Source organism: Siphateles boraxobius, unplaced genomic scaffold, assembly GCF_051911475.1.
Source record: "Siphateles boraxobius isolate OS27281-9 unplaced genomic scaffold, OSU_SipBor_1 118, whole genome shotgun sequence".
Taxonomy (NCBI): Eukaryota; Metazoa; Chordata; class Actinopteri; order Cypriniformes; family Leuciscidae; genus Siphateles; species Siphateles boraxobius.
In genome coordinates this window covers 2,117,501-2,170,243 of record NW_027508720.1, presented here as the reverse complement: position 1 = coordinate 2,170,243, position 52,743 = coordinate 2,117,501, and the positions used below count along the sequence as shown (strand labels likewise).

The window sequence follows — 52,743 nt, the reverse complement described above, 5'->3', positions numbered from 1 at the left end:
TCGGCCGAATTTGTCTGCTAGATTTATTTTGGATGTTTATTTAGATTTTTTTTTAAACCACATCGATTTTTTCATATTCTGAAAAAACTACAAATACGATGTTGTGGGTGGTTGCGAGAGTTGCGTTTTCCTGCAAATGTGGTCTTTAGCATGTTGCTTTGCATTTGAAAATGTGTAGATGAAAATTATAGTTTTATGCTGCGTCCTCGCCATGTCGTATTTACAGTAAATACTAGATAACAACTCCTGACGTTCTACACTGTTAGACATTTCAAGGAGTTTTTACGGTAACTTACTGGCAACACTGTTAATGTAAACAGTAATTAAGATTTACAGTACTATAACCGTATTTCAGATTTACAGTAACTACATGGTACTGTAATTACACAATACAGTGTAATTACTGTAAAAAAAACCTCAGGTAATCAGTACACTACTGTAATTATTTTATTTGTAAAATATAATTTTTCATAAAGAATTAAAACATTGCACATATAACTCAAAATAAACAGTCTGCTAATGCTAGGACAGTGCATCTTCACCATTTCTCCTCTCTTACAACTTTTTGTTGTGCATTATGTTGTATTCTCTGAAAACTTTAGGGAACATACGTGTAATGGGAAAAATATGAGCGGCCACCCCTGTGCTGCTCTAAAATGTATGCCAACTTTGCTCACCATACACTGTTACAGAGAGAAATGTGTTCCCTGAAAAAGAAGTAGAAATTTCACACTTTTAACTGTACAAATTACAGAAATGTCTAACAATGTACTGAGCCGTTCAATCCTCGGACTCGGACTCATGCGTTCCCCTTGTGAAAAAGGATTACTGTGTAAATCAAATCTTACAAAAAAATACTTATAATAGTATTACAAAAGAATATTAATAGATACTATTAGTGAAACAGCCGACTTAAGAACAGTGTTGGGGAAGGTTACTTTTTAAAAGTTACAATTTTACATTAACATTACAATATTGTATTAGTGAATAATAGGATGCAGGAGAAGAAAGTTCAAAAATAACTTTAGCAATAAAAAAAACACTAATGTGGTTTATCTAAAGTCATTATTCATACGGTGTAATCAAATAATCAATGGTTTGCAGCAAAGACATTGGTTAATAAAGTGAGATTAAGTACAAAAAGTATATTTGTGTCATTTAACATATTTAATTATTGCAGTTTTGCGTAATATTCTGAGTTTGCATTTCACGGTTTTTATTAATTGTAAGTAATACTGAATCTGTTTGATGTGAGATGAATAAATACATTATCACATTTAGTCTAGAACTACAATAACCATCGTGTTCACACACAAAATCTGCTCCTCACTCACGATTTCAGCCAAGAAAATTGTGATTTCTAATTGGTACCTGCTATGTTGAGAAACAGTTTTAGCCATTTAGGCTAACACCATCATTCTTAGCTGCAGGAAATGCACTTCTGCAAGAGTTTATGCTGCAAATGTTTGCCATTTTCAGAATTATCTGACCAGAGGCATTGCTATGTGGGTGCTGAGTAAACTTACTAGCCTTAAAGGGACAACATATCATCCTTAAGATGATCATTAGCATTCGACTAGATTAGCATGCTAAATGCTAGATCCTAAAACTCTTTGCACATACCGTACATTTATGATGATTGTAAAGCAAGTTTGTTTGCAAATAATTGAAACACTTGCAAGCAGGCACTAATGTAAAGGCACCTCGGCTCTGAGAAGGTGGTAGTCATAGAAACGACAAGAAAAGAAGAGAGAAGGTAGGTAGACACTGAACAACGGTGACAGGTCATTTCTTTGCAGGTCTGACCCTTAGTAAACGACAGCTCCATTCTGTTGAGTAAAGACATTGTTCATGTGGAGAGAGGGAACATTTCAGGAGCTAACTCTCCTAATGTGCAACATCCTAAGAAGCTGTATTTGCTAAATTTGCTTGTAGCACATCTCTCTTGTTTTCTTTTTTGTCCATATATGGAACTGTGTAGCGAGTTAAACGTGGTTTAAATCCAAAGGATTTCGAAGTAGAACAACTGAAATAGTAGTTTATTGAGAAACATACTCAAATCATCTTTATTTATTACCTAAAAAATAAAAAATAAAATAAAAAAAACAATGTTTACTGTGCACCGCAGCTAAATATTGTTACATTAATGAAAAATGTAGTTAAGTTAGAATATTAATTAATTATTGGATAAAAAAAAAAATATATATATGTTCTTGTTTTCCAGTACAAATATCTAAACATTTCTAAATCAAGGACATTTACTTGAGAAGCCAAACAACTAAAGATAGTTTTGCCTAAAAATAATTTTAAAAAATCTGCCAATGGGGTCAGAAAAAATAATGTTGTTTCTAACCTCATATTTTTTCTTCTTCTTGTTTTAAGCTTAAACTTATTTAATTTAGATAGTTTTAGATTTAAGTCTTTTGGATCTCAAGTAAACGTATGATTTTACCCATGTTGCTGTTTTATGTTTGTTTGTTTGATTGAGATTTTTTATGTCATCGCAATGGTATGAAAGTTGGCAATGGTTTTGGCATTTGCAGTGTGAACACAGAAAACAAATTATTGACATGATTCGAAAAAGTTAAATGGTCCTGAAAAAAATTGTCCCACTTGTATTGTTTGCGTAAAAAAAATATTGCATTGGAAATAAAAAGGAAACGTCTCGGTTACGTATGTAACCCTAGTTCCCTGATAGGGAACGAGACGCTGCGTCAAACGCTGCGGGAACGCCCCTGCGTTGTGCGTCATGAAGCACGTATGGAATCAGCCCAATGGAGAGATGAAACGTCATAGGCGGGTGACGTCATCGACCAGGAAACTATAAAGCACCCCAAAAACACAAGCGCATTAGCTTCTGATAGGCTTGAAGGAAGCGCTAACGGGAGTGCCGGGAGTATGGCGGAGCGACGCAGCGTCTCGTTCCCTATCAGGGAACTAGGGTTACATACGTAACCGAGACGTTCCCTTTCAAGGGAACTTCGAGCTGCGTCAAACGCTGCGGGAACGCGAATACCCACGTCGCCATAGGACCAAATGACCGTCATGTGAGACTAGCGCACAGAGGACGAGAGCACCTGTGCCCCAGGGGTAGAGCTTAAGTCTAGGTCATAGAACTTAATAAAAGTATGCGGTGAAGACCATCCAGCCGCATCACAAACATCACTCAGGGAAACCCCCGACAAAAGAGCTTTAGAAGCAGCCATACTCCTGGTAGAGTGAGCTCGGACAACCAAAGGTGAAGGCTGGCCAGCCGACTCATAAGCAAGTGAGATAGCCTCAACCACCCACTTGCTCATTCTCTGTTTAGACGCCGGACACCCTTTCCTGGGTGGCCCGAAACATACAAAAAGTTGTTCTGATTTCCTCCACAGGGCAGCTCTGTGGACATAAGCGTCTAATGCCCTAACAGGGCAGAGTGAATTAAGTTTCTCCTGGTCCGATGACATAAATGGAGGAGGACAGAAAGCCTGCAGAACCGTAGGTCTAACAATATTAGTAGGAACCTTAGGAACGTAACCTGGTCTAGGATGCAGAAAAGCTTTAACCATGCCAGGTGCAAATTCCAGGCACGAGGGTGAAACCGACAGAGCCTGCAAATCTCCGATTCTTTTTAGTGAAGAGATAGCAAGCAAAAAGATAGTCTTAAAAGTGAGAAACTTCTCGGGAACTTCTTCGATAGGTTCAAAAGGAGCTAGGGAAAGACCTTCTAATACAATGGCCAGATCCCAAGTCGGCACCCTCGTACGAACTGCTGGCCTCAGCCTCAAAGTGCCACGGAGGAAACGAGTTATAAGCGGGTGTCTCCCAAGAGAAACTCCACTGAAAGGGACGTGGTAAGCAGCTAGTGCCGCCACATACACCTTTAGTGTGGAGGGGGATAACCCTGTGGAGAAGCGCTCCTGCAGGAATTCCAGCACTGCACCCACTGGGCAGTTAACTGGGTCCTGCAGGTGTTCTCCACACCAAGAAGTGAAAAGTTTCCACTTCAAGGCATAAAGCTTCCTCGTGGATGGAGCTCTGGAGTTAAGAATGGTCTCAACAACCTCGGTTGAGAGACCGGAGTCTATGAGCTGGGCCCCCTCAGAGGCCAAGCCCACAGTTTCCACAATTCTGGGCGGGGGTGAAGTATCGTGCCCCCCGCCTGGGAGAGTAGATCCCTCCTGACCGGGAGCTCCAAAGGAGAACCGTCCAGGAGAGAAATCAGGTCCGCAAACCATACTCGGGCCGGCCAGAACGGGGCTACTAGTAGTAGACTGACCCCGTCCCGGCGGACCCTCTCCAGAACTCCTGGTAACAGAGCAATCGGGGGAAAGGCGTACAGACGTGACCTCGGCCACGGCTGCACCATAGCATCCAACCCCAGGGGGGCTGGAAGAGTGATGGAGAACCACCGATGACAATGAGTGGTCTCCTTGGAAGCGAATAGGTCCACCTCGGCGCGACCGAAACTCAACCAAAGGAGCTCCACCACCTCGGGGTGGAGTCTCCATTCCCCTGGCCTCGGCCCCTGCCTCGACAGGGAGTCTGCTACCACATTCAAATACCCAGGGAGATACATTGCTCTCAGAGATAGTAGCTTCCCTTGGGACCACAGGAGGATCTGACGGGCCAACTTGTAAAGCCGGCGAGACCGCAGGCCCCCCTGATGATTTATATAAGAGACCACCGACGTGTTGTCTGATTGAACTAACACATGATGGCCTCTCAGGTCTGTTAGGAAGTGTTTCAGAGCCTGAAACACAGCCAACATCTCTAGACAATTTATGTGCCACGAAAGATGATGATCCTGCCACAGACCTTGGGCTGGGCGACCACTCATGACCGCCCCCCACCCTGTGAGGGAAGCATCCGTCGTTAGCGTTATGCGACGACAAAGAGCCCCCAGCACAGGACCTTTGGATAGGAACCAAGTTTCTCTCCACATGACCAGAGCACGAAGGCAGCGCCGCGTGACTTTGAACGTGCGGAGCGGATTTCCCCTCGGGGAGAATCCCTTGGTCCTGAGCCACCACTGTAGCGGTCTCATGTACAACAGGCCGCAAGGTATAACGTTGGACGCTGCTGCCATCAGACCCAACAGTCTCTGAAACTGCTTGACAGTGAGTAGCTGGCCTAGCTTCACTTGTTTCACAGCTGAGAGAATCGAAGCGATGCGGGTCGGAGAGAGTCGCGCCCGCATCGATACCGAATCCCAAACGACACCCAGAAAAGTGGTCTTCTGGGAAGGAGATAATACACTTTTCTTTGCGTTCAGCCTCAACCCCAACTTTCTGATATGAGCGAGGACGACATCTCGATGCCGAACCGCCATCTGCTCGGTCTGAGCTAAAATCAACCAATCGTCGATGTAATTGAGAATACGAATGCCCTGAAGCCTCAGAGGCACTAGTGCTGCATCCATGCATTTCGTGAAAGTGCGGGGAGATAAAGCTAGGCCAAACGGAAGAACCCTGTACTGGTACGCCTCGCCCCCGAAGGCGAACCTCAGGAACTTCCTGTGTTGTGGAAGGATGGACACATGGAAGTATGCGTCCTTCAGATCTATCGTGACAAACCAGTCCTCGGACCTGATTTGAGACACGATCTGCTTGATAGTGAGCATCTTGAATTTTAGCTTCCCTACCGAGCGATTCAATATGCGCAGGTCTAAAATTGGACGCAACCCCCCATCCTTCTTTGGAACGATGAAATATCGGCTGTAATAACCTGACTCCAAACTGGGAGGAGGAACCCGTTCTATAGCCTCTTTTTGAAGGAGCGTTTTCACCTCTTGTTCCAATACCAGAGCCTGCTCGGGGCCCACCACTGTGTGCAGAACCCCTCTGAATTTTGGTGGACGACACCTGAACTGGATAGCATAACCCTTTTCTACTGTCTGCAGGACCCAATGAGATATTTTTGGAAGGCTTTTCCACTCTGCCAGAAATTCTACTAAGGGTACCAGCCTCTCGAGACTGGCCTCTGGTGTAACTTGAGCAGCAGACGCAGCGCCCTGTAACGGCGCACCGGCAGGGAACAACTGGTCTGACCGCTCTGAGACCCTCCTCAGAGGGAGCGAGCGTCCCTCGGGAAAGCGCTCGCTGGGATCGTCTGTGCCCCGGCATAAAGGCGGGGTTGGCAGAACGAGCCCCTGAGGGCACCGAGGAGGAATGGGCACCGTAAAAAGAGGTGAACACCTTTCCGCCTCGGTGGGGACCACCCTCAGCATCCTGAACGGCTTGGCGTCAGGACTTCTTCTTAGCCGAAGCCTTCTTAGCCAATATAACTGTCCTCAGATCAGTTCTACTGGGAGAAGGCTTCGGCTGAGAGTGTCGCGGCTGAGCCCACTGTCCAGCAGGGGGAGCACGAGACGCGACACTCTGCCTCTGCTGCGCTCTATGTGATGAGCTCGAAGACGGCCGGGGCTGCTCCCGCCCAGCAGCCCCAGGGACATGAACTTTAAGGGGAAGAAACTTTTTAAAAGCTGCAGTTTGTTTCTTTTCTTCTTGGAATTTATCGATAACTGAATTCACAGCATCACCAAACAACCCCATGGGAGAAAGAGGAGCATCTAAAAGAAAAGCTTTTTCTCTCTCTTTAATATTAGTCTGATTTAACCACAAATGTCTTTCTGCGGCCACCAGAGCTGCCATAGAACGACCCATTAATTTGGCCGATTCTCTGGTGGCACGCAGGGATAAATCAGCAGCCTGACGCAGTTCGCGAACTACGTCAGTACTGACCTCCTCACTCTCACTCATGTCCCTTAGCAGATCAGCCTGGTATGCCTGCAAGATTGACATAGTATGCAGACATGACGCAGCCTGACCTGCTGCCGAATATGCTTTACCCACCAAAGCCGAAGTGTTTCTTAAAGGCTTGGTGGGTAATGCCGGTGCCTTAAAAGATGATGCTGCTTCGGGGGAGAGATGGCTCGCAAGCGTCTCTTCCACACGAGGCAACGCACCATAACCATGAGCCTTGGCTCCCATAATATTAGCGTATGTTGAAGTCTGGGGACTAAACACTCTATATGACACCGGTTTTCTCCATGATTTCGACACCTCGGTGTGGAGATCATGGAAAAACGGCAGGCACCGGCGTGGAGGCTGCACACGTGACGGCAAAAATCTCTCATCCAACTTTGATTTAGAAACAGACTCCTGTCTAGTCACTGGCCATTCAATATTAAGTTTTTCAACAGCTCTTGTTAACACCTCCATAAGCTCATCACTCTTAGGAGTGTGGGGTGGCGAATCCTCCACATCTCCCTCAACACTAACAACATCAAGTTCCTCAGAACTGGATAGCTGCAGCATTGGTGCCTCAGCCCGAGCGGAAGAAACCGCAGCGCGTGCTTCCGAACCCGGGACTGAGGCACTGGATCTCACAGGTGAAGGGAGAGATAAGGCAGAGCCCGTCTCAAACCCCGCTGTGAGATCCATCTGCGATCCCCACGATAAGCGCCGCCGCTCTGCCTCGGCAGAAGCGGGACCCGAACCGCGGGGAGCGCGCACCGAACCGCTCTCCTCAAAGAGCGACCGGCGGGAGCGGAGCGTCCTTAACGGCAAACGCTCGCAATGCTCACAGTCTGCTCCCTCGAGAGCAAACTGGGCATGCTGAACTCCCAAACAAACAACACAAAGATCATGTGTATCCCCGCTCGTTAAATAACGCGAGCAGGGAGGAACACACTTTCTAAACTGCTGTTCGTCCGCCATAATCTCTCAATATATATATATATAGGGATAAATTGTTTGTGTGGTGCAGGGTATGTAAGACAGACAATATCACACAGGGACAGATTCACATGTAGCGCGACTGAAAGCACAGAAGCTAATGCGCTTGTGTTTTTGGGGTGCTTTATAGTTTCCTGGTCGATGACGTCACCCGCCTATGACGTTTCATCTCTCCATTGGGCTGATTCCATACGTGCTTCATGACGCACAACGCAGGGGCGTTCCCGCAGCGTTTGACGCAGCTCGAAGTTCCCTTGAAAGGGAACTAATTTTATCTAGTTAGAAGTGTTTGGTATATTCCATAAAAAAAAAAATTAATATATATATATATATATATATTTTTTTTTTGTGTGTGTGTGTGTGTATGTGTGTGCATTTTTCATAACCATAAATGTAAAAAAAAAAAAAGTAAGTTATTTTTTTTCACCTGAGACCAAACTGAAGTCATGTGCTCTAAAGCATTCAAGTTGGAAATTTTATTTCCGGGTCTATGCTCAAGTGAAAAAATGGATTATAAGTACTGCATACATATAATTTAGTACCATACAATATCTGTACTGGAAAACAAGACAAAAATACTGAGGAAGAACTGCTTTCTAAGGAAACATTTAATTCTGACTTATTTTCCTCTGGTAAAATAAAAATCAGAGTTCACTCCTTGCCTTCCTAAATGCCCTCAGACATAATTATTATAGTAGTTGTTATACTGTAAGTAATATTTAAAAATAATTATTTTGTAATATCTCTCAAATTATAATAATTTGTATGCTGTAACGTGGATTGTTAAGACAAATGAATAGAAAGGACATCAAACATCTAAATACGACTGAGAAAATCTGCCCACTAAACCAGTTCTCAGATCTTTTACTAATTACTAATTATCTCCTCTGCTTTTAACAACTTGTAATTAGCTGTGGAAGACGTAATTAAGAGTTTAACTACATGAGGCATCTCTGTGGAAAGATCTGAAGAGAAAAAGGATTACATTCTAATCTCCGCAGAATTCTAAAACTTGAACTCTAAATTGTATGGCGAATTCTAAAACTTCAAAGTTCAACTGAACTTAAAATGCATACAGCAGCATGTGACAAAAAGTTTAAAGTTTTCCTCTTTACTTTAATTTGAAAGGTGCAAACTGTAATTCAAATGAAAAAGAAAAGAAAAGTTATAGTTTACGGGAGAGAAAACTTACAAAACACAGTAAGCCATAAATGAGCTCTGAGTGTTGCAGGGCAGCTAACTAGCTGTCAGCTGAGAGGTGCTTTGTGGTTTGCTGTCCAAATCCAGACAGAAGTTGGAGAGAATAGAAAAGCTTAGCGAGTAGCCTTCATTATTTTCGGTTTACCTGAGCACCAGGGATTTAAAAGTAAACAGTGGAATACTTTGTTGACACCAATTAGTCGTAAAGCTTTCAAATGCCTGAAGTAAAAAAATGTTCAGTAAACAATGATCATTAGCACACCTGAATTCACATTTCAGGGTAATTGTAATCTTATAGAGTAAATATTCACTATTGTATTCATTCTCACATCTCTCTCTCTCTCTCTCTCTCTCTCTCTCTCTCTCTCTCTCTCTCTCTCTCTCTCTCTCTCTCTCGCTCTCTCTCTCTCTCATAAATAAATGAACAACTATCAAGACATACCTAAATGTAAAGAACAGAAAGTCCACTGAGGAAAATTATATATTTGTCTTTGTCATTTAAACAGTTAAGGGAATTCCCCATGACGGTGCAACGCATTTTTAAGTTGCTTCTTATTGTTTATAACCTTGTTTCAGTCCCTTTCAATATAAAACGTCTTTACTCAGTCATAAAGACAGTCTTTGTTGCTATCTAATGGTGTAATAATGTAGCTAACTTTTAACTGAAGTCAAAATTACAATCAGTAACGGATCTAAAAACGGCATGTTATATATATATAAAGTTTGTACTAAAGAAGTGCTAGTTATGTCAGTTAAAAACGAATACTCTAATGAGAGTTAGTCGAATGTAGGTGCAACGTTACTTATAGTCAACAGAATGTGTTAAAGTGAAAGCAAATATAAAATTATGAAACCTAACTTTGCCCTTACCCAAATAGATTTGCTCTGGAACAAGTAATAGATTAATAAGACAAAGATTGGCAGTTTGATATACCCAAAATGAATTATACATCATGTTTAAACACTATCTACATAAGAGCCAGCGGCAAATTCCCGAGGGACTCTCCGAGATGAAGCTGTTCTCTGCGGGTACATGAGCGGCTGCTGACGGCAGAATGTCTAAACAAATGGTCAAATAGGCGCTATGTTTATAAATAAGTTGCATATTTGGGGTCCAAATAACTATATTCTCGACTAAAAAAAATCTGAAAACTACACAACAACAGTAGTATTTGTAAAATGATGGTGAGTTTGCTCGTCCGCCATTACACTCGCTGTGACGCGGAGTGATACAAACGGTGAAACGGTTTGAGTGCTGATACTGGGGGAATATCACATGGCTGAAAAAGGCCAATCAGAATCAAGATCTAGAACGAACTGTTGTATATATGTACACACAGTAGTCAACAAAGTGGATCCACAACCTTTTATCAAAGTTATACATGAGTTTTGAATAATACCTGTTCTTGTCTTAGGACAACTTTGATGAACTTTTTTGATCCACTTCAAATGTTGAATACTGTATATAATACATATAGGAAAGGCGACAGCCTGCATATGAACCTGTAGTTTCACATGGACCTCTATTCTTCCAGACTCTTGTTGTGTGATAAGTCTGAGAATGATGGCTCTTGACAGATTGCATCAATGTGTTTGCGTGCCATACCTGATTGCTTTGGCTTGAGTCTCAGTGGCTACGCCTTCCTGAAGCTGTCAGTTGAGCTTGATCTGTCAAGAGCGCTATCATAAACTGCAATTATTCACTCATCTGGCTCAGGTTATGACAGTGTATGGCTAATCACCAGACACACTCAAATAACGACATTAAACATCAAGTGAGTTTCGGGTCTGTTAATACAAGACTATGACTGGTTGTGAACCGTCAGCCATAACAGGAAATGAACTCTCAAAAGCTGAGGTCATTGGCTCTGTTGGCATTCTCATGAGATATGATCATAAGTGATTACCAGATTACCTTACCTATTTCAAGAAGCATTCTCATTAGCTGAGGTATGTTTCCATCCAAAGTTGGAATATCACATAAAACATGTGCGAATAAACCACCGTTTCTATCCCATGTCTTCAGGAGAACAAAGTCAATGCAATCGGGGAAGCCACTGTGACTGTTTTTCATACATCATAATTAATTTATTAATTTATCTTAAATACATTTATTAATAAATTTATAATTAATTTATCTACTATGCAATATAAACTATAATATATACTATACTAGTTGTTAAAACAACTTCTAGTGAAAATGTTCTAATCAAACACAACGTCTCAAAAGCCAGTGGTTTTGTTCAGGATAATTTACATCAAATATCTTGATGTGCAATTCTTGAATAGTTGAATCAATTTCAGTCTGCTTCAGAACACTTGGAATGCTGCGCAAGAACATTTTTGGTATATTTAAGAGCTCGACTGCGTTCGTCTCTATTCACTTCACTTTTGGAAAGAACAGCGTGAACAATCTGTGAAACTACTCCTTTTGTCTTCCACATAAGAAAGAAAGTCCAACAGTTTTGGAACTACTTGAGGGTGAGTAAAAGATGAAAGAGCTTTCATTTCTATTCCTTTTCAGTTCATTAGCGTGCTAATTTGACGTCTACAGGCTGTTTTCAGCGTGACTATCATTCACCATCACCTCACATCCTCAAAGGTCTTCACTGTGGTTCCATGAAATAAAATTACACACTTACTGTGTGATCGGATTTAGTCACAAGCATCCAGGTGTAGTTTATCGGTTAAGAGGTTTCAGTTAATGAAGTCACTCAGCTAAGAGGTGAATCACCACAGAGCTGTACTTCTGAAGACCAAACAAAGGAGTGAATCAATGATTCATCCTACAATGGTCATTTGTATTCCTGTTACAATACAAATAACTTTCTGGACGAGCCGGCATTTCAAAGAACTGACAATTTTTAAATGAAACCGGATACACCAAATCCATGATTCACCCATAAATCTTTCAATAAGTAACAATACAGTACATGCCACATTTCTTGTTTTGCTCGGAAGTCTAGACCTTTCCGGTATGTGATTACTTTTGAACTTCTCCCAACCACATTTTTCCTCGTCTTTGCTGTTGTCAGTCTAGCAGGAGAGACGGGTCTCGAGGGAGATGTATTGCTTTAGGCTGTACAAAAGCAAATTTACTCATTCTTCTCTTCTCTCTCTCTCTCTCTCTCTCTCTCTCTCTCTCTCTCTCTCTCTCTCTCTCTCTCTCTCTCTTCTCTCTCTGGCCATTCCTGTCTTTCTTTAACAGTTCCTTTCATCTCGTCACCTGTCTGTTTGACTGACATGCTTTCAAGTTTATTTCTGGTCTGGAGTGCGCAGTCACGCACATAAAATCCCAGAGTTAATATTTGATCAGTTCGCTCACCTAACATGCCTGTAATTCTTCACTTATTACCTTGTCTCAATTATTATGCAAGCAGCCTTTGTCATCATAACAGCAATTGTTTGAGTTTGGCGGCAATGACAGTAACATATTTAGCAAAGACATTAACATCCTAAAAATAGAATTGGGTTATATCTGTTTGAGGACTATTCCGTAAATATTATGAGATTAAAGCTTCACTAGACAACCGGATGAAACTGCCACATTATTGCATTCTTAAAGGTGAAGTATGTAGTTTCTGTTACACTATGCCAGCGGAACTACAAACATAGTGCATATTTTGCAAACGTCCCTTTTTAACAGAAATATCACAAACATCTCTTACAGGAGCTTGTGAAGGCATGTCTCAACAAGTAAAACTAGGCTATTTTCAAGAAAGAGTCAAACATATTAGGAATACTTTTAGCTGTGTTGCTATGTTTCATGATGAGTAAGCAATTGAGTAGACTAACATCCTGTCTAGATAATGTATATCTGCACCAGAGGCATTTTTGACATGACTCAGACCACTTCAAGAGGTAGTTGGAAACACATTAGACTGGATTGGTTACATAGTGTAAACACTCATGTGTTCGAATATGTTCAAAACAGCCACTAAAGATCATCTACTCTCCGTCTACTGATCAAATTTTTCATCAGTATTTAAATCAGGATTTAAACTTTGTCGGCTGGAGACCCAAGTTTGGTTTGAAGTTTGCTTATTTTGTCAGTTAGATCAAAAGATCTGAAAAACCCATATATTTACCTGCCCATAGACCCTCCGCTCAAATAAATCAGGATAGAAGTGGTTGAAAGTGTACTAAATAGATGGATTAAAACACCAGGTGTAAAAGGGAATGTGTCTCCCTCGTCTACTTGTGATCCGATCGACCAAAATGCATCTTAATATAATACCAAGTGTAAACAGGTCCAAAGAGACATAGTGTAGATGAGCAAACACTCTAGAAAAATACATCTTGCAGATGTAAATGCAAACATCAAATAGATGTGTCCGTGATGTACGTGTGCCACCATGGGACGTGGCACAACTGTTTGAGGCTGTTACACTGGACACATCAAAGTAAACAATATAAACTTAAATATTTTTTTCTTTCTGAACAGGTGTATTTTCCCATGTAACATGTCTGCCGTGGTCTCACACCCTCTAAACACCCTCTGGCTCCGCCTGCTACAGTAGTCACACCCCCAGACTCTCGCTATTGGTTGAGCTGGAAAGAGATTGACAGATCTGAGAGGACCACTCTCACTGTTTAGCTGGTGCCTGTAGGGCTCCAATTTTACAGTTTTGGGGGAACCCATAAACCCACGTTTGTCAAACTAATAGTATTGAATGATAAACTAGGTAAAGAGAATGCATATTGACAAAACAACAACAACATAGAAGTGTTTCAGAAGGATTCAGAAACCTAAGGATGACTCCCGTCAAAATCAGTCAACCACATCCAGAGTTATACACATTTGAAAATTCTGTTTTCCCAAGCGCTACTTAAAATTTCTTTGTGCGTTTATCAAACACGGTTTGACAAATCAACTTGAATTCCATAACTTTTTGTCTGCACTGCCTGAAGATGATCTGGTAATATTTTCTTGCAAATTGGACAAACCGTCTAGGACGAGTTCGCAAAAGTAGGATTGTTGGACAATTCAAAATGGTCGACTTATTTTTATGACGGAAAATTAGGTCATAGTGTCACAGTCCTCGTCTGCACCAGCCTGTCTTTGTCTTCACTACACTTCCCAGCATCCTTCTTGTCTCCACACCTGAACTCACTCCCTCATTATCCACCTGTCCCTCGTCATCATCATCTGTGTCACCTGTCTTCACCTCCTTAGTGCTCATTTGTACTTGTATTTAGTTCCTTCCTGTTCAGTCTGTCCTGGTCGATTGTTAGTCTTGTATAGTCATACATGGATGTGTTAGTGTGTGTGCCTGCCCGTCTTCCAGCCTGCCTGTCTGTACCTTTATGTTATATATTGGAGTAAACTCTTTCAAGTGGAGCTTTTGCCTGTGAGTCTTCTTCAACCACACCAGACCCTGACAGAACAATCGACCGCCCCAAGATGGACGATGGGGTCACAATTATCGCCCTGGCTGAGAGATGCCCCCACTTCCTCTCGTTCGTCGAGGGTTTCATCCGGATTGCCCTCCACAGCACCCTCGACGACGAGAGGTTGTGTACCCTGTTCCAGATCGGGGCCACATTTCACCACCGGATCGACCGCTGCTCGTCCTGCTCCGCCCTGGTCGCCTGCACGTCCTGCTCCGCCCTGGCAGTCTGCATGTCCTGCTCCGCCCTGGCCGCCTGCACGTCCTGCTCCGCCCTGGCAGTCTACATGTCCTGCTCCGCCCTGGCCGCCTGCACGTCCTGCTCCGCCCTGGCCGCCTGCACGTCCTGCGGCACCCCTGACCAGTCTGCTCCACCATGGCCGCCTGGACCATCCTGGAGTCCGTCCTGCTGCATCCGGTCCTCCTTCCTGTCCTGGTCGATTGTTAGTCTTGTATAGTCATACGTGGATGTGTTAGTGTGTGTGCCTGCCCGTCTTCCAGCCTGCCTGTCTGTACCTGTATGTTATATATTGGAGAAAACTGTTTCAAGTAGAGCTTTTGCCTGTGAGTCTTCTTCAACCACACCAGACCCTGACACATTGGGTGCAATCGAATCGTCATGAGCTCAGGAATCAGAGGAAAAAAGTGCTGCGGTGCTTGGCCCCTATAAAAGGGAAATATGTCCACAGGATTATACATTTCAAGCATTTCACAGGGGCTATATTGAAACATGGAAATCAGACATCTTGCCTGCATATCTTATCATGAGAAAACATCACACTGTACATTTAGTGTCATACATTTACTGTCCATACAGAAAGAAAAAAAAACAGAGAAATGTGTTGGCTGATATTAATCTGAAACAGAGATAATGCAGTAATGCAGGTATATGTTTCATATCACCTTGAATCATTTAAACAAGTCTGAGTTCTGGAGAAGACATTCTGATTAAAGGAACTACGGGTGGCGGTTCACCATCCTAGAACAGGCAGTTCACCTCCATAATCTACAGACATTCATATCAAATGAAAACATCTCACTGCTGGACAACACCATACTCATCTACAACTATCTCACATAGCTTCCGCCTCTTTGATGTTCTGTACTGATTGTATTATTATTATTTAGATAAAGTCTGAGTTGAGATACAACTTCTATATCGCTATAATAAAATACAGAGATGCAGTACTATATCTGGACTCTATCAAAACAGGTTTCAAAATACATTCACCAAGCAGAGACAATATCAATACTTAAAACGGTGCTGTTTTTTTTTTTTTGCCATTGAAAGCCAATGGTCTTCAGAACAGTAAAATGCCAAGGACCCTAAATTATGTTGATCCATGATTTCTCAATGTGTACTTCAATGTACACTATATGAGAAAATATTTAACAATCATAAGGAACTGGTTATTTCCAAAAATATGTATTTTCTCCCCTATTCATACATTGCACGTGACGTCACAAGTACTGGCTGGCGGGCAAGAACGTCGTTCTCTAGCAACGAAACCCAGTAATCTAGTCAAGGATCTTGCCAGGACATCGCCAGTTTTAATATACAAAAGTTGGTGTTTTGAGGTGTAAACGGCATGCCAGATAGTTGTTGAGACGACGATGGATATAACGGTATAGCGACTATCTTAATATTTCTCTTGTGGGCCTACATTAATGACAGTAAAAAAATAGAAGAATTTTTCTTTTTAAACACGTTTTTGAAGCTGCTTTTGATTTTCACAGAATGGCAGAGTTGTGCTGTTCGTGAACTAAAGACTGTTTTTAGGCCTATATCATTTTAGTGATATTATTAATGTTTAGTAATTGTATTGTTTTTAGTGTTATTAGTGTCATTAAATGTTTTGTTAATGTGCTATGGAAACAAAATAGCCTCACTATACTGGCTGGCCGCTGTTAGTCGTCATTTTGTCAGCGTTTGTTGCCCGCCAGGTATCCATGGTAGTCACGTGACTGCAAAGTATGAATTGTCACGTATATCCGAGTGAGACGGCGTCTGGAACAAGAACAAATGTAGGACGGTTCTAGATTGGATGGTTGTGGTTTGCTATTGGTGGATATCATGTGAGCGACAGGTCGTCCCGCCCTCACGCCAGTAAACACGTCATCAGAGAAGAGAAGACGCTGTTTTCGTTCAAAACAAGAGGTTCACTCAACTATGCCAAGTTCTGCTTCTGAGAACCAAGGAAATGTGAGAAGTATACAATATAAACTTAGTGCTTTCTCAGTAACAAATTAACTTGTGCGCAAAACTGGAATATCACATAAAACCTTTGCGAATAAAGCAGGACTTCCATCCCATGTGTCCAAGACAACAAAATATCTGTAATAGAAATGTGCGTTGCTGCTATGAGCGAAGCCACTGTGGCTCTTTTTACTTCTTGGAGGGAATTAAACCAAATCATTTTAATGACAGACTTTGGCTCAGGCATTTCAGAATGACCAAACCAACGTTTAAAATCCTGTGCAATGTGGTTGGTCCACTGGTTAGTCCAGTTATCCAATCGGATCTTCTGTCGAGGCTCAGTCACGTGAGTTTTTTTTTTGCACATTGAGGGATTTATTTGGTAAACATGTTTCCAGCGTAGTTTATGCGCATGTCTTCTTAGCGGATAAAATTTTTTATCCCTCTCATTGGAACATCTTGTTTTTATGCAAGCGTTGGAACAGCGTTTTTATGCATTATCCTAAAATGGGCACAGTCAAGATAAAATCATTACCTTCAACCCCTTTTCACCATCCGATCAATTGCTGATGGTTAAGATTACATTATAGCCTGGATGCCAGCCCAAACCCCGCCCACAAAATTTTTAGGTCGAGAAGTTTGGTCTTGACTCGATCCGTTGAGGAGCTACTATGCCCGAACAAAAATTGTTCGGACCAATCAAATTGTCAGGGCGGGCTTTAAACGATGATGGACAGATGAGCAATGGTAACGTAACCATCCACGTCACCAAAGAGCGCTTGGCTTGAATTTGTTTACAACAAAGAATGGCTGCCGCTGGATAATTTATGTGTAGATTCAGCCATCGCGTCTGTTATAGAAGATGTAGACAGCGCATTCATTTTAAAAGAGGAACAGAGAACCACGATCAAGGCATTTGTCGATCGGAAATATGTTTTTGCCGTCCTTCCAATGGGATTCGGTCTATCCAATTAGCATTGCAGAGGCATTTTTTTTCCCTGGTTCTGATGAAACACGCCCCATAATCACAGCCCAATGCAGCTGTATCAGACTCACATTCTGACTAGAATCTGAGTATGACGACGTCAGGCTAATTACATTAGATTACAGAAGTAAAATGGGTTGCAAACAACATTTCACGCTGATTTTCAAGCCCCTGCACATGATAATTATCTCAACAACTAGAAAATAAAAAGTTATTTGAGGAATTCAAAAGTTCTTTTGACATCAGCCTGTTTTTATGTGTTCAAATATCTGGAAGCTAACATATTATTATTATTATTGGTGCTGTGAGTGAATAATGTGCTTTGGTATTCCAATAATTGAAACCTCTTCCTAGCACAACACATAAATTGTTCCGGCTCTAACTCTTGTAGAGTACTAGATAGCTATCTTTCACCGCATGAAAGGACGCAGTCATTCTCATGGCTGTATAGATGCACCTCTTTACAAGGTAACCTTTCTCTGAGTAGGGGAATGTGCAGACATTATGGGCGTAGTTTAGATTTCACAGTATAAATTGCTTTTCATCCTTGTTTAGGGGGAAAAGAAGACATAAATGCCAGGCTGCTTTTGCTCAGACCCCATCAAATGTTACACAAACATAAGTCAGATTACTTTCCCTCTCAAAAGGATGGATGGCTCGAGTGTTTTGCGCTAAGTGAACAACAAGGCATTTGGAATGGTGTCAGGAAAAGGACATGGTGTGATTCATACTTTATGTTGTTCTGGCACCACTTCTTCCAAAGAAGGCAACTCCAGCTGGTAATGTTACGGATGCAAAAGGGAGCATCGCTTTATTTGCCAGCAGGGACACATAAATTACTCTTGTAAGAGACATTTTGATTTATTTTCCATTGAGGAAAGATAAACTCTGTTCAACCTTTCACAAATTTGACCCATACATTATATTCCATCGTGAATGTATGCATTTAGTTAAAACCATTTGGTTTGGATGCAATTGACAATAATCTTTTTCTTAAATATTATATTAACATGAAATTAAAAACGGACACTATTGACTTTGGTAATACATGCTCCTGGAGTTATTGTGAATTATTTATTGGTGCCCACAATTGCAAAAAATAAATAAATAATACTATATAATATATATGATATAATATAAGGTTTACAATTTATATTAAGGTGTCCTTGTAATTACACATTTCAAAACCAGTAATTAACCATATATATTTATGTAATATGCAGGGTAATAAGTTTTGGTGTAGGTTTAATTGCATGTAACTATGCATAATTTACCCTTATTGCTATAGTAGCTACCCTAACCCACAAATAAAATAAGGTGTTACCAAAAATAATTAGGTCACTATCTTGAAGTGGAATTACTGTAACTACTACCCAGACAGCACCATAGTGTCAGCCCAGATCAGGCCCACATCTGGTATGTCTGGAATCCATGTGTACCAAATGTGGGCCGGATCTGGGCCGACACTATGTTGCTGTCTGGGTACCTAACTATAGGTAACTACTTTTGAGTTAGATTAACTTAACAGTACTTTAACTACTTTAAAGTATGAGCAGTTTGTCATTTAACAAACCACAGGCTCAAAACAGCTTACCCAACACTGGTCTGAAAATAAATATTGAGCAAAGACTTTTGAGAGTTTACTCATCTTCAGATGTATATTCAATGTGCAGAATAAAAGACAGCTCCCTTTTCAAATTCTGCGATTTGTGACGATGCTCTATAATGGATTGTGCGAGATGTTTTCAACAGGTACAGGGAGATGCGGTGCGCAGATGTAATTGTTGGCTTGAGTGACTAAACTTAAAACAGGGCCAAGCCAAACAGCTTTTAATAGGAATGAACCTTGTCTTTGGCAAAGCTTAAGAACTCCTCCCTGGAATGATAGGACACTCAATATCCCTCCTTATTTGGCTCTGAGAGGATTGGATGAGGTTATCAATTTTAAACAAGGAGATAAACTCAAAACATACCAGACACCTTCTGGTCAGGATCTGTCAAGTAGTTTTCCAACAACCGTTTTCATTAATGGACTTGTCTCTAGGAGGTTCCAGGACAACTTGTTTAAGGACTGTGAAAAGAGGATAGAAAGAATACTTCCACACTCTTAAAAATAAAGGTTATGTATTAGCATCTATGCTTATATAAAGAAACTTTAACATCCATGGATCCTTTCCATTGCACAAAAGTTTCTTTATAGTTCTTCAGATTTTAAAATGTTCTTTACACTTAGAAAAATAGCTCTTTACTGAACGGTTCTTTGCCAAAATTGTTCTTATTATATTAAAAAGGACCTAATTATAGCCGTCTCTTATTTCTACCACCTGTGAACACATATATCAATCAATCAGTCAGTCTGACAGCTGTATCAGCGGGACTGAAGATGAATATGGCTTTTTGAAATGCTGTGGGTCATTACAGGGAAAAGATAAGGTGAGGAACGCACCTTTAGAGACTGACGTGCTGCTTAAGAGTGATTAATTGGCCGTGTCGGAGAAATGTACACAGAAAGAAAAAACAGCTGTTTTCATTTACACTACTAAATCAGGAATGTGTGCTTAATATGACAGCGATATTCTCTATAGAACTCCAAGGAAACACACACACATCAAATGAGAACCTATTAAATAAAATAAAGCTATATCAAACAAAGTGTAAAAGTGGTTACCCCTATAATAACAAGTGTGGAAATGCTGTTAATCTTGTAAGTAAATCAATCAATCAATTGGCCTGTATTTCGGTCTTTTGACGCAGGCCACAACAACTTCGCCAGGCTTTTCTGTGCCTGGCCAGACCCATGCAGTCTCTGTCGATGTCTTTTCTGAGCGAGTCCCGCCATCGGGTTGCGGGGCAGCCAAGTGGTCTTTTAATGTTGAGTGGCAGTCATTCGGTCACGGTCCGCGTCCATCGCCCGTCCGAACTCCTGGCAACATGTCTGGCCCAGTGCTTCTTGGCCTGTTCGGCCTGCTTGACACTTCCTTGACCTTGCTCTTCTTCTTCAGTAGCTCATTGCTGATGTGGTCCGTCCTCTTGACACCGACCATCCGCCACTCAAGGGCGCGTTCGGTCACTGCCAGCTTCTGCCCATTGGCCGTGGTCAGCGACCAGGTCTGGGCCCCGTAGAGCATGGCTGGTAGGACGGTGCTGTTGAAAGGTGGGCGTGCAGGCGTCGGCCGTGCTGGTGACCACCTCTGCTATGGACGCATAGCTGACCCAGACGGCCCTCCGTCGGCATGCCAGCTCACAGTTGTTCTTGTGCCCAGCTGTCGACCTGCTCAATCTCCTTCTGGCCGATGTGGATGTTGTTGTTGGCGGCCTGGGGGTTGCGCAACCACTTTGTCTTTTGGCCAGGTTCATTTTCAGGCTGACCACTGCGCCGGCCTGGTCGAGCTGGTTGAGTCGCAGCTGCACGTCGGCTGCTGACTCGCCGATTACGGCGATGTCGTCGGCGAAGAGCAGATGGCTGAGCCACTGGCCGTTAACGCTAATGCCCTTGTTGACTCAGTTGAGTTGTCAGAAGACGTGCTCCAGACACGCCGTGAACAGCTTGGACGAGATTGGATCGCCCTGCTTGACGCCTCTGGAACGGGGATGTACAGTGTCCGGTGTACTTGTAAGTAAATAAATAAATAAATAAATAGATAAATAAACTTACTTTCAGTTTTGGTATCTCAGTGGGGCAAAGATAAGGCCAGGGTGTCTGTTATGGTTTTACACTTCCCTTATTATTTAATTAACTTAAAACATTCCATAATAAAACTTCTCATGAGAAATTCAAAAGACTGGGAATTCTACAAATATGCATGACAAAGAAATACTAGTTTATTGATGGTTCTGATGTACGCCATGAAATCTACGCCAATTTGTTCTAAATTACATTAAAAAAAAACGAATTCATATAAAAATTAATCTTCATATACCATCTTTAATGATTAACATTTTTCATCTTCCCAAAACATTTTTTTTTTATATCTAATTGCAAAAAAAAATCGAATTATAGAGATTAAATCTAAATTTAAATTGAATTGAATAAAAACCTTAAGTTGTTTTACACGTTTTATGAAAATAAATAAATAATAAAGCAGTAAATGATTGTTATTGTATTGAATCATACAAATGTGTCCATCAAATGTGAGTATGTATGGTAACTAAAAGATAGGAAGCGATTTTCTTATCAGATGACAAGAAAATTATACAATTGTAAATTATATCAGAAAGAGGACCAGTATGTCACGATCAGTAAATTTCATAAAAATATCATATTTTCTATGACGTCAATGTTAGTTTAAGTACATGTTATAATATTTATGATTTAAAAATATCAATAATTATAAATATTTTTATATAGGGGTAAAAGTAAATAAAATGTATTGAAGGTTTGAAAAATATTACCATTCATGAATGAATGAATGAATTAATTAATTAATTCTGGACAGTAGTATACCACCTGTAATGAATGCCATGCCTGTTGTAGTTTACAACTACTGCTGAATTCAGAAATCCTTTATTGTACGGTATATAAAAACTGTTCCATTTGAGTTTTCAAACTTATCTTCTTCACAAAAACAGACCATCATTTTGTCCCAGCATGCAGCATACACTCGCACATGACAGTGTCATCCATTCCTGTGTCATCCTGAGAAAAAATATTGACTTAGTGCCCGAATATAAGACAAAGACTGTGGTGAGAATTGATCTTATGTCATCGACTGAGGAACAAGATTTAGTCGGGTACCATCTTTAGCATTTTGAGCACACTTACATCACTAACGCTGGAGGAACCACTCGACTCAAGTTTAGTATGAGAATTCCTACAAAGATCCTGCATTAGTGAGAGGTTAAGAAGATTATAAGCATCTATTTGACTTTCGTATGCGTGGTCGGCGTAATTGTGCCTTCGTTTCCCGGGTAAGTTACTCACAGTTGATGCTGGCTCCTTGTTGTTTTTCTCCCAAATGTCTTAGTCATAGATCCTTATTCACTTGAAAGATTCAGTACACAGCTTTGGGAAGTGTTCACTAGACAGGAGACAGGAGCAGATAATACAAATTAAAATTAAAGATGTTTTTTGAAACAATGTATTTCAGAAAAGAGAGTTGCTTTAATCAAACAACCTTTGTGTCTCAAGTAATGCTGCATGATATTATGCATTTATAATAAATCTTTACCCTTTTATGACATTGCAAGAAGGTCAATTATCCTAATATGCAATTAGACTGAATGCATTATTAGAAAACCCGCTTTTGTTCTTATTCCAAATGTAAGGACAGATGCACAGTGTTCATCACTTGACGTTGGTCCTTTTGTTAAATTAAATTAGTTTAAAAAACTTTTATCCATCAAAACAAGTGTAGCATGACCAACTTGCACTGTAAATTTCAATATCTTGTAAACTCTAAATCTATTAAAGTTTATCAATATATTCAAGCTTTAAAACTTCGCTTCAGATGTTTTATTAATATTTCAGAGTAACAGTGTACTCCCAGAATGAATCCAAAGAGACCTTAAAATTGATATCTCACAAAATAGTCATTTAATAGGAAACTTGAATGCTCGGGAAGATAGCAGGTATCATAAACACAACTAACATTGATGATGACCAAACATTGAACGTCTCGGTTACGTATGTAACCTTCGTTTCCCTGAAGGAGGGAACAGAGATGTAGTCGGAGTGTCGACTGATTGGGATCCCGCTTAGGGAGCCTGTCATCTTCGAGTACTGTTAAAACGAGCCAATGCACATTGGTGTGCTGGGGAAGCCACATCCTGCCCGAAGGGAGGAAAATACACATATGGAATGGGTGGATGACCGGGCAGTACAACATATGGAATGTCACAGGGGTGGCTCCAGCCTATGACAAGGGGGAGACTCAACCGGACAGTGACGGTAAATCGGGCTCTGCAGAGGGAAGACACGGGCTCGCCGCAGGGAGCCGTACCATGGAAGAATACACATATGGGATCGCCGTAGGGTTCACAACATATGGACCCAGCCTAACACAGGTTCCACCAGTGCATACGAGTGATAGGCCTGGCTTTGTACGTTCCACCACATCTATTGCCGAAGGGTATGGAGGAACTCGACAGGGTTCGGCAAATAAGGGGAACTCTAACTGGAGCAAGAATTGCACACGTATCCAGTTCCATAGGAGGGGAATGACACAGCAAGCCGAGACCTCGAACAGGGCTTACATTGAAACTGGCTTCATGTGAAGGGAGCCCATGGGAAGCAGCGGTTGGACACATAAGCTATTCTCTAGCGAACGTGATAGATGTCGCCAAGCCCCCAACTCTATTTAACATCTGTTCAGCGAGGCACTATGTGTCAACGTCTGGGAGGGAGCAATACTCTAACTTAGGAGGAGCTCACCATCCAGCTGGGCATGTGAATCTTGGTAAAACTTTCTCACCAAGATGAAGACAACCACATGTAGTGGGCCAACCTCTGCTTGGAAACATCCTTCCCTTCTGCTGGTCTCCGTAACATTCAAAGCACGTATAACTGCAATGGAGCGGACGGACAGAGAAAAGCCAGGGCTGGGTCTGCCTCCTCCAGGGCTGCGCTTGCAGGCTCACCACCTTGTCCCTTAGGTGAGGTAGTAACCTTGAGCACATATCCAGGCCTGGGTCTCAGATTTCATGACAGTTAGCCGGTTAGACAGTTAGACAGTTAACACGATTCGTTGACCGAAAATGCGTAAAATAACCCAGAACCTCAGTGTCCCGTTGTTTTTAGAACCAGACCTGGAACTCTCCAATGTCTAAGCATGGATCCCAACATGCCCCATCCCTGAGAATGTACTCAGAGGAAGGAGTCAGGTAGGGCTGTCGAGAGGAGAGGTCTGGTTGGGCCAATAAGGGGCAACTAGCAAGACCTACTCCATCTCTTCTCTGACTTTAGCACAGTTGTGTGCAAGAAGGCTCAATGGGGAATGCATTTCTGCGGGGGCAGCTGTGGCCAGAGTTTTTTCTGTTTCGAGGGATGTCCACTCCGACAGGAGAAATATCAAATGGCGGAGGGACGAGTCCGGAGGGGCAATAGATGTAACTGTGCGGACCGAAGTGGTCCCAAACAGCTGGACCGCCTGGGGACGGATACTCCACTCTCCCTGGGCCATAGGCTGTCGAGAGGCTTGTCAGCAGCACGATTGAGCTGGCCAGAAGTAATAAGTGGAATGGAACGACCTCAGAAGCTTCTGACTCCGAGGAGGAGGTGGCGGGTGAGTTGTGACATGCGAGGGAAGCGTAGCGCAACAGTCGCAATGTTGTCGTTTTTCAGACCAGTACAAATTTGCTGAGTAGCAGTGTCTCAAAGCGAGATGAACTGCAAGCAACTCGAGGCAATGGATGCCAATGCAGTAGGAGGGCCGCCAAGACCTCCGTCACTGCATGCCCTTTGTATGTGGCCCCACAGCCGGTATTGATGGACACTCATTCTAGGGACCTTTGGCCAAGAGAAACAAAAGGTCTGTTACGGACTGAGGGTTTGGCGGCAGAACAGGGTGCTTTCACATGGAGCGTGCCGCTCTGCCACGGCCACCTCGGGACTTGGTCGTGAAGTCAGTGCTGAAGCGGTCTTCATATGAAGGAAGCCGAGTGGCTGCATCTACCATATGCCCCAGGAGCCTCTGAAGAGTTTCAGTGGGACCCTTTCTCACTTCTATACAGCACTAACCATCCACATACTCTTTTTCAGAGATGCGGTGGACCGAATCCACTAAAAAAAGAGATCCTCAGCCCATGGACGAGTTTACACTTTCCCAGTTGACCTGAGGACCCAAATGGCTATGAGCACTTGAAGGGTAGGACTTTGTACTGATACTTCACACCTTTCGAACGCATAAACACAGGATGGGCTGTGGTGCGGAAGGATAGAGATCTGAAGTACATGTCTCTCAGGTCGCATGCTGCAGAAGGCTTGGAAGGCCCAAAGACGGCCCAAAGCAGGGTCTGATTGTGGTGCACAACACTGACATGTCTCCACGAGGGCTGCAAAGCTTTACAGGGTTGCACACAGCCAGACTTGCTCTCTTGGGACCCAGGAACAGAGGCATTTGCACTTCCTTTGAAGTGTGGGTACCGATTGCTTAGGGGAGCCAGCGGTGGAACACACACACACACACACACATGAGTAGACTCCACACGGGGGGAGGGAGTGGATCATGATCAACTACAAGAGCATCCTCCTCCATCCCTGAGCGGCCCGCTCATGAATGTTTTCGCTGTTGCTTACCACCTGGCTTGGCAGTGCCTGGAGGGGACTGGGAGTCCCTACTGCGGCCGGCTCCATGCTGAGGCCTGGTTGGAGGCTGCTGCGGAGGAACTGCCACCGGCGGTGGGGTGGAGGAAGCAGCGGGCCGCCAGGGCAGAATGTGCCCGATGGCCTCCGTCTGCGCTTGGGCGGGAGAGAGATTTGTTCGGTGCAGTTCTCTGCCGCGTAGCCGACCAGCCCAACCTGGGAAATTGGGGAGACCAGGAACCGAACCTTGTCCACATCCGTCATATCAACCAAGCTGAGACCACGATGGCACTCCTGAACCACTAAGATGGACATCGCCAGACCGATCGTGCACGCCACGCCACTCATGCCCAGGGGGGCGAGGTCGGATGCAGTGCAGTGCTCACCTTTGAGCGCACGGTCTGGGCTACCCTTGTGCATGTCCTGGCCTGATAGACCTGTAGCAGCACCAAGGCACGCAAAGAGGAGACGACTTGCCCACAGGCTTTGTAAGCTCTGCCCGTCGGAGCAGACAAGAACTCACAGGCCTTAGGTGGGAGACGAGGATCCCCTTTCCAAAAGGCAGTGGCCGCCGGACACAGGTGCACCTGTGTCGTGATAGACCTCTCCACTGGAGGGATAGCCTCGCAATCCTTCTCCGCTCCTCCGTCAAATGTAGTGAGGGGGAAAAAGCTATTCAGGCAGTTTCTGGCAGAAAAAGGTGCCGTCCAGAACCTGGTAAGCTCTCCATGCACTTCGGGAAAGGCAGGCACTGGGGTGGCGAGCTGAGAACCAGCACGGCCCGCCTCGAGATACCAATCCTCAAACTGAGACTGAGCGGGACACAGTGGAGGACATGCTTTGCATAGTGCTGGATAGGGAGAGTGCATGTTAAAATAAAGTGTTTTTTTATCCACTTTTTATACAGATGATAAAATGGGGGGAGGAGGATGCTATGCTTTGTCACTTATAATTTCAGCTATTTTAATATAATTTCTTCAATCAATCAATCAAATCAATAAACAAAAAAAAACTTTACTCTTAATTGCAATGCTTTTAATTATGATAAATGCATATATTTACACTAATATAGGTTCAACGTGTAAAGATGTTTTTTACTTTATATATTTTTACAGAATTTAACCCTCTGTAGTCTGAGGGTTTTTTCTGGAGAAGTTTTGACATGCTCCACAAAAATGTTCATGGAGACAGAGATGGCAAAAAGCACACCCTGTTTCTTTTCTTTATTTTAGAAAAAGACAAAGATTGGTTTTGATTGTAAGTAGACACAAATACTGTATACCCTTCACAGTTTTGAATGGTATATTTCTTTTATCTATGATATATTTCTTTTAGCTTTTATGTATGACCATAAACATCAACAGAACGGGCCAGCAAGTCCGTCGAAACCAGAGGTTTACAATATTAACAACCATAAACCCAAATTATTTTATTTTATTTATTTTAAACTTGGAATATGATGGCTGCAAGCTTTTGTTTGCAGCCATGACTTTCCTTGTTTCGTTTATTTGACTGTTTTGTTTCTTTTACTGCTAGGTTTGAAAATACCCTTACCTGTAATCTTCCTCCAGCCTACCAACTGCAAAAAAAAAAAAAAAAAAAAAAAAAAATGAATGTACCACTATCAAAATGAATCTGCTAAAGAGGACAAACAATTCAAGATGAGGTGAGAGGTGCGGTAAACTAGTTTATCCTGTGGCTGGTTGTCATTTGTGTGGTGATAGAAGACAGCACAAGTGAAGCAAAATATTCATTAAGCCTGTGAAAGAGTCAAAAGAGTGGACAGATATGCTGATCAAAGCAGCACCTTCCACGCTGCTCTGTCACATGCAACAAAAAAAACCCTTTAACTTCCCAGTTGCAATATTGGATTAATTAGTCTCACAGTCTAGCGTGAGAACTGTAGACTTGCATGTTTTGGCATGTCAAGGTTTGAGGGAACGTTTATGAATTATCTGTAATTACAGGCATGTGGTTGTGTTGGCTGGTTAGGTCAGGAACCTCCAAATTGATGCATGTCCAAGTTTTGTTGAAGCAAATATGGATCATGTTAAAGGTGTTGTAAGCAACTTTAACAAGCATAAAATGTTTCTATTACCTGACAGATAGCTGTTGTGAAAAATCACACATGAATCTGTGACAGCCCAAGGGCTCTGTAAACACAAAAAAACAGCAACAGGGGAAAAGCCTGGTCTTGTTTAGCCAATCAAAAAAGTAGTCCTTTAGAAACATACTCTTCCCATCAATCATTTTGAGTGTTCGGGTCAAGGGATCTGAGTTTGGCGGGATATAGGGCAAGTGGCAAAATGGCCGAAGTTAGAAAAACCAAGTGGTCAAGGTTTGGCGAATTCAATGCATTTATGCCTTAAATTCTAATGTAAACGTATTTTATAGATGTATATTTTTGTATAGATTTTATAGATGTCATGTGGCCTATGTCTATGCCTTGAAGCTAACCCAATTAATGTCGCTATGACATGTTGAATCCATCACAAAAAACTCTAAACTATTCCTCATTTGAGCCTTTATGAGCTTGTTTACCCGTGTATGCGCTCTGATCCAGTAATAAGTTCAGAACGTTAAATGAGTCTGTATACCTGTAAGCAGTTTAGAAAGCACTAAATGGGTTGCACCACTCATGTGTGCAAGTTTGAGGTTACACACTAATACTAGCCAACCACTAAAGCGGATCTCGCCCTCAAATCTCTAAACAGCTGAGATACCAGAGTTTCTTAATGCCATTGGCATGACAGCAGTTTACGGAGTCAATATTTCTTGTATGAGTACAAGTTTTACATTTTACACAATGCACAATGCACAAAACTTCCTAGCTTCAAGCTACAAATGGAATGTAGCTGTTATAGCTTAAGTCAAGATTAAAACGTTATTATTTACACTATAAACTAATTACAAAAACTTAGTACTATATAAATATAAAGTTATTAAATTACATAAATATAAAGAAATGTGGTTTCCCATTAAGGGATTTACAAGTCATTTAGTTCATTAATGTGACATTTGTAAAAAAATATATTCAATGAAGAAGAAAAAAAGGCAGGAATTGATTTCATCCATTGGAAATTTGATTGATTTTGACATCTGGGGGGAAAAAAAGAATGTTGTTTCAAAGGTGAAGCATTGAAGAAAAACCTTTCAGCAGCCGGATCGTGAAACAAAGGTAACACTTCACAATCAAATAAAAACATATTTTAAAGTGTAAATGAAAAAACAAACTCTTCATTTCTTAAGAACATCATTTTGTTCCCTCTTAAAAAAGTGACAGGTTATTCGCAATTCTTGCTTAGCTCCTTCTTGTTTCTTGTTTTACTTTAAGAGGTTATTTACACTTATTTTGAAAGGACATTCTTATTTTGTTCTTATAACAATCTTAAGAAACAAATATAGGAACATTCTTAAGATTAGTTTTTTGGGGAACACAAAATATTCTTAGCTTTATAGAAGTTAGAAGTTATGTTAAAAGTTACTTAAACTTTAAAAGTTTAAGTTATTTCTTGAAGGATTAGTTCGCTCCAGAGTTAAAATGTCCTGATATTTTACTCAACCACATGTCATCCAAGATGTTCATCTCTTCCTTTCTTCAGTTGAAAAGAAATGAATGTTTTTGAGGAAAACATTCCAGGATTTCTCTCCATATATGTAGTTGACTTCAGTGGGGTACAACGGGTTGAAAGTCAAAATTGCAGCTCTAAAGGTCTCTGTGCGATCCCAGCCGAGGAATAAGGGTCTTATCTAGCGAAACAAGCGTTCATTTTCTAAAATAAAATAAAAATGTGTATACTTTTCAACAAACCCTTTACTCACTGGTTTAATTTGCTCCGGATGAATGTTGTTGCTGTTACAGGGCTTGAATTTTGGTGAGGGATTGTGCATATTGAGCATAATTTTACTAATTCCTGAAGATTTTGTGCTCACACCCAAAGTGTGTGCACATAAAGATAAGTATATTGCCTATATAACAGTATAATGGGTCTGTGCATCAGGTTTTAAAGTGACAGCAGCCCAATGTAGCCTACCGGCTGCTAAATTGTGAGATAATATAAAAATTTAAAATTAAATTATTTATATATATATATATATATATATATATATATATATATATATATATATATATATATATATATATATATATATATATATGCCAGTTTTTTCCTAGCCTGGTCTCACCAGACTCTCGTACATTTCATTTGTACATAGAGTCTGGCACCGCTCCATTGACAAGCGTTAACTTCCTTGTATGCGGGTACTCTATTGAAGTCTAAAACTATTGGATCTGCCCAGAGTCACTCTGGATCTGCCATAACCAATCGCTAACGTTTGGTTGTGACGTATGTCATGTCGAACCCCGTGGGAAGGAGGGCCACAAAATCATGGCCACCAACAAATCTAAGCAAAGATTGTTCTTGCTCCGGCTTTAACTTCTTGATATTTGGCAGCGTTGCCACAACGGAACGAATGGCTTCGCTCGCATCTTTCTCCACTGCCATTACTGAACTACAACTCAAAATAACGCACAACATCAACGTCATCTTTCTCAGCCACTCCCTCTATTCGCTGATTGCCCGGTAAAAAATTGACCGGAGAAAACCAAAGACTACAGCACAATCCCAGACTAGTTCTGAACGAAAATGAAAATTGAGCGGAAGTACGTAGGAGGGCGAAGCGAGGCTAGTTTTTTCCCTATGGAATTGTCAAAATCGTGGCCAGTGAAAATGCTGAGTGGCTAGTAACATTGGAAACCACTAGGCACAGTGGCTGGTGAGCAAATAAATGTTTGTCAATGTATGTTTGACATACATTTATGTTTTTAACATTAAAAAACATCAAATGTTTATATATATATATATATATATATAAAACATTTTCTCAGTAATTCTGAACAACAAGTCCAAAAGTTGTTCTTGAAAAGATGTGGGAACCCTGTATGGGAAACTTTTTATTACAAAATTTTATGACAAACACAGTATGTTAAATCAGTCCTAAATTTTACGGGAATTTTCTTTTTCTTTTTTACCTCCCTTGTGTGGAAGCAGACAACACTGCCAGTCTGTAAATTATAAATTCGTGATAATGGGAATGATTAAGAAGGAAGAGAAAATAACTAAAGGCAGAGGCATAGATGGGACATGGGCATATGCTCTGGTTGAATCAGTTATGCGTCACAATGTGCCAAACTTAAACTATTAAAACTTAATCAACTCATAATGTGCATGGTTTCTTTTGTAACGGAAACGGGCAGATATTAAGAAAAACCAGCTGGCCGGGAGTTTGAGAACCGTCACAAACAGTATTGAGTTCATCCAAAATGTCTGTTTAATGTTGCAGGTTTACATGGAGGGGAGTGAACAAATCATTTAATCCGAGGTCAAAGTACTCAAGGGTTTAGCAGCCAAACAAAGCAGCAACTCTATTTTCTAAACTTTATTAAAAGACAAAAAGACAAAAACAAGCAAAAAAAAATCATTGTTCGGATTGATGTTCTTTCCTTCTTGTTGGAGATAATCACTTGATTAAATTCCTGGAAAATAAAGGCTGATTAAATTACAGTTAAGACACACTCATTTAAAGCTGAAACTGGCGCCTATACTATTATTGTACAGAAAAGAAAATAGACAAACTGTGAGACAAATGGCTCGTTTATGAGAAGCATACAATGGGACGTCATTATGCCCTACAAGTGAGAGGACGTTGAGTCAAATTATGGGTTTCAAAACGCTAACTATACATTTTTAAGCAGGTTTAAAAATAAACAGTGCTCAATCATCGCTGATATGATCATCACAGATAAGATCTTTCGAGCGAATGTTTGTTTGTCTCTTGCCGCTCTTTCCAAAAGGATTGGCTTTGAATCGCAGTAACTTAGAAAATCTCCATTAAGCCAAACTGAAATCATTGTTCTCTTTAGAACTGGTTTCAAAGGCTAATGGAGAACAGTATTGTTTGCTCTCATTCGCTCAACAATTCAAGCTCATTTTCCAGTTTATCTCCCACTGTGAGTCGCCCCGAACTGGCTATTCTTACAAATGGAAATTTTACAAATGAAACTCTCAAAGCAGTGGGCCAAACCTGAATTGTATCTAAATTGTAGCATTTTTCATTTGTAAAATAGTTTGTGACATTTTAGCATTTTAGCAATTTATCTTTTTACCCAGATAAATAACAAAAGTGGATGGATGGATGGATATGTAAAAATTAAACTAATTTATGAGTCCTTTTTTTGCAGTGCAGCACATGTAGACCAACAACTAAAATGAGTAAGAACGCATCCTGTGTGAAACTCACCTTAAAAATATTAATTCTGGGAATTCATGGATTGTATGAAAACAGGTTTGGCAGTCTACATTCTTTTATGTGTTTTATGCGTGCAAAATCTACATACCTCAAAGGCTGTAATACACATAGCAGATGATCAGCGGTCGTTCATCTATGGCCAACACGGCTTCTTCAACACCACGTTCTGTGATGTGAATATGAGCAATGGAGGACTTTGAACATGAAACCAGGGCGACGCTTCCAAGACACACTTACTGCAGTGAAACATGGAGTATGGAGTCATGGAAAGATCAACATCTATGATGATAATGAAAGAAAGAGAAAGAATCAAATCAAAAAGATAAACAAAAGGATCTGGCAGTGCAGTAAAATTTAAATGTATCCTCTTATGAACTCTAGCAACGCCCAATTTAGGGAAAGTACACAGTCATTTTCAGAGATGTTCAATAAAAGATTTTTGATATATAGCGCAACTTATTATCTCCCCAATTTCTCATAACTTTAATAATCTTGGTGCCCAGGAATATGTTCAGAGTCACCACACCTGCCATTTATTTCTTTCCATGGGTGTTTTTAGCTATCAAAAGAGCCCAACCCCAAGTCTCAACGACATTTTATGACTTGGGTTCTTCTCTTTAATAGAAGTCCATGGGATTGTTCAGACATTTCATCGTTTGCAAAACAAAAGATGCCAGTCTGATCACTTTTACAAGGTATTCAGATGTGCGTTCCAATGATGCTGAAATAAACAAGGACGCACACCCACATTTGTGCAAGTACACAAAAAAGCATATGCTGACTGGGCCGGACTCAGTGGTTGTTAATGACAGAGCAGAGAAAAGCATCCAGGTGCTGTGAAACTGTATTCCTCGCTGCTTCTCACACAAACACACACAGACTTGCAGAGCATTGTGGGAAAATGCCAAACTGACCCCCCACCAAGAGCTCCAGCCTCAAGCTAAACATTAATTAAACCATAATTCCACTTCACCAGCAGTTGAGCGTGTTTATCAGGTCAACATAAAACTTGGAAACAGAGAGCTTCCTGTAGAACCAGAGTTCATTAGCGGTGTTTGCTAGGACGAGCATCACTGTTACTACTGACTTGTGTGTGAGGGCAAAATATTTCCACGCACATATTTTGTCACAAATTAAGTCTTAAACTTGTCTTAATATATATTAAGTCTTAAAGGGTCACTCCACCCATTTGCATTAAGATTTCCATTGTTAGAAATCCAGTCATACTATTGAATGCTCGTGCAACACTCTTTCATTTTCACCTGAGACGAGAGAAATCCTCTATTTACCTTTTTCACTTCCTCCTACAATGACGCAAAAATCGTCATTTTACGTCATTGTTGGAGGAAGTGTAAAAGGGGGGATTTCTGTGAAGACTACAAGCACTAGTTCCCACCCTTTCAAACCCGCCCATAGGGGGTTGGACCTAATGCGCTAACAGACCTATCAGATCAGTGCCAGAGCGTTTGATTTCACCGGGAGAAACTTTTTGAAAATATGGGCGAAGGTACTGAATACACAGGCGGATACATTATGGAGGATCTGGTTCTCTTACGAGAGGTTCTCTCGTATTGCGTAAGTTTAGCTTACGCTACGGGAAAGATTTATCTTCTCGAGATAATGAAGCCAAAAAATTATCCTTAATTTTGTATTCCTTGTCAACGCAGTGCAGCAGCTAGCAGACCTAGAGCAGGCCATCTCGCGTGCTCATTGGCTGGCTCAACACTAGGGGCTGTAGGCTGACTTCCCTGATTTTCGTCTCTTCAGCGAGCTCTTTGCATCGCTGGATCTGAGAGAAGCCACTGCCGCCGTCGAACAGCGGACAGCCAGCTTAGGAGAGCGCTGAGGAAGCCGGCCGTCTTCGCCACCTTCAGCCATCCGTGCGAGCTACGCTATCCGGCGACGTATCCTTTACCTTGCTAAAACCTATTCTAAAACCTATTCTAAAAGAGCAGCGAGTGTCTTTAAGACGCCTCGCACTTCCGGCTGTGAAGCGCTTCCGCTGTCGACCCTGCGGGCTCGACTCGAAGCCTTCAACACCCCCCGCCTCTCCTCACCGACGCGCAGCTGCCGCTCACGAGCCTCACTGCCGTCGCATCTGAGAATGAGGCCGAGGGACATGTACGAGCACGCGGCTTGCTCTCTTTACGTTACAAGAGAGCTACCCCGCCCTCGTGTCCCCGTTCGCGCGTCATGCAGAGCCCTCTCGAGCTCTCTGCAAGACCCGGACGGGCATCATCTGTGTTACATGTAGGTCCCGTGCCCACTACTCGTGCGCGAGCCCTCGTACAAACACTGTTCCAGTTCTGCTCGACCACCGAGCACGCGGCTAGCTCTCTTTATGTTACAAGAGAGCTACCCCGCCCTCGCATCCCCGTTCGCGCGCCCTCTCGAGCTCTGACCCGGACGGGCTTGCGCGCCGCCGTCGAAATGTCTCGCCCTGTCAGTCCCCTTAGATAAGGCTACTGCAGCGGTGTATTTGGCAGCCAACGAGCCGGTAATGCAACCCGCTCGCCTGCACACACCCGCCGTTCTCGCGGCGACCCAGAGAAATCTCAAGTGAGTATAATGTCAGATTAAGAATGTAAGTTACGTGCCCGCTCACGAGCGCTCACGCTTACTAACAGACACATCGCCTCCGAAAAGACGTGCGTGTTTAAGTTTATTCCCTGTCAGTCCCTTTCAAACAGGCTACTGCAGTGGTTCAATTAGCAGCCAACGAGCCGGTTTGTTAACCCTCTCGCCTGCACACAAACGCCGTTTTCACGGCGACCCAGAAAAATCTCAAAAAGAGTATTTAATGTCTGGTCTGGCTCATGCCGTCGGTGTTGTAAGTGTAATGAAAGTGCCCACGCCCCAGTGTTCACCCCTACACATAAGCACTCCGAACCTCGCAGAGCACACTCTCATGAAGCGCAGAAAAGCCGCTCGAGTGTTGAATGTAAGAAATGTGTCCATAAGTCTGTGCCCACTATCTGCCCGCTCTGTTACACGATCAAGAAAGCAGGTAATGAATGTAAGTCTCGTGCCCGCCAGAGTGCGTTCACGCTTGCTAAAACAAACCTCCCCCCGGGCTCCGACCGCGCGTTTAAGTGTTATCACAAAACGAAAGGCATTAATAAATCGCTCCCCATCCATTATGATCGGGGCGTCAAATACACTTGTAAGTCTAGTGCCATGGTACACCCGCTCACGCTGACAGGAAGCTTTTCCGCCCGGAGTGCTGCTCGCTCGTCAAAGAGTGAAAAAAGAATGTTCTCCATCCCTTATGATTGGGACATCTCACATAAATCAGCCGGTCTCGGCTTTCAGCGAGCAGCCATTGCCCAGAACCGAGAGCGCGCGCGCCACGCTTTCGGCTCCGGGTCAGTTTCACAAAAGAAAGCAGGTTATGGATGTAAGTCTCGTGCCCGCCAGAGTGCGTTCACGCTTGCTAACACAAACCTCCCCCCGGGCTCCGCCCGCGCGTTTTAAGTGTTATCACAAAACGCAGGGCATTAATAAAACGCTCCCGATCCATTATGATCGGGGCGTCAAATACACTTGTAAGTCTAGTGCCCGCGCACACGCGCTCACGCTTACAGGAAGCTTTTCAGCACGGAGCGCTTCTCGCGTGTCAAAAAGTGAAAAAAAAAAAAAAAAAAAAGAAGAATGTTTCCCATCCCTTATGATTGGGACATCTCACATAAATCAGCCGGTCTCGGCTTTCAGCGAGCAGCCATTGCCCAGAACCGAGAGCGCGCGCGCCACGCTTTCGGCTCCGGGTCAGTTTCACAAAAGAAAGCAGGTTATGAATGTAAGTCTCGTGCCCGCCAGAGTGCGTTCACGCTTGCTAACACTAACCTCCCCCCGGGCTCCGCCCGCGCGTTTAAGTGTTATCACAAAACGCAGGGCATTAATAAAACACTCCCCATCCATTATGATTGGGACATCTCACATAAATCAGCCGGTTTCGGCTTTTCAGCGAGCAGCCATTGCCCAGAACCGAGAGCGCGCGCACCGCGCTTTCGGCTCCGGTTCAGTTTCACAAGCCCGCAAATGGCGGCGGTCTGAACCCGGAGGCGATTCGCCCCCTAGCGGCTCACATAGGGTGTTGAGCACAATAAAGCAGGGCTATACACTTCAATTAATTCGCCGTCCCCCGCGCTTTCAACCCTGGACCGCGACGATAGTGAATGCGGAAGTAGCACACCTACTTCACGCAGAAATAGCAAAGCTGCTGTGCAAAGGGGCTATAGAAAAGGTACCGCCTTCTGTGAGCGAGTCAGGCTTTTACAGCCGATATTTTCTCGTACCCAAGAAGGACGGAGCCTTCAGACCTATCCTAGATCTGAGACATTTGAACTAAGTGCTTGCGAAAAGACCGTTCAAAATGCTTACGACCAGGATAATCCTCGCGCACGTTCGCCCGAGGGACTGGTTTATTTCTCTAGATCTGAAGGATGCCTATTTTCAGATTCAGATAGTACCCCGTCACAGGCAATTTTTGAGATTCGCCTTCGACGGTCAGGTATATCATTACACCGTCCTGGCGTTCGGCCTGTCCCTGGCACCCCGTACATTTACAAAGTGCATGGACGCGGCGCTCGCCCCCCTGAGAAGTCAGGGGCTGCGAATAATGAACTATCTGGACGATTGGCTGATATTGGCACAGTCAGAGACAGAACTGCTATCTCACAGAACAGTGCTTCTCAGTCATCTGGAAAGCTTGGGTCTCACGGTCAACTGGACCAAGAGCTCATTACTGCCCAGCCAGTCAATTTCCTTTTTAGGAATAGCACTGGACTCAGTGACCATGACGGCTCGTTTATCGACACAGCGCGCGCGCCGTGTTCGCCACCTAGCCGCATCTTTCCAGAAGGGCAACTTTCTCCCTTTGAAAACATTTCAAAGGATGTTGGGCTGTATGGCATCAGCTGCAGCGGTGCTCCAGCTGGGCCTACTGCGCATGCGCCCGCTCCAACGCTGGTTGAATGCTTGCGTGTCCCGCCGAGCCTGGGTGTCTGGCGGCCAGAAAATCAGAGTGACTCAGGCCTGCATAGCAGCACTGCAGCCCTGGTTAGTGGCCGACTGGTACCAGCAGGGAGTAATGATGGGAACCATCTCTTATCGTAAAGTCATCTCGACAGACGCGTCCAACTCGGGTTGGGGCGCACTGTTCGAGGGCAGACCGGCCTTTGGCCAGTGGTCAGACCAGGAGAAGGGTTTTCACATAAACTGTCTGGAAATGATAGCGGTCGAGAACGCGCTGAAGTGCTTCCTCCCGTTCATACAGGACCAGCATGTTCTTGTCCGCTCGGACAACATGTCTGTGGTATCCTATGTAAACCGCCAGGGCGGTGTCAGATCCAGAAATCTCTGCAATCTGACGGAATGCCTCCTTATTTGGTCTCAGATGCACCTGCGCTCGCTGAGGGCGGCGCATGTGCCTGGCCATTTGAATGACGGCCCAGACAAACTGTCCAGGGACAATGGTCCCCCAGGGGAATGGTCCCTGCACCCCCAAATAGTCCAGAAACTGTGGCGCCTATTCGGCAGAGCGGAAGTCGACCTATTTGCGTCAAAAGACAACGCTCAATGCCCGACGGTCTTTTCGAAGGACGAGGACGCGCTGGCCCAGGTTTGGCCCAGCCTCCCGCTATATGCTTTCCCTCCGGTCTCTCTGTTGCCACAGGTGATCAAGAGAATCAGGGAAACGCGCCACTCGGTGCTCCTCATAGCCCCGCGTTGGGAGAATCAGATTTGGTTCCCGGAACTAGCACGGCTGTCACATACAGCTCCGTGGTCGAATCCGGTGAGGGCAGATCTCCTCTCTCAGGCTCGCGGCACGATCTGGCATCCCCATCCAGAGCGCTGGTCTCTGCATGCATGGTTGATCAACGGGTACTCGTTGCCCTGCCAGGAGTGATGAACACGATCACGCAGTCTAGAGCCCCTTCCACGAGAAGGCTCTACGCGTCTAAATGGTCGGTGTTCTCTGGATGGTGCACCGACAGAGGTCTGGACCCGCGGACATGCGGGGTGGCGCATCTGCTCACCTTCCTACAAGAGCTGTTGGATAAGGGAAGGTCCCCATCCACGCTCAATGTATACGTGGCGGCCGTGGCAGCGTTCGCAGAATCGACGCACGGCCAGTCATTGGGAAGACACGAGTTGGTAATCCGCTTCCTTAGAGGAGCTAGAAGGATGAATCCGCCGCGCCCCCCGTCGGTTCCCATGTGGGATCTTTCATTGGTCCTCGAGGCCCTGAAAGCTTTTCCATTTGAACCAATAGACTCCGTGGGGTTGAAATATCTATCACTGAAAACCGTCTTTCTGACTGCACTGTCGTCAGTAAAAACGTGTAGGGGACCTGCATGTGCTGTCTGTCAGCGCGTTGTGTCTTGAGTTCGGACCGAATGACTCTAAAGTCATCCTCAGACCTAGACATGGCTATGTCCCTAAAGTGATGGGCACTCGATTCAGAGCGCAAGTTATTTCGTTGTCAGCTCTCCCAGCATCTGACAGCGAAGGTGATGTGAATCTCCTATGCCCTGTCAGAGCGCTGAGGTTTTACATTACGCACTCCGCCTCCTTCAGACGTTCGGAACAGCTTTTTGTTTCGTTTGGTGGGAGCTCCAAGGGTCTCGCCTCCTCGAAACAGAGCCTGTCCAGATGGATAGTAGACGCTATAGCGGCCGCTTACGCGTCAAAAGGTCTGCAATGCCCTCTGGGCATCAGGGCTCATTCCACGAGAGGCGTGGCCTCTTCGAGGGCATGGTCCAGTGTAATTTCTATCCATGACACATGTGTAGCGCCGGGCTTCCTTTATGAGCCACAGTATAGCGACGAGCAGCTGAGGGCTATGGAGGAACCGGAGGCGGCTTAAGCTGCTGCCACCACAGCCGATGCAGACGATCTGCTTGTGGCGGACGAGGAGCCCGCAATGGCTCGAGCTGGGGCAGATTGGTGGTGCCTGTGCTCTCACTGTGCGCCAATTGACACAGAACAAGAGTCTGTCTGCTGCCGAGAATTCCAGCGGTGCTACGGAATCGGAGGATGACACGGACGTGTGTGTTGTTGCTCACCCGAGTTTCGCACCCCATATGGATAGCGGTGTCCTGGAGACCTACATGCTAACGTGGCAGGTTCATTGCAGAAATATCTTGCAGTTAAGCTAGCTACTGTAGTGGGAGTGGTCTGCGGAGCTGAGCATTCCAATGCAATATGGGGATTGTTGTCTACAATCCACAAGCACTAAAAAGTCATTTTCTGCCTTTTATCGGCCAAGAAGGTCCCAAATTAGAAATTTACGATACTATTCTACTACATGTATGACCCACTTTCAATACATATTCATGTCTCCACCGGTGGAATGACCCTTTAAGCGTGTTGAGGAAAGCTTTGCAACCTTCCAGAGCACACTAGCAATGACCCAGAACAAGCTAACAACACCCACCATTGTGGAAAAACAATTCAACAAAGAGGTGTGCCCCAAGGCTCAATATTGGGGCCACTTTTATCATTTATGTAAATAATTTGTCATTCATTTTCTTATCATCTAGTCATATTTAAGTTTATGCTGATGAAACTGTCATATGTGTATCTAAAACTGAAACAGTTTACTTTTTTTAATTTTTCATACTTTTGAATATTAATAACTTTAAGATTCTTTGATGAATAAAAAGTAAAAAAAAAATAACAATGTATTTAAATTATAAATCTTTTGTAATAATATACACCACCGTTCAAAAGTTTGTGGTTAGTATTTTTTTCTTTCTTTCTTTCTTTATTAAAATAAATTAATACTTTTATTCAAGGATGTGTAAAATTGATAGTAAAGATTTATATTGTTAGAAAATACTTCTATTTGGAATAAATTATGTTATTTTATTCATCAATAAATCCTCAAAGTATCCCAGGTTCCAAAAAAATACTAAGCAGCACAACTGTTTCCAACATTGATAATAAATCATCATATTAAAATGATTTCTGAAGGATCATGTGACACTGAAGACTGGAGTAATGGTCCTGAAAATTCAGCTTTGATCACATAAATACATTATATTTTAAAGTATATTAAAATAGAAAACCATTATATATATATATTTTTTTTATTTTTTATTATTCAATAAATAATTTAATTGCAATATCAAAAATACAGACAATAAAAACGTATTTCAAAACAATAAAATTTAAAACATTAAAAAAAAAGAAAAAGAAAAAAGAAGTAATGTTTCCAAACTTTTGACGATATACTATATATATTAAACGTAACTAATGTTTGTCATGCAAAACAATCCTTAATGAAAAAAAACCCCAAAAAAACATGGTTATACCAGGCACAACAGCTGCCGTTTAACCTGGTCATCAACATCAGTTTTCTTCCTGGTTTATTGTTTTGTTTTCTACATAAAGCATCATTAAAATGTAGTCATTAAAGACCCTTAAAGACAGTACTTTACCCTTATTTAACCAGAGTTTTATATATTCAGTTTAATAAAAGAAAGGAGATCTAGTAGGACAATTGAAAAGCACACAAAAATGCGTCGGTGTGTGTACGTCACATGATCAGATTAATCAGCAGATGATGCAGCAAGACGAAAAACCATATCAGATGAGTGCCTTACGATATAGTCTTGGACCGTGTTGTGCCTCCAGGTTTAAGCTGGTGCAAAGACGGATACTTTGCATTCCTCCAGCATTGATCTTATCCTGACTCACCTTATCTCATCTTCTCAAACCCCTCCCTCTGGATTACTCAGAGAAAGACAAGACGGAGAGATCACCGATTCTAACATGCCTGTACCTGCCGTGTGCCCTTTAATGGATGGATTGCGGTACAACCAAGACTGTGCTGACATCAAAGTTGTTTTGAATGCAATATCTCAACGTCTTCTACGTCAGCAGACTCTGTTTTGCACCCAAACAGAATACGTCGACAATGATAAACGTGGATGAGTGATGAATGGAAGGAAACATACATCAGGTGTGCTTATCAACGCTCGCCTCATGTGACTAGAACAGGAATAATCGATGTCTGTGTTTTGAAGCAGCATCACACGTATCATTAAGACTAAGAGTATGCTCAATGAAAAAAAAACAAAAAAAAAAACAAGATAATAAAATTCAAAAAGTAATCAAATGGTGCACAAAGCAAGAACAAATCTAAATAAACTTAAGATTATTTTCAGTCCTAAAATGTATCAATAGGTTTAAATAAATTTTAATTATTTTTTGAGTACTATGTATTTTTTGTTGTTGTTATTTTTGGCTACAGGCTAATGACTATGTTGAAGTCAATTTTGAGGCAGTATTTATGTATGTAAATATTTTTGCTGCCAATTCAACAAAACAACAAAAACTGTAGACTCACTAAAGTATTTTCATTCCCGACATTTCGGCAGGCAGCCTTTGTCAAGGTACAACTTCTTACAAAATGGAGAACATAAATAGAAGCAACAATTACTCACAGGTGAGAGCAATGACATCACAATCACCATAAAATAGTTAGCCAATCAATTAAAAAAAAACTCTTTCTTAAGTCTGTATTACGAGAACAAAAATATACACCATCAACAATTGAGCACCAACAATCACAAACACGATAAAACCCACATTGAGTGTGCTTAAGGCTGCTTGTCTGCCGAAACGTCTGTAATAATAAAAATTAAGTGAGTTTGCAGACAATTAACAGAGTTATTTTCTTTAACTTGCACCTTAAAAAGGTGTGTGTTTGCTTTAAGTATTGATCATTTTAACTAAATAAAACAAGCCCCCCCCCCCCCCTCTTTAAACTTAAAATAGCTGGAAAATGGTGTATGTGAAATATTACTGATTTATTCATTATTTCCTATTCGCGACTGATGCCTCCGAGACTGTAACACATTATTCTCCCAATTTCAACAAAATCTCATCTATGTATTAAATACATGTTAACTTAAAAAGTTTGGACAATCTAGACAAAACAAAAAAATGTTTGCATAATCTAGACAAAACAAAGCAAATTTCTGGATAATGCAGGCAAAACAAAACAAAACAAATGTCTGGATAACCAAAAAAAAAAAAAAAAAATGTCCTGATAATCCATACAAAAAATAAAAAAAGGATAATCTACTTTTATTTTTTTAATGTCTAGATAATCCAGGCAAAACAAAAAACATGTCTGGATAAAACAGATATCTGGATAATCTAGACAAAACAAAAATGCCTGGATAATCCAATAAATCTGCGGATAACATTAAACAAATGTATGAATAATCCAGGCAAACGAAAACAAAACAAATGTCTGGATAATCCATACACAACTAAACAAACAAATATCTGAATAAGACAAAAAATATATATATGCCTGGAAAATCCAGTCAAAACAAAACAAAAAAAAGTGAAAAAAAATATGTCTGGATAATCCAAACAAAACAAATACATTAACTAATAAAGTACCTTATTTTTCTCATTTGATTAATTTTCCACTGCATTTGGAATTATGTTGCCTTACAAGGGAGCTGGGAGCTGCAGTAGACTACCAGGAAGCTCACTAAGTTTTAGAAAATAAGTTTTGAGCCTATTTTTACCTGCCTTGCCCCAGGATAGCCTACTCAGCGACAGCTAACAGGAAACACATCAGACAGACACCTATGGCGTGACAAACCTAGCAATAAACTCCCTTTTGGGGGTTATTACACCTTGTGTTGCTGCATAAAAAACAAATGTGTGCAAACTTTCAAACTTCCTTCTGAAATTCACAAGAAAATGGTGACTTCAGACTTTTGTATATCTTATCAGGCTGATCTCATCCGTCACTTGTTAATGTAAGAGATGGACAGAGATCTCTCAAACAAACACTTCCTGGTTTGGGTAGATCCCTTCTACAGCTCTGGGGTCAATGATTCATCATTGTTTCTGAGAAGAGATCATTACTCAGGATGTGTTGACCCAGGGCAGTCCTAACGGTGGGGGTTAAACTCACCCTAACACTTCTTCTCAATCACCGTCTTGGCCCCTGGAAGACCCTCAGGGTGAAGCGACTGCTCACTTTCCTGCCAACCCAGACGACACTTCTGCCTAACCTGAGGGACTGCAGTTTATTCATCTAATCAAAACACTGTATAAAAAGGTCAGAAACCCTTAAACAAAGTACTGTAGATCATGAAACAGTGATGCATCAGATGGTATTTACATAGTACTTTAAAGTTTAGTGTACTTCAAAGAATATATCCAGAGTGATAACTAAACATTTGTATAAATGTATATTTGTTTTGCCTTGCCAACACTGGCCACGTCATCTTCATATTATTTTATTTTATCATAAACATTTCTCAATAATACATAACTACTTAAATAAATAAAACAAAGTTTTCACCCCCCATTTTTTTTTTACTATAAAATTAGCTGGAAAATGGTGTATGTGAAATGTTACTGATTTATTCATGATTTCCTATTCGCTACTGATGCTGACTATCCTTCTCCCATGTTCAACAAAACAAAACAAATGTCTGGATAATCCAGGCAAAACAAAACAAAACAAAACAAATCTCTGGATAATCTAGACATAAAACAAATATATGAATAATCCAGCCAAAAGAAAACAAAACAAATGTCTGGATAATCCATAAAAACTAAAGTAATGTTTGGATATTCCATTAAAAAAATGTCTGGATAATCCAGACATATCAAAACTAATGTCTGGATAATCCATGGAAAACAAAACAAAACAAAGCAAAAAAATGTTTTGATGAACCATACAAAAAACAAAACAAAAAAATTGGATAATCGAGACATAAAACAAATGTCTGGATCATCTAGGGAAAACAAAACAAAAAACAAAACAAAACAAAACAAAAATGTCTGGAAAATCCAGGCATAACAAAACAAATACTTTAGTGTTTAAATGTACTTTATTTCTAATTTCTTGTTTGATGAATTTCTCATTTTATTTGGAGTTTCAGTCTGTCACCTTACAATGCACAGTATTAGTGTACTAAATGACTAACTAACCAAATAAATAAATTACAATAAATAATTTATTCATATTTTTCCTGTAAAAAAAAAAAAAACCTGGAAAATGATGGCGCATGCAACATATTACAGATTTATTCATGATTTCTTATTTCAACTGATGCTTCCAAGACAATCCCAAGTCATTCACCCAGTCTGACAAAATCTCATCTGTTAGCCAGCAAAATATGATTTATTTATATATTTGGTGGATATACTTGTTTATTTGTTTATACATTGGGCCAGTTTGTTTTTGTATAAAACTATAATGGGAAAAGGCTATGAACAGGAAAAGAAATTGGAACAGGAGACATCATGATCCCATGGAAGACCCCATTGCAATTCCACAGAGCAGAAGCCTCTAACATCTGGCCTGGAGACTGAATCGGTAATGAGTGATAAAGACAAGACTTCCTGTCTCCCAGGGACGTGATATATGTGTACAGGTGCACTAAAAGTCCACCGCATGACTAACTTGAGGAAACAAAGGTTTGCTATCTCTTTGTCATTAGAAAGGTTATTTCGCTTTCTTTCTTTTTTTCTCTTTTTAAATGACCCTCAAATTTATGGCCAACACAGAAAACATATTAACTTGTATCAAATGGCCCCAGGTAGGCATGTCTACTCTAATAAATACCAGACATCAACCAGCAATAGATGCATTTTACTCTCTGGGTGTAAGAGCCTCATCATTCACAGCCTTACTGCGAGGAATGAATCATTTTTATTCTCTCTGGTATACTTGATATTTTTTTAGTCAATTCCCGATCTGTTTGTGCAATATTGCTTTTGTGTTGTTTAGGATAAAAAAAATAATAATAAAAAACTTCAATCAAGCTTACTGGTTCGACTTAAAAATGAATCCACTGCCCCATATTATGCTGGGATTTCTGTATTGATCCAAAAGTATTTTTAAATTTCAGGGAGGCAGATTCTCCAAAATAGTCTTTCGATTCCACATAATAGTGTTCACAACCCATTTTACATCCGCAATGATATTCAACGTGTTTCAGATGCGTAGTGTGGGACATGGTTTTACTCATCATATCAAAAATGGTGGCAGACGTTTTCATCTTAAAGTTGCGATTAAAACGGAAGTAGCAACTGTTTTTGTCTTCCGTATTGTATTGTTTTCTGAGTGAAACAGATTATTGAAAAAAGGGAAAAAAGGACTTGATCCTATCCACTGGTTGTTGTTTGGATGGCGGTAGATTTGAATGTGAGCTTCTAAGAAAGGGCGGGATTTACCTGGACAAAATAATTGGAGAAGTTCGACATACGAAGGCTGCGTATGAAATCGCATCCAATCCAACTGTATAGTAGGCAAAAAACAGTTTGTGCAATAATAAGTATGTCTAATTCATAGTACAAATTCATAAAAGAGTTGGCAAAAAGTGCCCAGATGACCTAGGCTATTACTGACGTTAAGATTTTTAAGTGTGCATTAGATGGACATGTTACTATTCCTTGAGGCCACTGGAGAGGATTTATGAATGACAGTGAAGTGACGCAACTGATGACGAATGTAGTACACCCTGAATGTAGTACGTCCAGATTACATTCATAAACACTATGTTATAATGCACATTTTTAGTGCTTTTTTAGAGTGCGATTTTGGACAGAGACAAAGTCTTGTCGTTTCACTGGAAGATCCAGTTATGACTTTTTAATTAAGAATTACGAGGTCAAAAAACAAAAACACATCCATTGATAAATTTTTAACAATAAAATCAATAACATGCATTTAGAAAATAAATAGGGTGAATTTTCATTTCATTAACAATAAAATCAATAACATGCATTTAGAAAATAAATAGGGAGAATTTTCATTTCATTCTTACTTTAAAATGTAGAACTATATGATTAAAGAAATGAGCTTGCACACTTCCAAAACAACAAGAACAATTACCCATAATTCAGTTGTGTTGTATGCAATGAAAGCCTGTTTCTCAGTGGTGCGTCGCAATTTCCCCACATTAAAGAGTTAAACTGAACTACCTCGCGTCTCCTATCAGTTCCTGGCCCGAGGGTTGGTGGATATCAGACTTGAGATGTGGAGATTCTTGGAAGGTGTCCACTCGTGTGCCTGAGGGTCTTTCACCCCTGATACTGCAGCTCTCTACAACTCAAGCCATACTTGTTTAATTGGACCCAGGTAAGATCTGTGCTCAGATGTGGTGCAACACTGCTGTCGGGAATGTTTTTATGGAAAATTAGACATCTTTTTTGGCTCCTCCATAATTATTTCAAGCTGCATTTGGCACTCTTTGATTGGTTTTCATTTGCTGCTTCTATCTTCGTGTTTTCATGGTTTGGCTGCTGGTAGATGCTTAATTACATCAATCCAGGCATGAAAGTAACTGTATTCTGTTGTTCTATTTGGTTTCACTCTATTTTCTAAATGCATTTTATTGTGAATTTTTTTTCTATGCATATTTTGACTTTATAATTCGCAATTGCGACTTCTATATTATGCAATTCTGAGTAAAACTCTGTCAGTAAAAAAAAAAAACCTAATTACCTTCTTTATTTTTTATTCTGTGGTGGAAACAAGCTTCCATATACACTACAAGTGCATATTCACTATAATTAAGTCTCTTCTTTTTAACAAGGAATGATATTTTAACGTATACAAGTATGAGTATCCTTTAGGATTCGAACTCGTGACCTTGGCATTGCTAGCAACATGTGTATAGATGTACATAATGTAATAGAGGCCAGCTAGTAAGAGCTGTGCGAGTTAACCTCACTCCTCAAGAGGTACGCTAGAGGCTGCGGTCTTTAGCGTCTTTGTAAGTGGGGACAACTCTCCTGCAAGATACGCCAGTTCAAATCCCGCTCGGATCGGTTCGAGTAGGACTGGTTACATTTGGTGCCGTGACCCGGATGGAAGTGAGGTTTAGGGGGTTGAGTGTAACGGAGGCCAGCTAGTAAGAACTGTGTGTGTAAACCTCTACTGGCCACAAGAGGTGCGCTGACGCTAGAGACTACTGTCTATAGCGTCCTTGTTAACAACCACCTCCCATGCTGTAGACGCCGGTTTGAAACCCGCTCAAAGCAGGTTGAGTAGGACCAGTTACATTAGCAGTTGAGCAACACAGACTTAAAGATATAGAATGTCAGCAGACCTGAATTATTTATAATCTACATCTTCAAAGTATCTTACAACTGAACAAGACATCTGTGTCATAAAGCCCACAGACTAAGATTCCTTTTTTCTCTCTTTTGTACATAACTGGAATGTTTTTCTTTTCTTTGTTTTGGTCGTTCACAGATCCATGAAAGAATCTAGCCGGTGCCAGACAAAGCAATCTTCCTTTTTGTGCTTGTTTTCATACAAATGCCAGACACTAACATAGATTAAGAAGCTGAAATATGAACTCATAAATATAACTTCAAAGAAATGCAGTAATAAATATATTTGACTAATAAAATGTGCTTCACAGATGCATTCCTGGTATATCTTTCAAATCGGATCAATTAAAGTCATCATGGTAGTGAAGTCCTTTTCCTGTGTGGTCTGTTTGGTCATTAGCATGAAGTATACTGCTAACCCTGCATTAGCAATGGAATAGTAAATATTTAAAAGTACAGTACGCACGCAAATTAAAATTCTGTCACTATTTATATCCCTCATGACATTCCAAATCAGAAAAGCCACACAATTGATTTGTCACACAAACAAGATGAGTATATTACTTCTTTGTATGGCCAGTTTGTTCGAGTGGTCAAATGTAATAGGCCAAACAAAGGTCCGGCAGACTTCCTTGCTTCTTCATTTAAACCTAACTTTAAATGCTAATAAACTGTCAAAGAGCCATTTTGTTTAGGACCTACATATGAGTTTAAATCTGACCTATGGAAATGAAAGTCATAAGAAAGACTTCCTAAATTGAATTACCATGTGATGCTTGTTGATTACAGTCTCTTTAATTTGATTCCACCCTCTCTCGTTTTCATTATCTCTTCCCATCATTTGCTAGTACAAAGCAGCAGATTGGAGAATGAATAGAAATCAACGTATTCAGTCACGAATGCACGACATGGTGAAAGCAATGAGTGACATCAGCAAAATGCAGAGAAGGATGGTACAACCACAGTTCAAATCAAGGTTGTCATACATTTAGTTCTTGACTTTGGAAAGATTCAAATCTTTGCCATTATGTTTTTGCATACGTCAGTCAAAATGGGGATTTCGAGAAAACCAAAGAGTTCTACGTTAAACTTCAGGGCTTTTTTTGGGAAGCTTTTCTTTGTGTAATTGCTAGTGAGAGAGTATCTGCCAAAAATTGTTTTTAGAGAACATGAATTTCTTTCTCAAGCCTTGAGCCAGAGACTAACTAAAACAAGGAGATCATGGGAAAAGCATAAGAATCATTGCTTGGCCAATGAAAGAGATTTTCTTTATTTTTCATTTAAAACTATATTTCGGATTTGTTGCACTCTATGAAAGAGATGAAGTAATAGATAGTGGATAAACTGACACATTTTAAACGTCTGTTGATTGTCCATCAGCTTACTCTGTTAGGGTTGAATTTAATTGTGGCAATCATTATTGAAGTTGGGTGAAATATGACCCATACATTTCGTCAAGCAATAAACCTGGAAAAATATGGGGATTTTAACATTCTAATTTCCAGACCTGGAAAATATATACAATCTTAATATAAAAAGAGGTTTATATTGTGCAAACAAAATGTGCATCTAAAATATGAAATTGACTGTAAATTACGCTTTTAGAGAGCATTCTTAAAATAAAATAAAAAGATTTAAAATGACCATTAAATCCTAAGATAACAAACGGCTGCAAAAGTCATTGAAGTTCATTGGTCAAAAACATTTGCAACCCTTTTGAGATTCACCCTTTGATACTTTTGACAGGTCGCACACAATAAATGTGTATTAGCTGACATTAAGTGAACCCGCTGACACTATAAGGTTACCCCGTGCACATGCAGCCATAAATTCTACGCGCCCTTCATGCCACTGGATAGGTGCCGCCGATGAGTAAATCTCTGATAACTGTAGCCAAACACAAAGCCCTGTTGAAATCAGAGCCCTGAAGACAGCATCTGGTAGCCTGAGGACTGAGGTATGATGGGAGTGGGTGGAGGGCGGCGGGCCGTACCAACTTCTGAAGTGTTCTTGTGCACAAAGATGAAAAATGCCAATTATGCGACCTCTCCGAGGGTTTTGGCAGGGTCAGGCTAACTCAATACACTCCTTCTCTCATCTCTCGGATCTCCTTGTCTTTCTGGAGAATGCGAAAAGAGATATGCTAGGTGTCCGACTGTCGAGTCATGCGGAGGGGTCGCTTTACTGTCAAGGTGTCAAACAAAGGGCTGTTTTGTAGAGGTACTGTAGGACAACCTGTAATTCTTATCCTCCTCTCGCACTCTTCCTTGGCACCGAAGCTCTCCGTGAAATAGGAAACAAAGCAATAACTCGACACCACCAGCATTAACAAATCGCTTTCTTGTTTTCTCCCGTGTCCTGAGGGGAGGAGGAGGCGACGGGGGAACGGGAGGTGTAGGGAGCAAAGGGATATCTTCTTCTAGACGGATTTTCAACATCTTTTGTTCTTCTGTCTGGCCCCTGTTGTTTGGGATCTCGGCTCTATCGATAAGCATCCATCATTCCACCGTTTCTCTTCTTGTAAACAAGGAACAACGTAGCGGTACATGAAAGATCTGTTCCGGTAAAGGAATCACGGTTTCGGATTTACACTGTTAATAGTGTCTGGTCCCGGCTTTGAATCCCACCTATCGTTTTATTTACGCTTTCAAGTTTTTGAACAGTCACACCTGGGAAGTTGAACCGAAGTGTCGATCTATCAGCGGAGGCTTTAGATGTAGCGTGCATGGATGACTGCACTTGCTGAAAACCCAAAAGCATGTTTTAGTCACACCTTCCTGTCGGGCCTATCGAACTACCGCTTGAAATGCCTCATTGGTCAAACTATCCTACATTGATAGACAGTGAATGATTGAATAAAGCAAACTATGCTTAAAGACTAAATTAACCCTGTGTTAACTTTCTTAATTATTATCCTAATCTTTCATCTTTCATTAAGCGTAGTCATTTGATGTGCTTCTGAAACCATGTACGGCCTGTGCAACCAATGCCGCATGGGAGTGGAAAGTAGGCAAGGAAATATAAGGAAAAATAGAGTTTAAAACAACTTTTTCATTTTGTTGGTTTTATATGGTTTTGAAAAACTTTTAAACAATTTTGAAGAAAAGTTGGTAACACTTTACATTTAGGTTGGATTTGTTAAAATTAGTTCAGTACATTATTTAACATTAAATATCAAAGAAAAAAAGCTTTTTTAGTTAATATTAATGTCAACATTTACTAATACATCATTAATATCAAAAGGCAAATGCTTAAGAGTCTATGATTGAATCATTATTGCAGTGATTATAAATGTTAGCATGTTATATGTTTGGCAACAGTTCTTCTAACCCTAATTGATGTAGTGTAGCTTTTAATTTCTTAAACAATCATGTAGGAAGACACATCATGGTCGTATTCCAGGATGACAATGTCAAGATTCATCAGGCTCAGACTGTGAAAGAATGGTTGGGAGGAGTATGAAGAATCATTTTCACACATGAATTGGCACCTTCAAATCTTTGAGTCTTTGGGATTTGCTGGACGAGACTTTACAGAATGCTGGACTCTAGCATTGACAACACAAGATCTTGACCAAAAACTGATGCACCAAATAAATGTTGTGATGCATCAAAGAGGTGCATCAATTTTTGGTCAAGATCTTGCATTGATGATGCTAGAGTCAAGCAGGGTTAGAAGAACTGTTAACATATAACATATAACATGCTAGGAAACATAATAATCAATAGTCAGTCAAATCAAAATGCAATAATTATCCAGTCATAGACTCCAGCATTTGCCAATTTAAAGGCAAACAGCTACTTTTTTTTTGGCCGGGTAGTGTATATGTGTGTGTACGTGTGTCTGTGTGTGTGTGTGTGTGTGTGTGTGTGTGTGTGTGTGTGTGTGTGTGTGTGTGTGTGTGTGTGTGTGTGTGTGTGTGTGTGTGTGTGTGTGTGTGTGTGTGTGTGTTTGTGTGTGTGTGTGTGTGTGTGTGTGTATATATATATATATACACACACACACTGTATTTGCCGTTGTTGTTTTTTAAATGGAACACTACAGCTGAGAATCACTGAATACTGCATTTCTTTGAATAGCCACTTTTATTCTGCCGGTTTTAAATAACCATCATTGTGAACTTCGGGTTATAAAGTATTCAACAAGAAGATCATGGCCATGCCCTGTCCAAAAACAGAAGTCATCGCTTCCAGGGAGTGCATTCATGTCGTTCAGAGAGGCCAGGCTCATGCAACACAACAGATGGGTGTGATGAATTAGTAAAGGTTGGGTTATGTGGGGGTGAGATGTTCTCTTCTCTGAATCACTGTGACTCTTCACTGTACGCCGACTGACTTGTCTGAAGCCCACTGCTTTCCACATAAAGGATTCAATCACATCTGCAGGTCAAGCTGGTAAAAACATCCTTCTACTTCTATTTCCCTTTTGAGTCCTTGTGCGGTGATACTGGTTATAGGTAAAAGAAAGATGATGCATAAGGTTTGTACTGTATACTGTATACCCGAACACCCCAGATAAAAATATCTGCAAAAGTGTCAATCGTACCAATGAGATCATATTTTACCCCACAATCAAAAGAAAGAGATTACGAAATACATATTTTCTTTTTTTTTCTTTTTTTTTTTGTGAGGGTAGGGGAGTGGTGGGGGTTCATGACAATTAACCACATTAATATAATGGAAAATACAAATAATTCAAATGAATATGTATATATTAAAAATCAGAAAAAATAAACTAAATGATCAACCATTTTTATGCTATGATAGTATCTATTGTTCTTTATTTATGTTAGGCTGATTTGATAGTAATAGTTATAATAATAATCATATTTTTATATTATTTACTGATATAAAATAAAATTTGTCTGCTATATCTACAAGAATCACCATAAATGAATATTAATGTTATAAAAGGTAAATTTTCGAATATCTAAATTTTTTGGTTCTTAAAATAATATTGTTTTATTAAAGAAAGAAAGAAAGAAAGAAAGAAAGAAAGGAAGAAAGGAAGGAAAAAGGATAGATGGATGATAATACATTATAAATAAAGTGTAATTAAATCATATTAAAAGAAAAATAATAGTCTGCTATGTCACTGAGAATAATAGAACAATAAGGTTTTAAAAAAGGTAACATGTCTTTGTTCTTAATGTTCATTGTACTTCATCAAGAACATATTTTATCATTAATATATGTTATATAGCAGTAATAACATTTAATAATAGGAATAATATTATTATTAAATGTCATTGCTGTTGTTGAATTTATTTATTATGTCATGTATTTATTTATTTATGTATTTATTTAAGTATTTATTTATGTGTTGGTTGTTGTTGTTTTTTCTGATATTTACTAAAAATATATATATATATCTTGAAAGTAAAAAAAAAACAACAACATTAATTTCCAGTGCTGTTGTAATGCAGACAGTGAAACGGGAACGGGCTGGCCAGGTTTCTTGGAGGCAGTAGGTGGATTACTGGAGTGTGTGAGGAGACCAGAAAGATTAACATTCCTCTGGGATTTTTAACACTCTGGGTGACAAATTTGCAACACTGGCCCTCTGTATTCCCTGAGGGAGCCGAGAACTAA

At 41.2% G+C, this 52,743-nt stretch overlaps 2 long non-coding RNA genes across 3 annotated transcripts; both read right to left on the bottom strand.

The window, feature by feature from the left end:
- Window positions 1–21,293: 21,293 nt before the first annotated feature.
- On the bottom strand, window positions 21,294–22,315 carry LOC143710737 (uncharacterized). The gene is made up of 2 exons (XR_013194633.1): window positions 22,256–22,315; window positions 21,294–22,129 (listed from the first exon to the last, which is right to left on the bottom strand). It is a non-coding gene; the product is annotated as an uncharacterized LOC143710737 (long non-coding RNA).
- A 117-nt stretch (window positions 22,316–22,432) lies between these two features.
- On the bottom strand, window positions 22,433–41,435 carry LOC143710729 (uncharacterized). 2 transcript variants are annotated; one of them, XR_013194625.1, is made up of 3 exons: window positions 41,397–41,435; window positions 32,130–32,320; window positions 22,433–22,511 (listed from the first exon to the last, which is right to left on the bottom strand). It is a non-coding gene; the product is annotated as an uncharacterized LOC143710729 (long non-coding RNA). The 2 variants fall into 2 exon arrangements; XR_013194626.1 differs by lacking the exon at window positions 22,433–22,511 and adding an exon at window positions 31,026–31,268.
- Window positions 41,436–52,743: the final 11,308 nt, after the last annotated feature.